Source organism: Diplotaxodon limnothrissa, linkage group LG14, assembly GCF_057381915.1.
Source record: "Diplotaxodon limnothrissa isolate DT_005_m linkage group LG14, D_limnothrissa_male_GT1.1, whole genome shotgun sequence".
NCBI lineage: Eukaryota > Metazoa > Chordata > Actinopteri > Cichliformes > Cichlidae > Diplotaxodon > Diplotaxodon limnothrissa.
This window is the reverse complement of record NC_140609.1, coordinates 29266680-29337783: the sequence shown is the minus strand read 5'-3', so window position 1 is coordinate 29337783 and position 71104 is coordinate 29266680. Positions and strand designations below refer to the sequence as shown.

Genomic DNA, 71104 nt, shown 5'->3' with positions numbered 1-71104 from the left:
CAAACAGGCAGGCTCTTAACCTAAAAAGGTATCTGTAACTACAGACAATATCTCTCTTCATGGTTCTCTTTCATGAAAAAAAGAAAGATTTTTCTTTCACTGTTGCGGAAATCAGCAGAGCATCACGAGAAATGGAGCAAGACAAACTCTTCTGTTCATTCTTGGCAGAAGATGCTGAAATTAGAAACAGTGGATAAAAGTTCAGTAATGCAGACAGAGGCATGCTCAAGTATTAGGAAAACCTTTTTGAAGTTAAATTGGTTTCTTTGAGGGAACTCGGTCTCAAAACACATCTCAACCAGGCTCAAGTTAATTATGCTTTAGAGTGTTTGTGCGTGTGTGTGTGTGTGTGTATATATATATATATATATATATATTTGATATAAATATTATTATACAGATGTCTATTTACACACCAGGAAACTTTGGGAAGTCGTGGCATTCTCACTGGAACTGCTTTGATACATAATATGCTGCGCTGATTGGAAAATAATGCCTTTTCTTTAAATTTTTTGTTTTGGTTACATCTTTTATGCAAATGGATAAGGCTGTTTATCTAAAGTGCTATCTATAAATACCTACGACAGCTCAAGGGAAAGATCTCTGCCACTTCCTGTGCAGAAACAGACAAAGATACAAACCCTAATGCTCTCCTTTCCCTCTCTGTCATCATAAATGTGAACGTCTTTCCTTGAGTTTTACCCTCTGCTACATACCGTAAGTGGCTTGTGATATAATGTTGCCAGTTTTGCTGTCCATCTGCACATTGGTCTAAACAAGGCGTCCCCCTTCGTTTCATATCATTTACCAAATACAGCGGATGGGAGGAGGCTGCGTGATAGTGGCAGACGAGAAGCTGGTTGCGAGCCACAGCTCCTCCATTGTCTACCATGCTGGAGAGAGAGTGGGAGCCCCTAAAGAGGCCTGGCAGAGTCTCTGCTTCCATCTGCCTGCATGCCTTGCCATGGAGCCCAGCTCGCACCACTTGAGATTATACTCACGTCCAAGCTGTTACTGTAATTTGCATTGGCTCAGGAGAGTGAGAAGGAGGAGGAGGAGCTGCACATGAGGCAGGGATGTTATAAGTGGACCTGGCAGCACAATAAGCTTGCTTGGGTGTAGTATTATGGACAACTGGCATGGATGGAGCTATATTAAAGTTCAATAATGGGATTGAGCAGGTTGCCTCTGCTGTCCAAGATTATAGTTTGTGTTAGTGCATGAAGTAAATTATAGAAATGCAGTGTTGGGAACTACCTCAGTCGCATTCACTAATGGTGTCGTATTTTTTACAGCTACACATTTTTAATCTTTGTGCCTGGCTCCAGCAGCATATGAGAATTATCAGTCACAATATAGCAAACAAATTAAAGGTATGTCGTTCTGACTATACCTCTTTGTTATGTATTCCGCTAGTTAGCAGGTGATTCCCCCCCGTAATTCATTCAGATGAAAGATCACACCAGGAGTAAAGAATTAGCAAAGTCTACACAAGCAAGTCTACCAGCACAAAGGACTAAATCAAAAATACAAACTCTTGCAGTGCCCCGTCTTTTTAAGATCATGCATCAAACCTGGGATGTGATCATAAATTCGTCTATGAGAATATAAATCTAAGGCAGCTGCTTTGTTTACATAATTTCCTTTTGCTTTTTCTTCTTCTTTGTTACATTTGTTTTGCTGTGGTTTTCAGAATAAATTGGTGTTTATTCAGCATCCATTTGGGAGAGTGGCTTATTCATGTGTAAAAATTTCTTACGATGGGATTGTAAATGCACATTTTTTCTGATAAAATGGAACAAAAAAAATCCATGCATCCCAATGTCCTGCTTTCTCAGCCTTAATTTGTTCCTAATGTGATAGCTTTTGGACTGCAATTTGGTTCAGCACCTAATTTATCAATTTTACTAATTAACTAGAGGCAGGAAAAAAAGGGCAATTTCCTCTTTCATCAAATAGGTTGTGAGCTAATTACTTATGGTACAGCCACAACCGCAATGACCAGTAATGAACTGACTGTAGCTGGTGGCAAAGTTACTACATGTACAGTATGTAATGCTTCCTGTACCTTACAATTATTTCCATCAGTCTATTTTGTAATATTAATAGGAAATATCAACAATCATCCCCAAATCATTAGGAACGACTGTTCAGCTGCATGTATCTAATCAGCCAGTATCATGGCAGCACTCCAATGCATTTAGGCATGTGGACATGATGACCCATAGAATTTCAAACCTAGCATCACAATTAAGAAGAAAAGTGATATAAGTGACTTTGAATGTGGTATGGTTCTTGGTATTTCAGTATTTCAGTATTTCAGAAACTCGTGATCTACTGAGATTTTCCCACACAACCATCTCCAGGGATGGTCAAAAAATTAAAATATCCAGTAGGGGGAAAGTCTCTGAGTGAAAACGCTCTGTTAATGCCCAAGGTCAAAGGAGATTGGCCAGACTGGTTTGAGCTGATACAAAGGCAACAGTTACTCAAATAACCACTCCTTACAACCAAGGTTTGCAAAAGAGCAACAGATGGGATACAGTAGCACAAACACCACTCTAAACAGGTAAGAACAGGAAAGCGGAGCACACCAAAATCTAGAAGACTAGAAAAACATTGCCTGGTCTGATGAGTCTCCATTTCTACTGCAACATTTAGACAAAGGTGTCAGAATAGGCCATAAGTAACATGAAAGAATGGATCCATCCTGGCTTGTATCAGCAATTCGGGTAGTTGCTGCTGGTGGTGTAATAGTGTGGGGGATATTTTCTTGGCTCACTTGGGGCCCTTTAGTGGCAGTTGAACATCGTTTAAATGCTACAACCTACCTGAGTGTTATTGCTGACCATGCCCAGCCCTTTATGACCACAGTGTACCCATCTTCTGATGGCTGCTTCCAGCAGGATAACTGCCACATTGAAAACCTCAAATCATCTCATATTGGTTTCTTGAACATGACGATGTACTCAGATGGTCTTCACAGTCACCACAGTCTCAGTCCAATAGAGCGTCTTTGGGATGTGTTGGAACGTGATATTCACACCGGTGCTGTGCAGCTGACAAATCTGCAGCAACTGTTTGATGCCACCTTGTTGAATCTATGCCACAAAAAATTTGAGTCAGTTCTCAAGGCAAAAGAAGGTTTAACCCGGTACTAGCACAGTGCACCTAATGCCGTGAGTGTATTTTGAAGGTTAAAAAAATTAAACAAGTTAAATTGAACGTATAGCTTAGTGGCTAATTGTGAATTGTATTGTAAAAAGATTTAAAAATTAAAGTTCAAATTTAAGAACAGTTTTTATCAGTTTAATTGCCTTTGGGAAGTCTATAAAAATTGGCAATTTTACACAGCAGGTAATCAGTTTTATGTAACAGTGGCTTTTCATTATAGAGAATGTCAATGACAGTTATATGGGGATTCAGTCACATTAACTTTGTGAACTTCCATGAAAAACGAATATAGATAAAAAATAATTACGTAAGTGATAGGAAAGAACTAAATATGCCTTTCAGTCTCGAATAACAGGCCCGAAAGGTTTTTGATTAGGGACTCAGAAAGTGAAGCATGACTTTGTCTGCAATCATACTAAACATTTCACTCATATTATTACTAATTATTCTAATGTGTCACGAATGAAACACAGTGACCTGATTTAACTCAAACAAATGTAATTGGAGGAAAAAGTCAAACAAGGACTTGCTCAGAGAATACACATAAGACTTTATTTTTAAATTGCCCCTACTTAAATCACTGGCTACACTTACTGGATTGGCATGGATCATAATTATTTTCATTCTTTTACTAATGCATTAAAATGCAAATAATTTATTGTCATTGTGTCACTGTCATGTGAACTCATTTGTTCGGGGATTGCTGTATACCTTAAACCGCCAATGGGTAAAATTTACTCACTGTATTAACATTGATTTTCAAGCTCCATCAATCATTCAATTATTATTCTGTAACTTCAGGTTGTATCATTAATGGTTTGCTATAGTTACTTCACAAAATAATGAATAAATAACAGAGCTTTATTTATATAGAAATTTACTTATAACAAGGTAATCACAGAGTAAGAAATGCACATTTCTATGTCTGCATTTTATCACTTTATAAAACATCACTGAGTCTTGAAAACACTTCGTGCATTAAGCGAGTATGCTTGATTTACATTCAGAACTCTGCTTCTTGTGTCCATATTGAAGGTTGGCTATGATTTATGGCACAGCTCTGTTGTGCATACCAGTAAAGGAAAGCTGTTGCCCTTCTGTAGCTAAAAATGTGTATCTAAATGTGCAGAATCAATAATAGAAAAATTGCCTTGTTCCTTGTTCTGTTAAATATTACCTGCTGGAGCTCATACTGTAGGTTTAAATCAGCCTTTATGTTGAGGTCAGAAATAATGCTTTTCCAACTTTTTATTTGTTTGAAAGAAGTTTCGTGTTCTGTGACAAACCCATAAGTCAAAGCATTCTCTGTGAATTTGTTGGTTGCATTAAACAATGTGGTGAACTGGCAGGAAACTGCAACAGGAAAAAAATTTATAAGACCCAACCTGTTTCTTACCTGTTTGGCCTATTCATGTACGTTCTGTGGCTTACATTCATGGACTGTATATAAATGATGAATTCACGCATATTTTATATTTTATGTACTCCATCCTTGTATATAGCATGGGAGTTGCAAGTTTTTAAGTTTTCTGCTTCATCTTTGCACATTTTTTATGTAGGAAGGAAGTAAACTAAGTGTTAGAGTGCACACAGTTTAAAGAAAAACCTCCCAGAGGTCTCTTTTACTTGATTGTATAATTAAAGGAAGGATGTATTAGCAACCAGGCATAACATGTTAAACTCCCCCAGGGGGTGAGCACAAAAAACTCTGAGGTTGTCTATGTGGCAATTACATAACTGTTTACATTTGAAAATCTAAACTTTACTTGAAAGTCTTTACACAGAGTGTAGCACTGTGTTAATCTCTAGCTGTAGCTAACGGAGAGGACAAATGACTGTTCAGTTTGAGGAATACATAAGAGAAAAGCATTAACATTTCGCTACTTTGTCACACTGCAACCAACCCCAAACAAAGTCAGAAAAGATATGGAGGATGAAAAGCATGCAAATACACAAATGTGCATATGGCCGTGTGATACTAGTGCAAAAAGGAGCCGATATGTGGAATTCAGCTGTTGGTTGCTTTTGTTTTGTTTCGTTTCTCTGAGTCTCAGCAAACCTATAATGCGACATATTGACTGGTCAGTAGTAAGCAGTGTTGGTCAAGTTACTTGAAAAAAGTAATCAGTAATTAATTACTGATTACTCCCCCCAAAAAGTAATCCCGTTACTTTACTGATTACTTATTTTCAAAAGTAATTAATTACTTAGTTGCTTAGTTACTTAGTTACTTTTTAAAAACACGATTTACAACCTGAAGAGGTGATAAAGTGATAGATCTTTCAGCCCAATTCTACTTTTTCTACATAATCCATCATACAAAATGTAATCAAATGGAAAAGTCTCTTTTTTTTAACTTGTTTTATCAGTTTTAATCTTTTAACTTTATGCATCAAGCAAAACATTTAATTATATGCAACATTCTCTGACTTGAATAAATTAGTTTAACATTTAAACCTATTTTCTACACATTCCAGCACATAAAATAAAATATTTTTTGTGTTTTCACTCACTCTTTCAAACAGATGCAAGTAAAACACAGCAGAAAATAAATAAAGTCAAAGACTCAGCGGTCCTTTTGCTCTATTTTCACCTGTAAAGCAGGAGCAGGGTAGGCGGAGGGTTACCCTGGTGTAGGTGTGCTGCGGTCAGTTGAAGAATCCGCGCGAGTGTCTCTGTGAGTTTCCCATCACGTCGTAGCTACTCGGTGCTTGCTCGGAAGTTTAGGGGTTTTTTTCGCTGTAAAAAGAAGTTTTCTTCCCACGCACGATGGACGCTAATGTTTTTGTCACTTTTTATGGAATCAAACTCAAAGTAAGGTCAGTACTTCCACGCTTTAAACGCTGCACGCTCATACTCTCTCCCGCACTCGATATATTATCCATTGTTGATCTGCACACAGCTGCTGTCACCAACGTCGCACTTGCTTACGTCACTGTCATGAGACATTCTCGCAAAAAAAATCACGGTTTTAGTAACGCAGTAACGCAGCGTTCCTACGGGAAAGTAACGGTAATCTAATTACCGATTTTGCAATAGTAATCCCTTACTTTACTCGTTACTTGAAAAAAGTAATCAGATTACAGTAACGCGTTACAAGTAACGCGTTACTGCCCATCTCTGGTAGTAAGTGCAGCAATTGTTCACTTAAACTTATTTTCTTGGCACAAAGCCAACAGCAGATAAATCCACATCTTGTGTGAACTGCCACTCTCTGTGTATTGACACTGCAAGGTGTTTTATTTGACACCGACAGGATTAGTGATACCTTCAATATATTTGACAAAAGTTCTGCCTAAACCTGCTTTGCTCTGGCTTTTCTAGGAAGTGTGTCAAACTGAAGATGCGCAGTCCATTATTTGTGGGGACATGCAGTCGTAGCTGCCTCAGCCGAGGTCTAGCACACACTCATTACAGCCCTGAGTGATTTTGGGACATTGTCCTCTATATCAATTAGAGCTGCATGAATTTCCGATTATTGCGTCCAGTTATTACAGTAGATTTATTCAGGTGGATCCTGTTGGTAATAAATCTCGATTGTTTTTGTTAATTGAATTATACTGTAGTCAGAAAGGGGAATGTACACGGTGGAAATTTACTTAATATTCAACTTGCAAAAGTGATGAATGGGGTCATCTACATCACGTATCTACTGGAGTCTAATTGAGAAGCAACAAAAATCTCTCTTAGACTTAAAGTGTGAACTGGGCTGCATTGCGCTAATGTTAGCATGCTCACAATTTGCTAATTAACACAAAGAACAAAGCAATGCAGAGGCTAATGGAAATTTGAAATGAGTTCACTAGGGTCGAATTAAAGCATCTCCAGAGTCATTACAGTCCCTCCAGAAGGTATACTAATGTCTGTAGTGAATTTCATGGTTATTCATCTAATCGTTTTTCAAACATGTCGCTCAAAACCACAAATGTCAAACTTATGGTGTCTCTGTGGGAGGAGTCAAAATCATTAACATCCCCTGTCCATGAATGTCAGTACAAAACTTCTTGGTAATCCACCCAGTAGTTGTTGGAATGTTTAAAATTGGGAGAAAATTCCATCCCCCAAAGACCCAAGCTGTGTTGTAAAATGAAGTAGTTTTATCCTTAGTGGCACTCTGCTGTGACAGTGTATGTGAGTTACTTTTGTATTTTAACAATGTTCAGATCTCTCCACATTTGATTTAAGGGAATTTTCTGTGATTATAGCATGTGTTTAAATGATGGTTTCCATTATTTCATTCGGAAATGGTTCTTTTAGTATAGAACATCCAGCTTCAATATGTGAAATAGCTTATGTAATGATAGATCTGTGCACGGCTACCTTTTTTGCAAAATGAATAGAGTTTATTTCTACCGCGAAAGGTTTAATGTTCAGCCATTTGGTACATTTTCTCTGTGGAGTGTAAATCGGCTTTTTGCAAGAGTCTGCTGTGGCAGTAAAGCATATAACAGGCATACATAATACCTTGCAAGGGTACATACAGAGCAGGATCAATGCAATATAGCAGCCTTGGGAGGAGGATTTCAAATCAAGTGTGGATTCCTCTGCATCACCCGAGCACAAAGTGGCATCACAAGGGGCCAATTCAGAGGGTCTGCTCAGCTCTTCTTCACAGCAGGAAGAAGGTATGGAGCTTCTATGATATAGAACAACAAGATAGGAATAAAATCAAGTGCGGGGAACAAACACGCACGGATGAGGAAGCAAACGTGTCACCACATGCAGAAAATGCATATCAGAGAGACAGCCTTGCTGGTAGAGCTTTAGTAAATCACCAATGCTTGTCACTGACCCACGTTGGATTTCAAAATAACTAAGCCTAGATATAGAAATCCCATAAGATGGATGTCGTTCAGATTCTCAGTCGGTCCTCTTATTGCTTGCTAGCAGCTTCTGCTTTTATAATGGCATATTTCTCTGTGCTCTTTTTTTTCTCCACCTTTTTCTTGACAAATACTTTAGAAATCTCTTGGAAGGTGTCAGTGAAACTGCAACATGGAGAAAAGAGTAACAGCCACTCTGTTTATTGTCAAGCTGTTTGTGGATGTCAGGACATGCTATCTCCTAAAATAACAGAAACAAATGTAGGCTGAGCCCCTATAGTAACAAGGTGCGTGTATGTTCATATATCTTTTATGTCACTCTGAGTACACCAAACAAAACTAAATTAAAGCACCAAATGTACTATATATGATAACTTACTGATGACGTAGTTTGCGTTCATGTACTTGTACTTGGGATTTTAGCTTTCATGTAATACAGTATTTTTTTTTTGTATCTTAGTATTGCTGCTTCAAACAGTTCATCGTTTTCCTAATCTAAAGCGTGAACAGAAAGCGTGGCTTCTTATCTGGGTGTGAAGATCTGTGAGATGTCTCTCATTACATCTAAAGTAGGCAAGTGGCCATTCTATATCAGAGGGCAATCAGTTGTCGCTGTTTATTCTATTAGTCATGACAGCTAACAGATGCAATCACAGGATTTTTTGCTTTTTATTTTGGGGGGGGCTGGGCGGTCAATTTGTACAAAAAAGCATTTCATACAAAAAGTGAATTGACTAGAACAGCACCATATTTAATCATTTCATTGTGCATCATGTAGTCAAATAATTGGCGAGTATGTATTTAAGCATTCTGTGAAGAAATCTATTATAGTAAATAGATTGTTTAGTATTTATGTAATGCTTTTCTCTCATTAATGATGATGCACTTTTACAAGCCAGGTTCACCAATTCACCCATGCCATTATTCTGTGCACTTTAAGGTTTTATCTGTCTCGCACACACACAAACAATGCTGGAGGCATGATGGATGAATTGTAGTTTTACAGGGTATTGCCCAAGATGCATGTCAAACAGTCATGCAAACTGAAGGAGCTGGGGATCGAACCTCCAGCTTCGATAAATGGATCACCTGCTTCAACTATTGGGTCTGTGAAAGAATATAACCCCGAGCATGTTAATGATTGGTTGCATTCCACTGAGGAAGGTCCTGCTTTTTTCACCTGCTGGTTCATGATTACAGCCTGTACTTTCTCTACTTTGACTGGTCAAATGTCGAAATATCCAATGTCTGCTGCGGTAAAGGTCTACTTAAGGTGGATCGTCTGGCTGAGTGGTGCGACACAAACAACCTGCTGCTTAACACCAAGAAGACCAAGGAGCTCATCGTGGACTACAGGAGGAATGCTGACCCACATCCACCCATCCACATTAAGGGGACGGCTGTGGAGCGTGTGAGCAGCTTCAAGTTCCTGGGAGTCCACATCTCCAAGGATCTCACCTGGACGACCAACTGCTCCAAGCTGGTCAAGAAGGCTCACCAGCGCCTCTTCTTCTTGAGGACTCTGAGGAAGAACCACCTGTCCTCAGACATCCTGGTGAACTTCTATCGTTGCACCATCGAGAGCATCCTGACCAACTGTATAACAGTCTGGTACGGGAACTGCTCTGCCTCGGACCGGAAGGCGTTGCAGAGGGTCGTGAAAACTGGCCAGCGCATCGCCGGAGCACCACTTCCTGCCATAAAAGACATCTACAGGAAGCGGTGTCTGAAAAGGGCTGGGAAAATCATCAGAGACCCCAGCCACCCATCACATGGACTCTTCACCCTCCTGCCCTCTAGGAGGCGCTACAGGAGCCTCCGGACTAAGACCACCAGGTACCGGAACAGCTTCTTCCCCAAAGCTGTCAGACTCCTGAACTCTGCCTCCTGACATCTGACCCACGTTAACACATGGACTGAACATACACACACACACAATGGACAACTGTACCCTCAAACACACAATAATAACATGGACTGAACCACCACTCACAACCACTAGCACTTTATATAGCCTCTGTAGAAATTATCCACATATCTCACTTATCTTAACTGCACTACTGTATAGCTCTGTGTAAATAATCATTCTGTACATACGATAATTTTTAACCCTACAACTGTTTACAACTTGCATAGTTCCCATTTCTGTATAGCTGTATATCTCAGATTTCTGTAAAGTTATTTATTTCATATTCTGTATAGTTTTTCATATTTATATTCATATCCTGTACATAGCTTGTACTCACTACAGCCTGTACATACTTATAGTTATAGAATATTCACAACATACTTCATACCGTGTACATTATAACATACCATAATAGACCCATTTCTGTAATATACTTACATATCTATATTATTGCTAATATATATTGTAGTATATCTATATCACTAAAGCACTTCTGAATGGATGCAAACTGCATTTCGTTGCCCTGTACCTGTGCATGTGCAATGACAATAAAGTTGAATTCTATTCTAATTCTAATTAACTGACATGATCACAGGAACGTGTCACTGGAGATCACTTACCCTTTGGTTGTTTGAGGGATTCTCTAATATAAAAAAATGCTTAACGAGGACTTGGAGATTATTTGTGGATAATCCCAATTTGCAATTAATCAACTATTTGAATTAATCAGTTATTTCAAAACGGTCAAATTAAAAACTGATTTCCATTTCTGAAATGTAAATATGAACATTTTTCCCTTTTGTACTCTACTCTTTTTTTAACAGACTAATGTTAAAAAATACAATTTTGCCAACCTGACAATGATTTTCAGTGTTTACTGCTACACTGAGATTGTCCACAAATTACTTAAGTAGATATTATGTGAAAACATTAATTAAAACCCTAATTAACAATAATTAAAAGGCGTCCCCTCCAATACATTAGATTACTCTTTTTACGTATAAATATAGGCTATTATCATTTTGCAGTCAAAAATAATGCCCCACCAACTTTCATAATTAGTTGTTTTTTGTTTTGCTTTTTAACTTCGAAAGTTTAATATTTTAAAGCATATTTATTATCAATAAAGTATGTTGTAATTACAGGAGCAGCTATTGAGAGTTGATTACATCTCTGAGGGGAGGTATTCAAATTGAAAAGAACAGGTAGCAGGTAAAGGGTAACAATCAATCACCCAAGCGTTCCATCAGTAAGTGGCATCTATGACTATACTTGTTCACTCCTGGTGTAATAATCATGTTTGCTGCCTTGTTTAGGGAGGCGGTTACAATTAGTTCATGAAGCTGCAGTAGCTTGTGCTTCTCAGTTCTTCTTCATTGAAAGTTTTAAATGGGATGTAATTGAGAAAACTGCTTCTGCGTGCAGACGTAATTATAATATGCAAATGCTCCTCCTGTTTGCGACAACACCCACAAACCCCCCACCCCCATTGATGAGATGTGACCAGAAATCCCCGGGGCTACGCAGCCTCGGTTTCAGCGTCCACTGGTGGAGACAGAGCTGGCACCAATGAACTCCGGCTGTCAATAATTATGCCTGCATCCTGACAAGAGTCACACAAGGTCAGCCAGTAGTTCACTGTCTGTATCGTCTAATTGGAATTTACAGTTTCCTGACAAAGTCATGTCCAGGAAATGTCCTTACAATGCACTGTCTCTGGGCAGATGTTTTTCTGAGGTAAGGACACACTAATGCATTGTTTGTATACCGTTGCTTCAATGTCACATTGACATAAATGCTACAACTAACTACTATTGTTATTGAAATGCACTGCTGCCACAAATACAACCTTAACAGCCAATTTGCCCTTTAGGAAATGTTTCAAAATGCTCCATAATTGCCCAGAAACATCGTAAAAAGATTTAAATTGTTTAGTAACAAATTTGATGATGGTTAATACAATTTTTCTTATCTTTTTGGCTGTAAAACATCAGAACATTCTATATAACCAATAGGCAATAGCGTGTTTCTGCAAGATTTAATGTTAGTAGTTAAAACCTACATTATAGTGACAGAGGACAAGTATTATTGGAGCTATACTTGATCAGTATATTAAATTTTCGTGAAACTAGAAGGTGCGTTCACCTCATATGACTGTTCTGTGATTTATTAACAGCTCCGAGTTCTTAAAGCCTGTACCTCTTCCTGGCAATTTATGTAACGTAACGAGAATTCATGGAAGTCCTTAATTAAAATTTCCAGCTGTGTTATCGTGGACATACAACATGTGGGTGTGTACAAGCAGGTGAAGAAGCAAACTGTTCCTCCCGTGGCTGCTAAAATTAAGATTCACAGCACAGTTTTCAAGTTTTATGACTTTCTTCAAAGTTGCCAAGATGCACTATGATCCTTGCAGCTGTTTTACTGAATATGTAAACCTGGGTGTAAGCATTAAGTAGGCAGCAGCGGGGACGAGCTACGCAGTCATCAATAGGAGATGCTGTTTAAGATTCTACCTCATTTCTGCTTCATTTTCACAGCAATCTCTGCACTCTTATTTTTAGTCATTTTTTAAGCAAGCATCTGAATGTTTAAGAAAATGTCAGCATTTGGGCTTTAACAGATCTGTGCTGTGAATGTGTGAAGAATTTAGAGCATTTTTAAGAAGCAACAGATTTTATCTGTTGTTCATACAGAGCGACATTTACTCCAGTACTAGTCTGAGCCAGAAAACCAAGCTGAAAATGGCACATTTGTTGATAATCTTTTCTCCTCTTTCTTTATTCCTCATGAGCACTTACTGCTTTTCGTTGTTGTTGTTGTTGTTGTTGTTGTTCAGTATGCTTATCTTTGTGTTAATGTGTAAATGCATGGATGTGAAGACATGTAGTTGTGTTTTTGAATGCAGTGCCCTGTAACTGTGCGTGGGTGGCTGTGTGTTGTAGTGTACTCACGTGTGCGTGCCTGGTGCAGAATTATGCTTGCTTGTAAATGATATATAACAATGGGTGTATTTGTTTAGTGGCAGTAACAGATGTATGTTATTGTATGCAAGGCTAACTTGCATGTCTGATGTTTACAGCGATACAGTGATTGTTTGCGTGAACACAGAAGATGAAACTAATTATTGTGCATATCTGGCTGAGTTTGTTACTTAGTGTCATGCTATTTTCTTCAGTTAAACGCCAAAATAATTAAGGTAATTATTTTTGATCTTATAGCGAGTAGGGCACGCCAACAAATAGCTGTTGAGGTTCTAAGTAATTATAAATATTTAGGAACATTGATCAAAAACTGTCAGGCGAGTCAAACAAACGTGTCATTTACAGGCGTAGAGTACAAAAATTATACTCACTTTTATAACAACTAAACAGAAGATGTGACAATTTGATGTGGATAGATAGACCACTGGTTCTTTTTATCATTCATATGTGGAATGTATTCTGACCTTCTGCTTTATTGTCTGGTGTCTTTATTAGTCTGTTAGCTAATAAGAACAAGCTCAATAAGACTGTAAATGTGTCCGATAAGATTTACAGGTCAGCAACAAGACAGTATGACAGCTTCGTGATTCCCAAGTGGTGGGAAAAGCCTTATAGCTCACTTTTGCTACAGTAAGGTATGAGTTATTAAGATCAGAACAGAGGTACAGGTACAGCATCTTTCCAAACGTCCCATGTTTTTAATGGGTGGCTGGATAGGTGGTTAAACCCTTAACCACTGCTTCTACTGTGTTTGCAGTAGACCAGTTGTCTTAAACCATAAGCCATAAGTGAATGTGAGCACGAATGGTTGTCTCTGTCTGTGAGTTAGCCCTGCAACAGACTGGCGATCTTTCCAGGATAAACCCTGCCTCTCGCCCTAAGACAGCTGGGTTAGGCCCCAGCACCCCCTGCGACCCTGAAAAGGATAAGTGGAAGTGAATGGATGGTTGGCTGCTTCTAATATAAATCGAACAACTAAAAATTTGCAGAATTCTTCGTGCAGATCTGAATGTCTGTCTGTGGTTGCTTTAATTCTAATATATTTAATTCTTTAATTTAAAATTCTTTGTGCCACTGGGTTTTCATGCTGGTTATTCAGTGTTCTCAGTGTGTTTCTGTTTATCTATGCATACATGACCCTGTACCACAAAGCAAGTTCAGCATACCCAGGATATCTTTCCATAATTTGCCTACTCTCGGCCGAACATTGGCAGAGAAGCCAAGTCATCACACAGAGGTTGTTATCAATTCAGTGAGTTAACTCAGGGTTTCACGATCTAGGTATGAGCATGTTCACATGAAAGGGGTGGCAGTGACAGGATATAACCAGCCAGAAGCATGAACAAGTCGACTGACAGTAGAGTGACTGCTTTTACAAAGAAAGGTTGAACTATGATATTATAAAAATATGAAGAGGTTAAACATATAATACAGGCTGAAAGAGAGTTTCGCAGACAAATCAACGGTGTGAGTGTCGGTAATAGAAAAAGCTTCCTGCAGTTGTATAGCATTAGAAGTGCTGCATTAATGTGTATGTGCCATATAAATGTGTGTGCGCTTGAAGCGCTTTGGTCGATAAAACTGTAAAAGACCCACTATAGTTATAAAGTCTTGCCTATTTGAAGCCAGGAAGGAAAACCGGCTATACCCATTCACAGAATTATAAATATTATAACTCAATCATCAGGACACGGGGGGATCTGACAGATTACGATTAATTTTCAGTAACATTAATATTTAGACGTACTGATGACCAGATTTTAGTCTTTTAGCTGCAGCCCTGGTGGTGTTTAGCAGGCTGAGAGTGGAGAATAAATGCAAAAACATAATTCATATGCACGCTTAGTCTGCATATGAATTTGATAAAAGGTCCAAAATGACACATTAAGGTTTGTAGGGACAATAAAATTGTTGTGAAATGGTTTGCAGCCAACAGGAAGAAAAAACATCAAGGGAAAAAGTTACATATGCACATGAAACGGTATCAAGTTTGTTAAATATACTGCATTTTGCTTATTTTTGAAAGATGGAAACAGTTTTCATAATTATCATTTGATAACTGAATTTAGAAAAAGAATTTAGTGATCAAAAAACTTGATGACTAATCAATTAACTGACAATTCCCTTCGACCCCAGCTGCCATCTGCTTTAATGTAGTGCCAGCGGCAAGAGAAAAATCAGCCCACATGCACTCTGTAGAACCTCAATATGCTTTATTCAAGACAGACAATTAATTTATGTTGTTGCTTCTTCATCCTGATTTGCAGGATGAAGAAGCAACAACCACCATCACAAAGAACATTTCTCACTGCTACACAGGTTACCCACCCCCAGACCCAGAATATATGCTTATACAAGAAGATAAAAGAAACCTAAAAACACTCATCAATAATTCCTAACTGAAGGTCAGTCATTAGCATCTCCACCGACATGAAAGGTGAAAACTGGTGGTTTGATAATGCTTCTGAATAAACTCATAGTTTAATGAGATCTTTATATACATTGAAATCTGAAGCAGAACATACCAGAATTAACTGTCAAAACATTACATAAGCATTTTAGGATATAAAATTAAAACCCTTTATCTTCACCTAGAGGAGTCATCAGATTTCCTGATGCTGAAATGCTTTCCCTGGGTAACTGCTGTCACTGCTGGCAACAACACAAGTTGCAAACAGGTCCCTCCTGCTTGAGCGTCATCAACAAAGCAGAATGTAATCTCACACATCCTCGAGCATTAAAATAAAGTTGGGTTTTTTTATGCCTGTTTTTACCACCCACTCAAATACACCTCTAATACAGATGATTCATCAGTCATTAGTCTCCGTGTGGAGGGCTACTAGGCTGTACTGAATTTTCTTCAAAACTGGTGTGCACTGTATTTTAAGATGTAAAATTTAACACAGTCACGATTAAAACAAAACTTGTACATTTTATGTAAATTAGAACAAAAAATTTTATTGCCTCTGCCAAGGAGGTAGTGTTTTTAGTCAGAGCGTTCTCACTCCCGAGGCGTAACATGTGGACGTTTTGTCACGTCCCGCGGCGTTCCTGAGGAACGCGAAAGGAGACCTTCGGCGTTCTTATGGTACGCGGCGGGTTATGGCTGGAATCCAGTGCAATGACGCTCCCGCGGTAGTAGACGTTCCAGCCCTGTATTCCAGCCCTAAACCTAACCTTATCCCTAGCCCTGACCACAACCTTATTCCTGACCTTAACCAGGACTTTAATGATGTTAAATAGCGTGTTTCTAAGCGATTTGAAGAAAAAGAGCGAACATGTGTAGGTTCAGTCCAGACGGTTCTCATATTTCCTCTTTTTCCGAGGTCGTCATTTAGGAACGTGGTGGGTAGCCGAAAACGTAATATGGTGACGATTTGTCACCTAGCGTAAAATGTTACGCTTTGGGAGTGAGAACGGGTTGTTTTAGTAGCGTGTGTCATTCTCACGTTTTGAGTGAATTCTGGTATGTAGGGGTGTAGAGTGGGGTCGTGTTAACAATCCAGTCAAATTTGGCTTACATCCACCGAGGTCTTCAGGGGTAACTTAATAATTTATTGGTGAAAAAGTGACAAAAAGCCTCAGAACTAGGCTGGTGTGGTGTGTATTGTGAACATATTGAAAGTGAAATATAAAGATCTCAAGGTCAAAGTGATAATAAAGCTATGTAGAGATTTCTCACTGACATTGTTTGTATTGGCAACATATAGGCCTATAGGGAATGATATATGGGGGTTCTAAACATCGCATTACCATCACTGGAAGTCAGAAAAGGTCACATGTTATTATTTTGGACATTCTAGTCTCTTTGTATTGGCAACATTTGTTTCATTATGACTTTAGTATGTATATTACAGTAAGATTATAATCATTTAATTACATAACATTTTGAATACATGTACAATGTTCCTGTACAAAAAACCCCCAAACTTGTCATTAGAAATTTTCAACTTGATATTTATTACTAAACTTTTTAAGGTATGTTTTTAAAAAAGAACAAAGAAAAACAATTAATGTATACAATGTATACAGCATTTAGTAAATACTGCTCAGAGAGTGATCTGCCTTAGCGGAGGTCCAAGCTCTCTGAGTGGTTCCTGTATTCGCTATACATTTAAATTGTTATTTCTGAGCACAGGCTAAAATTTTATCTGTATTTCATGTAGTTCCCTGTTAGGATCTCTGTTTGTTTTACCACAATCCTGCCATTTAGACATGTAGTAGCTTAGATTTGTGGCCAAGGCAATGAATGTAAAGGCATTTTTTATGGATTTTAGACGATTTCTGGATTTTAGGCAATGGGAGTGGTCTAATTTTTCTTTTTCTTTTTTTTAGAGCTATACACTTTTTTGTAAACTGCTTATTCAATTACATAACATTCTCTCTTTTTATTGTGTTTGTTTTGGTGTCCAGCAGCCTTATTTTCCTTTACCAATTCAAAGTATAGCCTCTTCAATTTCTTTTTCTTAGTAACACAGCTAGCTAATTCCCTGTGAAAGGTTGTATTGCATCATGGCTGGACATAGCAAATCTAAACTCCGGTTCACCTTGTGCTCTCTGCTGCTGTCTGCATATCGATTTGGTGACCGGCACTTTTATTAAGCAATAAACCAAAGATAGAAATGCGAAGCAGAGCTGCCCTTTTCTTTCAATTTACGTTGCCATTCATACATCTGTTCACGTCCCGTCCAACCTTCTTAGCGGCAACCATTAAGATCGAAGCCTCGCTTATCGGGCAGCTTAACATCATCTTAATGCAATTCAAAGACCTACATTCTACACCAGAGTTGCCGTGGCAACAAAGTTTTCCCCCTCCCTGAGATGCTGAAAGATCAATAGAGTATCCTCGACGGTGTGGCAGGAAGTGCTCAGACACAGATGGTCCTCTGAGAAACTGTGAGCTTTGTGGCCTAGTTAGCATCTGAATACTAACACAATCAAGCAAGGTCACCACTATATTGAAATTTAACAAACGAGTGTGACAAGCTCCCACATAAGAATTTACACGGCCCTGTTGTAATCTACTGCATAGTTTCAGCTTTCCCCACTGTGCTTAAAAAGAGAAAATTTGGAGAATTAATTTAGACGAGGGAGTCGCACAAAAGAACATTACTATATAAATTCTCTCTTGAAGACTTGTCCACACAGAGTATGTGTTTTTTCTCCAGGAATGCGGTCTAACCTCAGTATAAATGTGACAGATAGCAGAAAATAACTGTGTGTGTGCTGTAATTTAGCGACTCTGTTTTAGAATTAGAGGTAACAGCTACGCCTGCAGAGTCGAAGCAACGAGAAAAGGAGGTGTAAACACAAATGGACCAAAGGTCTTGGTTTAGTATCTCACTTAAATACAGTCTACTGGTCTACTGAAATGTAGTCTAAAGTAGCAGCACAGCTGTCACTGCTGGGTTAATTTGATCAGCAGTTTATCTTTGATAAACTATCCCACTGGTTTGAACTTGTGCTTCAAACTGTTCTACTTCCCTCAGATAATGACATCACACAAATCCAGATTTTATGAGTGCTCTGATTGTGCAGCGCTTTCTCATAGTTAACGAGGTGTCGTGTTCGCTGTCAGACGGTTGCCAGCCACCCGGCCAGCAGTGCGCGTCTGTGCACGTGTGTCTGTGTGCGTGTGTCTGTGCACGTGTGTCTGTGTGCGTGTGCAACAGACCGAATAGGAAAAGCAACTGAGAATGTCCGCTGGTGTCTGGCCAGTGTGCCACAGGTTGATGTAAAAAGACATTGCACGCACAATTTCTTACTCCTATGAGTATTTACATAGAACTATCAGAACATAACGCTCATCAGATCAGGTTTGATCGCTTTTAAGCAAAAGGGAGTGTTTGTGTAAAGCGTAAGGGAAAGCTTGAAAGGTAGAGAAAGAACACTCTGCTTTCTTTTTTTTAATGAAATTTGACATGTGGCATTACAATATTCTGTGAATTTCACCGCAGGCATTTTGAATCAAATTTAATTTAGGGTTGTTTGTTCTGTTAGCACTAGATGCTTTTGCTTTGGGCACAATAGGGGAACAAAAATCTGTGGTGTTAAGGCCGTCAGCACCACCTCAACATAGTGGAATGTAGAAAAAGGGACTCTAAAATTAGATGTGACAAATTGGATAAAGCATCACAAATTGTAAAAAAAGAGACATCATTTGTGTTTAAAATCCACAGCCAGCTTTTTCAGGATGAATTAAGATAATTATGCTGGACCCAATAAAAAGAAACATTGCTGTTGATTGACACACTGGATCTGGCTGGGAAGAAGCGTTTCCCTGTGGGTTTGGAGAGTGCTGGGTTGCAGTAACCCATGTGTCAATCTCTAAACCTTGCTGGGAAAAGTGAGTTGCCATCCCTCTACTTTAGCAGCATTAAAAGGCTCTCATCAACAGTGAAACACAAGGTATTAGTAGTCAAGATGAATGCCAAAAAGGGTAAAACCACTGGCAATATAACATCAGCACGTAGCTAGTGTGCTCCAGTGGGCTTTTTATGGTTATTACTGCCAAGGACTTCTTTTTACTCCTGTCACCACAGGCGTGTTCTCTCAAAGACTGAAATCAATATTTCTAAATGGGAATCAGAGAATCTGAACATCCTCAAAACCTGGGAATCACTCAATAATGTTTCCATCGGATGAACAATGAAAACAGGCCGCATTTCTACTTTTTCCAGTTTTATTTTTCCTTGCCAAAATTTACATGACAGGTTTCTGTCTAATTTTGTTGTACATCTCAGAGGCATAGCGAGGGCAGAGAGTATGAAAAGGTTACAGAAATCACTGAGTACTCTTGACAAGCGCCCTTTCTACCTTTAATTCTCCTCCCTGATGTGGAATTCAGAGCAAGAAAAACACACAAGCCTTGTTCCATGATGGACATGTACATGGCATGGTTACCTAATACAGGAAAACTGCCCTGTGATCATTCAGGAAATTATATGGCCCAGTGGTGATGCAGCCTGGTGGCACAAAAAAACCCATTCTGTTATTTCCATTAAAAAGCTCCAGAGACATGGGCTTCTGACAGGGTTGGCGCAGCCTTTCATCATCCCAGGTGCCATTATTTCAGAAAAGCTCCATTTCATTTTGTGATTGATACCTTGCTGGCAGTCTCAGCAACCTTGGTCAGACTGTGGGTTTTTTGCAGCAGGCTCTCAAAAAGCCTGGTACTATTTATTCATTCAAAGATTTCTGGTTTTTTGACTCTGTTTCCCCTGTTTCCCTTTGTCTATCTCACACACAGGATCTGGAAACCGATCAACAATGGAGCGGCTGGTTCTTTGCATGTTGCTGTCTGCAGCCCTGGTGAAGGGATACAGCTGCCCCGGCCGCTGCATCTGCCAGCACCTCTCCCCTACTCTGACTCTGCTCTGTGCTAAAACCGGTCTGTTGTTCGTGCCCCCCACCATCGACCGCAAGACTGTCGAGCTGCGACTCACTGACAACTTTATCACCATCATCCGCAGGAAAGACTTTTACAACATGACTAGTTTAGTCCACCTCACTTTGTCCCGCAACACCATCAGTCAGATCACACCCCATGCCTTTCTCGGCCTGCGAGCCTTGCGGGCGCTCCACATGGATGGAAACCGTCTCAGTGCTATAAAAAGCGAACACTTTAAAGGCCTCGTCAACCTGCGGCACCTCATCCTCGGAAACAACCAGATCCACCAGGTGGCCCCCACCTCGTTCGATGAGTTTGTTTCCACAATAGAGGACTTGGATCTTTCCAATAACAACCTGCGCACCCTTCCCTGGGAAGCTATAGCCAAAATGACCAACATTAACACCCTCACACTGGACCACAACCTAATTGACCACATTGGAGCAGGGACCTTTACACTGCTCACTAAGCTAGTCCGCCTGGACATGACCTCTAACAGGCTGCAGAAGTTGCCGCCAGACAGCCTGTTCCAGCACGCCCAGGTCCTGTCTGATGCCAAGGATTCCAGCTCGTCTACTCTGACCGTGAGTTTTGGGGGAAACCCCCTACACTGTAACTGTGAGCTGCTGTGGCTGCGCAGGCTAACAAGAGAGGATGACTTGGAGACCTGTGCCTCCCCAGAGCACCTCATGGACAAATACTTCTGGTCTATTCAAGAGGAAGAGTTTATCTGTGAGCCACCGCTAATCACCAAACATCTTACCAGTAAGCCTTTTGTGATGGAAGGGCAAGGAGTGACTCTTAAATGCAAAGCTGTGGGTGATCCGGAACCAGATATTCACTGGCGGTCACCAGACGGCAAGCTGGTGCATAACAATTCCCGCACCGTCTTGTATGATAATGGCACCCTTGATATTCTCATCACCACTCTGAAGGACAGTGGGTCATTTAATTGTGTGGCATCCAATGCCGCAGGCATCGCTACAGCTGCTGTTGAGATCAACATGATCCCCTTACCCTTGTTTGTTAACAACACAGGCCACATGCGTGAGGACCCTGGACTCTCAGACATCACCACCTCCTCCAAATCTGGCAATGACACCAAGGGCTATGACAAGCAGGACAGAAGGGTGATGGTCACTGAACTGACCTCCTCCTCCGCTGTGATCCGCTGGCCATCTGAGCGCCATATCCCTGGCATCAGAATGTACCAGATTCAGTACAACAGCACAGCAGATGATACTTTGGTGTACAGGTAAGCTATGAAGCCAGGATGGATGAACGAGGGTAGATAGGGATATGAGGAAAGGTGAGACATCTGGATTGACCATCTGCTGAATGACACAGCTGTCCGTTATGGGAGATTGACATATCCCAAGGAAGCAAAATGATTAAGTGCGTCCAAAAACAAGCAACTCCTCTAGTGCAGTCAGGAGAGAGAGTTATACATAAATGAAAATTTTACTGTGCCAAAATTGTACAGTACGCTTAAGATATTTATATTTTCTGTAATTGCTTGTTACATTATGACAGAGCACTCAAGCAGCTGAACTGCTTATGAGTCCAGCACCCTAAAGGACTAAATAGTCTTTTCAGCATCATTAAAACATAATATGACAACAACAATAACACTGAGGCTAACTATTTCACTGCATGTAACTGTTTGTTTCATTAGCAAGTGTCTGCATTAATTGGTTGCAACACAGAGTGTGATTACATGTGGTTGTCTAATGATAGGCTTGGTTATAGCAGTGGAAGAAGGAGTCAGATCATTTACTTACTGTAAGTTAAAAGTAACAGTACAAGCACTACAAAAATATTTGTTTACAGATGAAAGTCCTCAGGGCTGCCCACAGTAACAGCATACATCTGAGGTGTCATGAGAGGATTAACATGCTTTTGCTCAAAACATTGTAAGCAGTTTGGGATTTTATGCTGTTTTTATGAGCCAAAAATGAGAGAAGTCAGCGGTTTATATATTATTCATATCATTATTGACCTCATAGCTGATGTGATAACATGGAATGGCATATTTAGATGTTATAGAAAGTTGAAATAGAGCTAGTCATACCCCCCTGCCTAAACTTTTAGATCCATAAGTCTGTAACAGTGTATCATATTTTAGATACTCATATTGTTTTGTATCTAAAGTGAAAAATAATTAGCTGGTAACTGTAAACAGAATGAAGTGGATTGTATGAAATATGAAAGTGATTTCAAACTTTATTGCATTTGCTTTTGTTGTGTCTTGGTTACACAAAGAACATTGTCAGCGCAGGCAAATTGTTAACAGTGAGTTACATTATAAAGTATAAGATAAATTGCAGCTGCTGCTACAATTTTGTCAGTGCCACAGCGCCTGCAACCCATCCATCACCCCAGAATCTACCTGTGGGTTTCAGGGGGATACTTATTTAACACTTCTCAGTTGTATATGTAAAAATTTTGTAGAGTTTGGAGTATTTCATTTCATTCATTTATTTGTTCATTTCCAGGCACAACAAATACCTATATTGAACATAAAATGCACAAAACAAAAAACAAAAATTGCCTGAAAAAGGAGTGGGACGAAGAAAACTTATTAAATCCCACCCCTATACTCACTCATCAACAAAAAAACAAAAAAACAAAACAAAACAATATACTTCCCGCAGCTACGCCCATTATTGCATACAGTCCCATCAACAGCCCCGGGCGCATACAAGCATCTAAACTGCAGCTCGCAAGCAACAATTAGAGCCTTCATAACTGAATACAGAATATATAAATTATAAATTACATTACCACAGGTAACAGGCAGTAATAACTACAAGTAACAAACACACACATACACACATACATATACATACATATATATCTACACACACATGTACATATATGTACATACATACGCACAGTCTTTTTTTTTCTTTTTTTTTGAATCCATACCAGCAATGGTAAGAGAACAGACATTACAGAGCACACTAAAAAACCATCATTGAGTATACTGTGACCAGACCAACTGTTTGTAGAGAAATTTAAATCTATGAATATTTTTGGATTGTTTCAATTGTAAACTCAGACTGTTCCAGATTTTCACACCACATACAGACACACAAAAACCTTTACGGGTTGTTCGAGTTCTGGGTAATTTGAATTCTCCAAATCCTCTAACATTATAAACCTTTTCTCGAATTTCAAATCTAGTTTGTAAATTTGCCGGTAAAAGTTTAGTAAAAGCTTTATACAAAATTATGGATGTATTGTAATTAACCAGATCCTGGAATTTAAGTAACTTTGCCTGAAGAAAGAATTTGTGAGTATGATCTAGATAACCAGCCTTGTGAATTATACGCAGTGCTCGTTTCTGTACTGTGACTAATGGATTAGTTGTATTTTTATATGTGTTTCCCCACACTTCCACACAATATGTAAGATATGGAAGAACCAGGGTACAGTACAGAGTACGAAGTGCATCTTTATCAAGGAATTGTTTCACTTTGTTCAAAACTGCGAGGCTTCTGGAAATTTTGGTTTTTATGTGTCTGACGTGGGGTTTCCATGAAATTTTGTTATCAATTACGACTCCCAAAAATTTGTTTTCACTCACATTATCAATTGGTACACCTTCAATTATAATTGGTAATTCTATATTATATTTAAAATTACCAAAAAACATTGCTTTAGTTTTATTTATATTTAATGATAATTTATGTCCATCCATTTTTTTATTAATTGTAGCTCCCTGTTTACAGTCATTACAAGATCAGTATAATCATCGCTACTGAAAAATATGTTGGTGTCATCTGCGAACAGTATGAGTTTAAGTACTTGAGAAACATCAAAAATATCATTTATGTATACATTGAAAAGTTTTGGTCCCAACACTGACCCTTGGGGAACACCACATGTAATACCAAGTTTCTCTGAATGGTAATGCCCTATGCTAACATATTGTTCCCGACCCGTTAGATAACTTTTTAACCAGTTACCAGCTTTCCCTCGAATACCATATCTTTCCAATTTATCCAATAAAATTGAGTGATTAATTGTGTCGAAGGCCTTTTTGAGATCAACAAAAATACCAACTGCATATTTATTTTTGTCCAGTGCATCAGTAATTTCTTCTACTGCCTCAATTATCGCCATTGAAGTGGTTCTTTGTGTTCTGAAACCATACTGACCAACATTTATTATTTGATGTTTTTCAAGGAATTTTTGTAATCTTGAATTAAAAAGTTTTTCTAGAATTTTTGAGAATTGAGGCAGTAGAGAAATAGGCCTATAATTGGTAAAACTATGTTTGTCATTACTTTTATATAGTGGTATTACTTTCGCAATTTTCATTTTTTTTGGAAAACAACCGGACTGAAATGATAAATTACAGATATATGTTAAGGGACTAGCAATATTCAGAATAACCTGTTTAACTACAGACATATTTATGTCATGATAATCCATTGAAGACTTACTTTTACATTCTAATGTGATATTTATTACTTCTTGCTCATTTGTAGCTGAGAGGAACAGTGAAAAGGGATTTGATTTTATATTGCTGATATTTTCATTTTTATGACACGGGATGTCCGCTGCTAGTTCAGGGCCAACATTTATGAAGAATTTATTGAACCTATCGACAATATTACTCATGTTGTGATTTTCACCATTTGCATCAGTAAAATATTCAGGATATGATGTTCCAGAAGATCCTTGTTTAATTAAGTTGTTTAACACATCCCAAGTTCCTTTTATATTGTTTTTATTTTCATATAATCTTCTTCTATAATAAAGTTGTTTGCTCGTTCTTATAATATCAGTCAATTTATTTCTATATGCTTTATTATCTTTGTTCCACTTCTTTTGTTTTTACTTTGATAAACTGTTTATACAGATTGTTTTTCTTTTTGCAAGCATTAATAATTCCTTTTGTGAGCCAAGGACTTTTTATCTTTTTTTTCTTTGTCATGTGTTCGTTTACAGGACAATGTTTATTGTACCACATAGTAAAAATATCTAGGAAATTGTCATAAGCCTTGTCCACATCTGACTCTTCATACACCGAACTCCAATCTTGTTGTGCTAAATCGAAATTGAAGGCATGAATTGCTTCTTCATTTATTGTTCGATGAGAAGTGTTAGATATATGATACTGAAATGAAATGTAACTGCTAAAATCTTTTGCAGCTTGTTTGTAGCTGCTGGAACTAGAAGCTTAAGACTTACCTAGCTGAGCAACTTGGAATCGAAATCTTGTGTGTACATGTAGGTTATGCAGGATTACCCTTTGTAACTAACCATGTGGTGATGCCGTCAAAGCAGTTTTTTTTTGAAAATGTGAAAAATTCAGCTTTCTGCCAAGTTTCTATTTTGTAGCACAGCCAGTTTGTGAGATATTGTGGCCAATTATCATAAATAATGTCAGCAAGATGGCTTTGTGTACAGGGGAGTGATTGCAATGAATGAGTTTGTTTTGGTCTACTAGTTTGAGGTAATTTGAACCCATCCACAAAAAGAAAAATTATGCATAAACTCACAAATCCTCTCTGCCCCCTGTTTTATGAAGAGCTCATGTGAAAGACCAGGAAGAGTATGGAAAGTATGTCTAGCAACAATAGGCGTTTGCAAACAAGATTTTACTAATTACAGAAAAAGCATTCATGATATCTGAAATTGAACATATGGATAATGTTCATGGTCAACAGTTTGGAGTTGTCTGTGAAGGTTCTCAGTCGTCCAGGTCATTGTAGTCTAAGGAGCTCGGAAAGATCCCTTCCCAAGACGCCTTATCGCCCACTCACACCCTGGGCCACATAACCTCAGTAGATCAAACCTTGGCTGATTGTGACCCACACCCATTTTCACACCTTGGCTTGTGTGATTAGGTAGAGGATCATAGATGTAGAGGATAGAGGGTCCATGACCCTCTTGGAGACACTCCCGTAGGGCTTAAAACCTGGGAACCTCCACCAATTGCTCTTACAACTGAAGAAGCTTCTCGGATGAGAGGTGAAACATCTTCAAGTAACCCTAGAGAAGTCCAGACACTTTTCTTTCCAAGCTCCTTACACTCAGTTTGGAGTTCTACCTATCTTTTTTGTAAGGAATCCCAGGACAGAACAGCACTTGAAGAAATCTACCTTATTATCTTCCAACAAAGTGTTTGAAATTTGAAGTAAACTATAAAAATAGTTGTTTGAGAATCACTGTTGCTTACAGATGGTCTTGATTGTATTTCAAGCATAAAGCACCAGTACATGGAGAAGTTTTCCACATTTCAGCATTGTAGCGTTAAGATTTCTTGGGCGATTCATCATTTTTTTAGAATTCTGATAAAATTCCCAAATACCACTAGTTTAAAAAATTAATATAAAAAAGTTACAGCAATTAAAACGTTTTGCATGGTTACACTGGATGAGCTTACTCTTTAGAATAATGGATAAAAATTACCATTTGCAAACACTGTTAAAGTGTGAGAATCTGAAGTTTCACGTGTTTATTATGCAAAACGTGACACAAATTAACTGAATATATTTTACTGAAAAGCATCCCAGGATTTATGTATTCACAGAGTAAGTTAATAATAGTGGTTGACTTTCTTTCTTTCTTTCTTTTTTTCTAGGTTTTATCAGATATAATGAGTTGCTCTCCTGTATAATTTTCTCATCCCGTTTTAGCATGGAGCTGAGTGTTGTTTTGTCTTTAGGTGGTACATTATTACCTACAAATGATAACCATCAAAGTCTTCCCTTAGGGAAAAGGAACAAGCTTCTAATTATATTAACGCCAATGTTGACCTGAAGACAATGCCTTTCTCCTTCGTACTTAGAGTCGTGTAATCTTACAGTTGCCAACAAACTGTGACCTTAGGTATTCACACATCCAAACTGTCTTCACTTCATGCGTCACTTGTCCTCCAGCCTGCAGCTGTTGTGGCATATACTCGAGACAGTGAGCCTCTCCTGCCTTTTTTATCACCTTCGCTGTCACTTTGTTAGACACAAACCAAATCGAGCAACTTCTCACAGCCTTTTTACAATATAATACAACATATGCACTTAGAAGTCACCTGTATTGAAGTGTGATGTTTTTTATGTCTGTCTACCAGAGTGATATTTAAAGTTTGTGGTAATGGCACTGTTACCTTATTCTGATGCAGAACTGACACCTCTGTGTGCTTTAATACAACCTTGTGCAAATCAGTGCATGTGGGTGTTGTAATTCTTAAGATTACTCCTCCACATCTTCATCACTGCGCTGTTTCTTTTCTCCGCAGAATGATCCCATCCACCAGCAAGAACTTCTTAATCAATGATCTGGCTGCAGGACGGGAATACGACCTTTGTGTGCTGGCGGTTTACGATGACGGCATCACTTCGTTAACAGCTACCCGTGTGGTCGGCTGCGTACAGTTCCACACAGCCAGTGAGGTCAGCCAGTGCCGTTTCATGCACAGCCAGTTCCTGGGAGGCACTATGATCATCATTATTGGTGGTATAATTGTTGCTTCGGTGTTAGTGTTCATCATCATCCTGATGATTCGTTACAAGGCCTACAGCAGCCCGGAGGACAGCAAGACCAAGGTCAGCTGTAGCATGCACTCCCAGACCAATGGAAGCCAGCACCGGCTCCAGCGTTCTGCCTCCAAGCAACCTTCTGATGAAGGCCAGCATGAAGCCCTAGCACCCAAAGAGTGCATGGCACTGGTGCTGAGGGTGGATGGTGAGAAAAAGGAGGATTCAGCAGCCACAACTGCCATACTGGAGGTGGAGCTGCCTCCCATGACTGTAGACAAGATGAAGAGAAGAACCAGCCTGGATGGAGAGCGCTCTGGTCCCCCATCTGACGACACGCAGATGGACAATAGCCTGACAGGCTCCACCATGTCCCTGTGTCTCATAGGCCCCAATGCTGGCACCAAGGAGGCTCCCAGGCTCAAGGACAAGAAGAGTACCCTGGCCAACATGGGGTTGCTCCCTAATGAGCTAGCACGAACTAGGCACAGATTCTCGTTTGACGGCGGGGATTACTCCATTTTTCAGAGTCATAGTTACCCACGCAGAGCGAGGACGAGGTGGCACAAATCCACCAACCAGCTCAACATGGAGTCCTCGCCGCTCGCCAACAGGAGAGTTACATTCAGCAGCACTGAGTGGATGCTAGAGAGCACAGTCTGAGTAAAGTAGTGTACCCAAAAGAAATGGCTCAGCCACATACAAACACACACATGTAAAAACACGAATATGTCTACATGCCATATGACACACTTTCCCAGCACACAGCAAGAGATAAACACAAGCACACATACTGAGACGAGCTTTCTGCGAGTTGCTGGAGAAGAACACGGTCTCGTTCATCCTGCCTCCCCGTCATGCTCCCACAGAAGTCTGTTGGCCATGTCCTTTCTTTATGCAGCAGTGCCTTATTCTAAAAAAAAAATGTACGAATGGAGGATGCTGCTCACTGTAGTCATAAACCGTCCTCTCTACCACTGCTTTCCAATACTGAGAACGGGAAGCATTGTGTTGGATTTTTAATTTTCTCCTTTTTCTGTGATATGCCAAGGGGTGTGGCGTTAGGATGTAACTGTTTAATTGTAAAAAAAAAAAAAAAAAAAAAAAAGAAGAAAGAAAAAAGAAAAAAGAAAAAAAACTTCATCATAACTGTAAAGTGAACAGCCAGGTATCCTGTTATGTCAATCATGTTTTGGGTTCATAAAGTTAAAAAAAACAACAACAACAAAAAAAACTTTTGCACAGAAGACACGAGATACAAGGACAAGTATCACCACCAGTCTATACAATAATGATTATTAAAAGAGAGCGGAATTTTACAAAGGCTGATTTCTTATGTGTTTGCATAGAGAAGATGGACCTGGAAACCTGCCATGGATTCCTCTCTGACGGTCGGACTGTATGATATTAAAATCGGTATTGTTGCAGATGTGACTGTATATTAATGGGTACTGTATCTGGCTGGTCTGGATAAAAGACAAACAAAAAAGACATATATAAGTATATTAAAACATTGGTGTATGTGTACTAACTATGTAAGTAAGTAAGTCATATGTCACATGACTTTTTACAAAGCATTTGGGTGTTGGCTGCAAGTTTTTACATTAAAAACCTGTGTCATCACACCTCTCCCTATTTAGTATGTCAAGGTTTGGACCATCTACTCCCTCACGAAGGGTATTAAATTTTTTTGTGTGGGTTAACTGTATCAGTGGCGTTTCCTTCTTGTGCTGCAGCAGTAGGAGGGTGCGCGTGTGTGTGTGCGTGAGTATGCGTGCGTGAGTATGCGTGCGTGTGCGTGTCTGTCCACTGCAGGAAGGGACACACAAATTCAGAAGATAAATATTTGATTTCTCTGTGCTATTTATAAGGCTTCTGTGAAAGCTCCTCTATGACCACTGAGCAGAGTGGTAGTGGGACGAGGAGGGGACACGATAACTGGACGTGGTGCTGAATTCAAATGCAGCCAGCTGTTATTATCAAGGGTGTACGATCTGAGGTGTGCCACTAGGGGGAAACAAAGCTCTGCAAGGTTCCTAATTAATTGCATACTGCAGTGTGGATATATTAATAACCATTTGAACACGGCCTGTGTAGCATCCTGTTTTTAACTTATATATTAAACAGCAGGAGAGGAATTTACTTTCAAACATGTAAAACCAGTACTGTACGCATCACTTAATAAATCATTATAATGCAGTTGTGAGTTATCAGGACGCTTATAAGTGCTTGTTAATGTAATTATCAGCATCTATAGCTGGTGTGGAAACATAAAATCAGTAACACAAAATAAGACAGCAGTAGACTATAGTCATATTTAATGAAATGTGTTTAACAAATCCTCAAATTGAGTTATTAAAAATTCATTAAGTGTTTATACATATAAAAAAAATCACTCGGGCAGGTTTAAACTGCCGGTAAACATGTTCATTCATCAGCGGATTTTTCTATTACCCAAGTGCCATTGTGAAATATGTAATAATAATTAACTGTTACATTAAAAATTTAGATATGCCAAGAATTTATACAAACACCTGAAATGTCAAAACATCTGCTTACAACGGCAATATATTGTATTTTAAACCAGCTGTTTATGTAGCGCATACAAATGCATGATACAGCATGCGAACTCAAGTGTTGCTAAAAGAAAAAAGATCGGACAACAGGAAAAGATATGATCAGAGCAGATGAGGGGTATTTGCTTGTTGAAATGGTAAACACCCTCTCCCTCTGATTACAGCTACTCAGAACAGGCTGAGATGAAACCGAGCTGCGTGGACAGCAGAGAGATAAAACATGGAGCAGAAAGATAAGTCGCACTGGGGGTTTTTCCAATCCTCCCGAGTCTCCTATTTGCATCCTCGGTGACGGAGAGGATTGAATCCGAGAACGAGGTCATCCCTTCATCCTTCCTCATCACACTTAACCAATTTACAGCGCAAACATTCACATTTTACATAGCTTCAAGAAGGGGGATTTAACTTTTGGGGTGTAAATGCTCAGCTGTCAGTTTGTCGTGCACAAACCTTTTGAGCTGAATCCATCTCCTTATTACAGTAACTACTGATGCTTAACTGTCTGGAGCTGCGAGGCCGGCCGGCTCTCTAAACAGGAGAAGTGTTTGTGTGTGTGCTCACATCTGTAACCACTATTCGACACAAAAATCTGCTTAGGTGGGAGGATGAGGCTGAGACATCACCCTGCCTTTAAAAAATTGGCCTGGACAGTCAAACTAGTGAACACCAGGGGGTGGGTTGTTTCTCATCAGCAGTTCTGAATAACTGCAAAAAAGACCAACACTTGATCCAGGTTTATTTTTATTTAATAGTTTCCCCATTCCGTTTTCAAACCATATAATATGTGTTTTAGAAAAGTCCAATCTTAGCATAGTTTAGTACATATTTATATATTTTTTAATTTACACTATTTCTGTTCAAGACCGCAGTCATGCTTTTGTGTTCTTATGTGAAACTCCACTTGTGGTTTTAACTAAATACTTATTTTCGCCCCTGTCCTTTTTCCGGTGCTATGCCTCCACTGTTTGTACATGTTCAGGGGATCGGGGCAATACAGATATCTCTGGACCGGAGTGGACTAACAGAATAGCTTTGTCCTATCTAGAATTACGCCACTCGCATGAATTAAAAGGTTTTCACAAGGGTTTTGATCATTTTCAAAACACTAAACCATCCAGAGGTCTGTAGTAACATGCAGCAGCACAAATTTGGCTTAAAAAATGTAGGGTTGACATTAATTTCTATAATTATTACAATGATAACAGCAAAAACAAGCTTTTTTCCCCCTTTCTAAAAACAGATTGTCTTAACTATCATGCAAAGGTTCGGTTGTAATAGACAGTCATTTTTGGATTCTGCCCTTTTGCCAAAATGCTTATAAACCGTGGCAACGTGTTTAAAAACCGCCGTCAAAACTGATTTGACTTGCTGAATTTCACTTTCTTTCTTCCATTTCCAAGATTCAGGCAGTTGCAGCCAAGCCGAACACAGCTCACTCTCTGCTGCTTAGAGAGAACACTTAGCCTATTGACAGACTCAGCGAAGTGCTTCAGGCTTTTCCAGTACACACACTTTCAAAACGGTTTACCAACACTTCCCTTGGCATCAGATTATCTATAAATACACAGATGGCACAAGCTTACTCTTTCTTATCAGTCTGGACACAGACTGGTGTTGATATGGGTAGAACGGTGGTTTTCAGGAGTGATGTATGAAAGTGGTATCAGCTGTGTACGGCATTAGTGAGTCGTCCTTTTTTAATCTTTGCATTTTTCTTTTACATTCAGATGCCGTGTTAACGTTACAGAAACAATAAGACCACACAGGACAATCTGTGTTCAACAGTATCACAGACAAGACTTCTATAGCAGTCAAAAAGTAGCTCTACAAACACTAGACTTGCTCACTTTGATCATGAGCAGCAGTATCTGAAAGTCTGTCTTTGGTATCATGAAAAACAACAGGACTGTGGCAAGGTCTTTGATCCATGTTACTCCATGGAGACCCTCCTGACAAACAACTCAACAAATCAAGAGAATCACAATCATCGGAAATGCTATATATATATATATATATATATATATATATGCCAGCTACTATTTCAAAGTATTGAAGTAAGAGTTATTAACAGAAGCCAGCTACTTTTACACTGCCATCTCATTATTTTTCTGTTTTGGGATTCAAACATGTTGCACACAGAGCAATGGTTGTACTTACCTTTATACTGCAGCCTGCTTAGATTCAACGTACGTGCATGCACGTGCCTTCAAGTTAAAGAATAATTTCCTAATTTATGGCTGTTGTTACAGATCCCATGGCAACAACCTCTATTGCTTTACCTGTAGCTCTTGTATAACGAAAATTTATTTTCATTTTTTAAAAACGGTAAATCGTTTTCTGAGAACAATTCATCGGTGGAGTTTTTGCTAATGTTACTGAAACCAGAGGAAGCAGTATATATGTTGGGGACTATTTTCAGCAGCGAATTGTTTATCTAATGAGTATTTATTACAGCAAAATGGTGCATGTGGGAATGATTCAGAATAAACGACGATGCCAGCGTTCAGTGCAATGAAAGGAGGTGTCTGCCAGTGACGGTGTGGCTCACTGATGTGTTTTTAATAGTATAAAAGTGGAGCTCTGTGACAGAGGAAAATAAAGTGCTATATGGAAATTGCTGGGGTGGGGAGGGAGGCCAACTTGATGCGTTTTTAAGTGTAAGGTTCATGTCCTTATTCTGGTCTTTACTTTCAGAAGAAAAAAAAAAAGAACAGGAACCACCCATGGCATTATAAATAATGTATCTGTTACAACTCATTTAAACCCTCGTGGATGCAAGACAATCAGTATGTATGTTATTAAAACCCTGAGTTAGAACTGCTCTCCGGATGGCATATTTATGACCCCCTCACAATGTCATTCACACAGATACAGTTTTTGCTGTAACTAATAAGAAAAGAATGTGAACATTTCCAGAAAAGTTAGACAGGAAGACAAATACCCTCACGCTTTTCTGCCCAGATCTATAAACCTTTAGGCTTGTACTGTCAGAACCATGTCAGCTTTTAAGTGGATAGGCAGTACTTGTTAGTTTAAATGGATTAAAGGTTTTAGAGAAATCCGGGATGATCATTTCTTGTTCTTTTAAAAACAGATAATACACCATTTTAAACACTAAATATAATTTTAAAAAAAATGCAAAATAGATGTTTATTTTATGACAACACGCTTTATACAAAGAGTGAAAATTGCAAAACATGAAAAAAATAAAATACATATTCCATCGGAAATAATTATTCAAATCGCATTTCCTTATAAATAAAATGAAAACACTGGTCGTCTGAGGACAGAAGGTCACTATGTGAGGCAGACAGTCAGAGGTGAGTCGATCAATCAATGTGCCTGCAGCTCACAGGATACCTATTGAGACAGATGGTTGCTACCCTATCATCCTTCTTCATGCTCCCTGCTGTCTGTACTGCTGTACGGTGTGCTTTGAATCTCTGCAGAGGTGATGAGCTTCTGCCACGCAGGACGCCCACGGAGAGACCCGTAACCACAGGTTTGTTGATGTTAAACAAAGTGCAATTTAGAAGATGCCTGTAGTGAAAAGCCCTCAGCAGAGTTAGGAACAACAAAGGAATCTGTAGCAGTTTCAGTGGCCGTTACCTGAACTGTGCATCAGTTTTTAGCAGCACGCCTCAGTCGGCAGAGCTGTCCGAGCTCTCCTCACCCATTGCTTTCCAGTTTTTCCTCTTCTTCTTTTTTGAGTTTGGCCCTGAGTCGGAGTCTTTGTGCGAATCGTGCTTTCGCTTTTTGCGACTGTGTGACAGCCTCTCCCTTTTTATCTCATCATTACTGTCCTCTGTGCTGATGTCCACATCTTTTCCTCTGGCTTTTGAAGCTTTCTTGTTTTTATGTCGACTTTTAGTCCTTTTTCTCTTCTGCTTGTCTTTTGTAGCACCGCTGTCATCGCTGCTGTAGTCACTGCTCGAACTGTCCACTTTCTTACGCTTTCCGTCCTCACCTTTCTTCTTTTTTTTCTTCTTCTTCCGTGAGGATTTTTTGGACCGTTTTGATAAGCATGCCTCTGTGTCAGACTTGGACTTTTTCATTTTGTGATGGCTCATCTTCTTTTTGGCACTGTTTTCTTCACTAAAATAAAACAAAGTCAGAAGAATAAATATAAAGACACCACTAGTATGAATAGAAGTATGATCTAATGGCTTAAAGGGGAAATACACTGGTTTTTGATGTGGAGATCAGTCAAGCAAAGAGAACCATCTCTTCTGTGGCTTACTATAAAGAAGCTCTCTGTAAAGTCTTAGAAACATAATGTTTACGATGTAATCCTAGAGTTTATTTCAGCTTTGACTTGAAGACCTCTTCGTTTTTAAAAGAAAGTATGAGCGGTAGAGATTCATTAACAAGGAAGCTCGTTAATAACCAGAATGTTAACATCATGGAGGTGTGAATGTTTGAGGCTGTGTGAAGATTAAAATACTGTGTGTTCATCATCCATTAAATCTGGATAATAACCCATTATTACTAGAGTGACTATTTGCACCCAGGTGAGAACAGTTACACAGCAGCTATTTACACTGGGCCCCCTCACTCAGCTATATCAACATGGGTGTAAATTATAGGGATTTGTATAATTTTCAAATTCTCAACTTTTTAAAAATACTTTATCTGACTATTTCTTGCACATTTCCCCTCATTTTCTTTTACCAGTAATACTCCTACAAATATCAGCAAAACCATGAGCTCTTTGCAAACCACTATTAAACAACAAAATTAGAAGACCAAGTGTTTAAAAAGTGCTTGATGCCAGTGTACAAATATTAGCAACATACTTCACCAAACTAAAGTGGTCAGACAGTTCAGGGTAAAATCTTTACAAACACAAATGAAATGAAGCTTGCATATCATAAATCTAGCACAGCTATGGTCACAGTATTTCTGCCTGAAATATCCAGCTTTGTTAAATGACTAGATGGAATATTTTATCCCAAAAACAATAATGCTGGAATGCTTGTGACCAGGTGCATAAAGTATTTTACAGTAATACAGGAAATCTTTGTTTGTGAGCTCCTCTTACACAATCAGGAGCAATCAAAATTTGCACAGTTACAGCTCAGGTCCTCGAAGGCTATTATCTGTTTCAGAGGTATGCCATCATAATGGCCTAGCAACTGCTTAAAAACAGACAAAATGACTCATTTGTAGTGTTTATGCACCTGTAACACCACATAAAAACGTTTTAATTTCATGACAACAACATGTAATTTATATGCACAAATTTTCTTTAAGAATGACACATTATCATCATCTAAAAATCACACACCAAACAATACTGTAGCATAGGAAAGTGCTGGAATCAAAGTCAGAACCTGATTTTAACACTATTTACAACTCATAATTACAATTATTTTGACAAATGTTGAGGTAATTAATAAAATCTAAATAGTTAATGAACTACCTAATGCAGGGGTGGGCAATTCCAGGCCTCGAGGGCCGGTGTCCTGCAGGTTTTAGATCTCACCCTGGGTCAACACACCTGAATCACATGATTAGTTCGTTACCAGGCCTCTGGAGAACTTCAGGACATGTTGAGGAGCTAATTTAGCCATTTAAATCAGCTGTTCAAGGACACATGAAACCATTCTACTCTGACAAAACGTCCTACCCGTATTATAATTTGACGGTGAGTTGCGACTAAACCTAAGCCTACCCCTAACCATAAGAAGTATTCCGGATGGGTGAGAGAAAAAGAAGTTAATTCGGCGTTGGTTTTGTGCGCATGCGCAGAAACATTGGGTAGGATGTTTTTCCAGGTAGGATGGATTCCCAGAACACCGGCCCTCGAGGCCTGGAGTTGCCCACCCCTGATCTAATGGGTGTACCCTTTTTTCAGTGCAGGGGGCAAGTCTCATAATGGAGTCTCTTCTTACTTCTGCTACTTTGTTAACCATGAAATTATGTAACAGACTTCAGCCTGGTATCAGTTGGTCTTGCATTACTACAAGGTTCAGGGTTGAGAGGTTAACTCCATGGAAATGTGGTAAATTGCATGAGTGCCCTTTTAAAGTCTGAATATCTATTTGAATATATAATAACCCATTTGGTATGTATGAAATTTCTGCTTACCCATCACTTTCAAACTCCTCGGGATAAAGCTCCTTGAACCCACTATGTCCCCATCTGTGATGGAAATATATGAAATCACATATATTAGTTCATCTGATGTAGCACTCCAGCATTTCCATTACACACTGGAAACACATGACCACAGCCACTTCATTATGTTTTGTTTTTTGTACAGTACCTGTCAGGATCATTGGACTCAAATTCATACAGTTTTCGAGTCCAGTATCGAGCCTCTCTGTCATCATGTTCTGAGGCACGCTCTCTGCTTCGGTTAAAGTCTCTACGTTGATCTGACACTCGGTCGCAGTGCATATGTCCTCTGAAATACAACCATTATCCTTAAATCATCAAGTCAATGTATAATCAAAAAGACAGCTGCATTACAAAGATTCAAAAGTGCTGTGATTTCATTTGTGTTTAGGTAGATCAAATTAAATTGAGGTATTTACCTCACAAACTCTGCATCTGAAAAATCTTTTCGTTGGGATGTTTGGATCTCCCAGTCTCGCATTTTCCACATTTCAATTTCCTCTTGGATCTGCACAACAACATGCACACAAAGACAACACAGAGATGCATTAGTGTACACATGATACAAATATTTACAAATGTTATCCTTCCTGTGCGTCGGTAGAAAAGAAATCCTGCCAATCAGTGGGCTAAACTACCTACTTCAACATAGTTGGTTTGTTTTGGTATTTTATACCTGCTGTATAAGAGTTTAATCTGAGCAAGCAGAGACTGGGCTTGACGTATCGCTCTCGTACAAGCTTTGTAATTTTGTTCCTAGACAGGTTAAAGATAGACTATAGCTGCAGTGTACAGTCAGTTATTTTGTCTGACCTCATACAGACTGTGACAGCGTCTATACACAACTGACTACAATTGGATAAAATACATAAAATTATAACATTTCCTGCTAAATTGTTGTGGAAAGGAAGCCTAAAGGACCAAACAGAAGCAATGCATTCATTTAAACAAATCATCAACTCAGCTCAACTTTAAGCTTTAAGTAATTAATCAATAGATTAGTGCACATAAAAAAAAAAAAACCCTCCACCTTCATCTTACAAACACTTGTTGAGTCTAAACGCACCTTGTTGTGGGCATCCGTGTGTCGGATTACATTCCTCAGCAGCGTTTTTCCCAACGGCTGCTTTGACATGATGATACCTGACATAAGAAACATGTAAGTGATGGGCAGTAGAAACCGAAAGCAAGAGAAGGGCTACCAATAATATGAATAACTCTTATCCCTCGAACACTCAATATTCCCTATTAGCTTAGCTCGTTGCTAATAGCATAAGAATAATGTTTAAACAGCAAAACATGTTCTAAAGTCCACTCCCCTCGGCTTCGCTTAACTGTATACAAGTGTCGGCATTACTACACGTTTACTGTGATTTATTTTTTTAAATTATGTCCAAACTGTACCTTCCAAAACAGAGCACCATTCAAGAAGAAGAAAAAACAGCGTCTACTAGCGCTTCCGCTCTACCAAGTTACGTAATGGCGTCGCGCAATCTACGTCATTGCACTTTGAGGAACTCAACCGTGATTGGTCCAAGTGTTTGTCAGTCATCTCAGCAGCTGCTGCTAAACGGTGAGAACTGCAACTTATTAACGGCAAAATTAATTAAAGTAAGAATTATTTTCTTTATAAAACGTCATTTTTTGTACTGAGTACTTTCAATGCCTAAAATATTTTCATGTCATATCTGTGATTTTTTGCGTTGCACTGTGTCTTTGTGGCTCTAGAAAAAGCATATGACTGGGTGCCAAGAAAGGAACAGTGGTACAGTAGTAGGGAAGTACGTGAGCATGTTGCAGGTCATTTGTGAGGACAGCAAGACAGTAGAAGTGACAGATGGGTTCAGGTTAGTGTGGGATTACATCAGGGACTGCCTCTGAGCTCCTTCTTGCTTGTCATTTTGATAGACAGGCAGACAGATGAGGTCAGGCAGGAGTCTCTGTGGACTGTGATGCTCACAGATGACATTGTAATCTGTGGTGAGCGTATGGAGCAGGTGGAAAACAGCCTGAAAAGGTGGAGGTATGCACCGAAGAGAATAAGAGTGGATTTCAGTAGAAGCGAGACAGAATAGTTGCAGGTGTAACGGTGAACTTGGAAGGAGCAAAGGTGGATGAATTTAAATACCTGGGGTCAGGCATCCAAAGCAACAGACAGTGCATCCCCATCTTCAAGAGAAGTAAAAAAGAGAGTGCAATGAGGATGGACTGGGTGGAGACGGGTGTCAGGGTGATTTGTGACAGAAGGATAGCAGCCAGAGTGAAGATTTACAAGATCGTAGAGAGACCTGCTGTGTTGTATGGTTTGGAGACAATAGAACTGACAAAAAGACAGGAAGAAGTGGGAGAGCTGAAGATATTAAGATTTTTGTTGGTAGTGACAATGATGCACAGGATTAGAAATAAGTAAATCAGAGGGACAGCTCATATTGAGCACTTTGGAGTTTTAGAAGCAAGGCTGAGACAGTTTGGACATGTGCAGAGGAGTGATAGTGGCTATATTGGACAAAGGAAGTTGAAGATGGGGCTGCCAGGCACGTGGAGGAGAGGATTCATGGATGTAGTGATAGAGGACATGCAGAGGGTTGGTGTGACAGAAGAGGATGCTAGGGATAAAGATGAGATAGAGGTAGCCCTCGTGACCCCTGAAGGGAGCAGCTGAAAGATGTAGTGATTCCATCATTGTTACCATCCACTGTTCCTGCAGAACTTACCACTTATTCTTTGTTGTGCAGACAACAAAACAAAGCAACAAGAATATGTGACAAAGCAGAATGTATAGGTTATATCTGCTGGTTTAACTTTCAAAAGCCAGTTCACCTATTTACGTCATTGTAATCGCAATTACAATTGCAATGATTAATTTTATGTTAAGGATGGCTATATCTTATTTTTTAGAAAATGTAAACATATATAGCCAGGCTACTAATGTTTTGTACTGACCTATATATGACCAAAAAAATAAACAAATAAATAAATGAATAAAAATAGCTACACTCTGCATAACCCAGTTTTCACTGAAGACTTCATAGCCCCAAGTTGTACATTTGGCTCTTGGGATCTTCCTAAAGTCTCTGTACCAATATAAGGCCTGCACAACTTTCAAACAAGATGGACCGCTTTCCGCAAATAAATTAGCCTTATGTCTAATTTAAATGCTGCCACAGTTGTGCAAGCCAGTACTTCAAAGGCACATTCAGTTAGTAGATGTTATCTGCTTGGTTGGATGTAGTAAGCTGCTCTCATTGCATAGTGGGTATAGTAAATTTTGGGAATCAAAGTGTATTTCTTGCATATTCATTAGACCTAATTATGGTGTTTGTAAGATATAGCGCAGAAAAATCAAACTACTATAAAGGCCATAAAGGTGATAGAAAGTAAATTCTATCATCATTATGACACATTGTTCATAAAAGGTAGAATTGTGTTATGTGAATTTGTGCACTATATCTGACAAACTCTGAAATGCACATGAATCAGGGTACATTTTTACATGAATGAGCACCTTGCACTTTAATACCACTTTGACAAAAAAAGGTCTCCTGTTCAAACCTAAAAGCAGGGCTTTTAGACTTTGTTCAAGTCAAACCAGATTTGAAACAATTGTGTCAGAATAATTTAATATCCAACCTCTGATGCTCTGAAAGGTGAAAAGAGGTGCTGAAAACTAGTCTACATTTACCGGTGAGTCACAAACTCTTACAAATGTACAAGTATCAGTTTCGAATACTTGTGTAAAATGAATATGCAAAATGTTTCTTTAGATTGATACAGTACTGAACTGGTACTTTTTATTCCACTACACTGATCAAAAACTACATATTAGTGTTTCTCATCTACAAATTAAACATCTGTGGTTTCTGGACAGCTTTTAATAAATTTTATAGAAATGTTTGATTTATAGATCTGTGTTCATCTGATGTCTCAAAACCAAGTGTTTGGTGTTTATTTTAGATTTAGAAGTTGCACTTGACTGAATGCAACACAAATTAAAAACTACTTGAAGGTTATAAACCCTTCCAAACTTTTCCTTTTTACAAGGATAACAACTTTTACGGGTTCAGCCTTGGCTGAGTACAGATTTTGAATGCTTGGTGTATATTCTTTAAATAATTATTTATTTAAAGAGCAAATAATTTTTCACATTGGTTTCAGTTATGTAGTCAATATGTACACAAGTGGTTTAATCTAAAAGATGTTGGCTTTGTTTTCGCTCTCCAATGTTATCTCCCAAACAAAAATACTTCCTTCTAAATTGACTAAAAAAATGCATCAACTTCCTAGGGGGAAACTCTTATCAGCTTCATGGTTATCTGTTTGAAGGTCACTGAAATGAAGGGGGGAAAACATAGATAACTTTTGTTTAAGGTATGTTAGTAATTTGATACAAAAACCCATAGTGACCATGCAAGCACGCTCTATTTTAGCAACTCATTTGATTTACAAATAGGCTGACTGCATGCTGTCTCTGTGGCAAACTGGCTTTTTTTCTCATTGCCTGGATCCCCAGTGGTGGAATGACTTTGGCACCACACTTTGAACAGCAAAGTCATTGTTTATATATCATCCGTACATGAATCCAACAGTGCCTGATAAAAACACTTCCCTCAATCACGTCTTGCTCTGCCAAATCATCATTGTCTGCCTTTAGGGCACCTGAGTTTGTCCTTGTTTTTTCAATATTGGGGAAAAAATATTCAAAGTAATGCCGAGAAAAAAAGGAATCAGCTCATGATGGAACACAAACAACCTTATAAGGCTGTTTCAAGAAAAAGGTTTCCATGAAGTTATTGAAGTCGCCAAACTAATCAGTGCACTTTCTGCATAATATTGGAGCCTCTTAGTGTTATTATTGTTATTTGTAAACAATTCCATTTTTTCATCCTTGTTGACAAAGCTACTTTTGAATTTAGTTATTTAAGCCTGTGGATAGATGGGTGTGGGTGGATTTTCAGTCTGTTTTTTATTTACCTGATAGGAAGTCTTCCTGCTTGCAAAATCAAGGTAGAGGACGGTCAAATAATGCATCTTAAATAACTGAAAGACCCAAACAGTGCTCACCAGAATTTTATTCATCTGTTTGTCTGTCTTACAACAAATACTGTTGTTAGACAGACAAACAGATGTCAGCCTACAACTGATTTGAATGAAATCCCACATGATCCAGCCGTTAGGTGTTTTTGCTGACTCTTGATTTTAAATGCACTGCGATGTCTCATTTAGTCCACATATTGCTGCTGTGAAGGAAACCGTGCGCAGATTCAAAATTACAGCCACTGATTAGCCCATAAGTGGACGCTGACCTTCCTTCTGACCTGTAGCACGAAGCTCATTTGATGCTTGATTGTGTAGCTTTGGCCGATTAGGTGAGGTTCAGATGACTTATTATGAGCGTCATTACGATAGAATTTGATTTGCAGGGCTTGGTGGTCATGTTTGAGCTGTGAGGATGTGTAAACAGTGTTCATGGTTCGTGGAGGGGTAAAATCTTGAAAGAGTCAAGGACTGTTCAATAATGTATATTGGAGTTATTTTTGAAGACATAGGGTTGAGTTGAAAAATACATTTTCTTTTGAAAGGGCTTATAAGAAAATATTAACCTCCCCACCCCATCAGTATTTAATAAGAACAAATATATAATTTGACCTTTTGTGACCTCCATAAAGTGGTTTCTCATAAGCTTCTGACACCTTATCTGCTCATTCCTTGCATGCAGATGCTTTTAGGAACGGAGAGTGTAACAAACCTTAGTTTGTGTGAGCATCACATTCTTCTAAAAGGTGACCTATTGTGCATTTCCTTACTTTCTGTTATATACCGTGGATTGATTACGTTTCCAAAATGCCAAATAATGAGCCTTAAGGTAAGAGGGCTGCCCTAAAGCTCAGTATCAGATAAATAGGGATTATTCTGAACTCTAAATTGTGCAAAGCTACTCTAGTAGAACAAAAATATGGAGCTGGAAAATGAGCAAAAGCTACTAAAGTATTAAAAGGTTTTTTTCAAATATACACTAGAAAAAGATAACCGCACATGGCAGTCGTAATAAAGGGATACACGGAATGTGGGACTAATAACACTTTATATTTTTGAAATTACAAAAATATATTTTGTGTGTGATTCAAACATTTTTCACTTATTGTAGGTATCCCAACAAATTTAAATATTTTTGTCATTTTGATTTAGCACAAATAGCTGTCGGCATGACAGCTTGCTTTTGCCTCTGCTGTTTCTCTGCATAAATCTAATGCGGCATTTGTATGGTGGGTTACATACATATTCATGGCTCTACAGTAAAGTAGCTCATTGAAGCATGCATCGATGGTGCTCATAGGGAATTTAAGACGCTGTCATTTTGTTATGGGCAGAACTGCAAGCTGCCACGTTGAGACCTACTTCACGTTTTTTGGTTGCTTTTTTTTCCTTCCTGCTGATGACACTGCCAACACTTCTAACAACTTAATGACAGCGTAATCTGCCAAAAACGCCTTTCAAAGGAATACTTAACACTGGCTGTACATGTCAAAGAAATTCTTTTGTTTCTGCTGCCTGGTGTTCAAATTACGAAGCTGACACTTTTTAAAATTTTGAGTTTAATCTGATGCCTCTGATGTTGTAGCGCATTAGCATCGAAATGCTTTTCAGTACATACAAGACACAGAAGTGAGAAGAGCTGGTTTTCCAGGCTGATGCGTCCACTCTATAAATACCATTTTCTCCTTAAGTACCTCCCTATTTCCTCTGACTCTGTAAATATATAATTACCCTCTGGTAATGGCTTGGCCTGTATGGTATGTTGTTATACAAGCCTGTGGTTTTATCAACAAACAAAAGTCTGCTAATTTTCCTGTTTTTAAAAATCAGAATGTCATTTCTCATTTTAGCTGCAGGTATATGCAGTACATGGAGAGAAAAGGAGAAGGAGAACAACTCCCACCTCTTCCTCCTTGTGAAAGGAGAGAGCTGTAGGGAAAGCAGGGAGGAGGAATAAGGGAGAGGGGGAGGGTGAACACACCCAGACAGAGCCATGTCTGACATCCTCTCTCTCACCGAACGAAGGAAGGAGTGATACAAAGCCAGTTCGGCCAAGCAGAAGAGAAAAGAGGGGAAGGAGAGGGAGGGAGGGGACAGGAGAATGAATGCAAAAAGGGTGAAAAAGATGCACAAGAGCTGCATCAGTTCTTGTCCGTAAGGAACAAAAAACATTGTGTTCGTGAATGGGAGCTGGTGAGCTCCACCACAAGGCGAGTGCAATAAGAAACCAGGCAGATTTCAGTCACTGGTGCTGCTGAGCTCCAATCCTCTCTCTGTCTGTCTCTCCCTATCTCTCCCTGCCAGCAACGACTGAGCCTTGGTATGATTTAGGGGAAGGGTTTGGGGGCTTTTGATTAGGATTTTGAGCTTTATGTTTTAGGAATATGCTGTTGGAGAGGATTTAAACGTGCTGTTATTTCTGATTGAACACAGTGTGCGACGTGGAGACTCCTCTGCTTGCGGCTTTCAGGGCTGTTCCCCTCCCTGCTGCCTCTGGCTGTGTTTGGGCTATGGTCCTGACTGAGACGCAGGGCATCACCCAGATGTGGGGCGCGGACTGTATGGGAGGTTAAGCCTGTAAACACCAGCATGGGAGCCAAACAGATGAAATGGTAAGTGCTATTTTAATATGAACAGTACGGCAATTCAGGCTATTGCTATTGTTGACAATGCAGGGATGCATCAGTGGCAGATATATATATATATATGTATATGTAAGTCTACAATCACAACACTATAAAACAGATTTATCACTTCAACCGCATGTGAATCTCAGTCTTAGTCATGGAATTGCGTTTCATCCGAACAGCTTGATCTTGAAAGCCAAGCTGTGCAGGTTATTGTTCGGTGTTTACAGTGCAGTAGGTGTGGGTGTGTCCCTGTGTGTGTCTGTGTGAGCCGAGCTGCTATTGCCTAGCAACCTCTCTCTAACAGCTATTTCTGTGTATGCCGTGCCACGATTCAGATATAAGTTTAAATTGATTAGACTGATTTACATTATTCTTTACTTTAATCTGATAACTTTATCTTCTTTTTCACTTTGCACCATGTTTACAATGACCTGCTTTATTTAACTGGTCCTTTAAGGTCAGTGCTGAACACATCAGTCAAAAAGATTGATGATGACACAAACTGTCACTGATATGTTATAAAAGATGAATAAGCTGCACTTTACTGTTGTAGAAAAATGAGGTGAAAGTAGTTTGGATTATTTAATACACTGTCATCTATAATTTAGTAGTTCCCAAAACGGGTGTTTGGACTTGACCGCTGAACCACAGCATTTGAGGGTTTTTTAAAAGTGGTGAACGTGAAAAAAAGAAAGAAGATACAACAGCTTTTTTTCATCTGATAATTTTTGTGAAAGGTTTGGTTTTACAAGTTTTCTTTCTTTTAAAAAACTCAAAGAAACATATAGAGAAAATCTTTCTTTGATGGCTCGACTAAGTACTTGCACTGCCTAAAATCTATTAAAATGCTATCAACTAAATCTACTAATCCACGAAAGCTAATATGACAAGCAACAGTCGGATAAATATTGAGAAATAATAAGTTTTAGCAGTTTGTAGCAGCTATGAATACAAAGTAGCCAAAAAAAGTATAAATACTAAAGCAAAGTATCTAAAAATTGGAGTAAATGGAGGCCCACTCAGGCCACCACCACTGATCAAATTATGTTAATCTATTGCACAGAAGCTCATCTTTTGCAAATCCCAATGCTTAATCTTTGCTAAACCCATATGTTCCAAATCTATTGGATTGTACGTGTTCTCTTGTAGCGAGAGATCAGCAAAGAGCATTTACAATGTGTTATTGAACTACTCTTAGAGACAATGATAGAGTGTTATTATCTGCAGTGACTAGATTAGTAGGAGGTGCTTCTTTGATCCCTTTTTGAAAAACACTTAAGGATAATTACAGCAGCTTCTGATAAGAGGCTTAGTTCATGTTTTTATGTGACCTACAGTAGTGCAGAGACTCTTTCCGGGAAGTTGGAAAGACGAAACTAATCATAACTTTCTCAGTATGGTTTGATATATAAAAAGAATAATACATTAAACCATGTTTAACCATTTTAGCATCCCAGTGGTGCTCTATTGAATTGAGATCCAACATTCCTCTAACCAATATATTTCCACCAGTCTGAACCATTTATACAAAGCGGGTTGGATCCATGCTTCCATGTTATTTATACCAAAGAGACCCTACCCATCTGAATGTCGGATGGGTAAGGAGAAATCTAGCAGAAGCAGAAATCGAGACTCATCAGACCATAAAACATTTTTTCAATCTTCTGTTGTCTAATTTTGGTAACCCTATGCAAAAAGCAGCCTCAGATTCCTGTTCTAACCTGAAAGAAGTGGCATTTAGTGTGGTGTTCTGCTTCAAGGTTTCACAAGTTGAGCATTCAAAGATGCTCTTCTGCATACTTTGGTTGTAACAGGAGTTACTGTTGCTTTCCTATCAGCTAAATTTCTGTGCTCGTTCTGTGTAAGTGCTTCTTATCTAACATTCTCACACATTTATACTCAGATGGATGCACTGTAGACCAATTTGGGGTTAGGACCTTGCCCAAGGATATTTGGCCTGCAGACTGGAGCATTAGTAGGCGACCTGCTCTACCTCCTGAGCTACAGACACCCCTATCAGCTTGAAACAGTCTGTCCATTCTCCTCTGACCTCTGGCAGAGGAGATGTCCAACAGGGCATTTTTGCCCAGAGAACTGCTGCTCACCTGATATTTGCACTTTTTTGGACCATTCTCTATAAACCCTAGAAATGTGTGGGAAAATCCCAGTTGATTGTCAGTTTCTGAGACAGTCAGACCAGCACATTTGGCACTAACAAACCACTTAAATCATCTTTTTTCTCACCTTCCTAATGCTCCTTATACAAGGCAGGACCTTGTATACATGCCTAATTTACTGAGCTGCTGCCATGTGGTTGGTTGATTATACATTTATATTATCAAGCAGCTGAACATGTATACCTAATAAAGCAGCTGTGGAATGTATGCCCTTATACATTTGGATTGTAACAACTCTGCTATTCACTGATTTCCAATCGAGCACAATCATCAAGACAAAATTTACATGTCTGGTGCATTTGGTTCATGACTCTTTACCTGCAAGACATTTCTCTCAGCCCATCATATGCAAATATTAGCATGCTAACTTGCATGCTATAATGGTGAAATGCTTCACTAAGTCTGCTTAACATTAGATTCTTTGAGGTGTGTTTCTGATTCGATCAGTGGCTGATAAGCAGACGTTAACTATGATTAATCAAAGGAATATGTCCTTTAATCCTCAGAGAGTACTTTGCTGTGCTATTAGCTAGTGCTAACTATTACATAAGAAGAAAATCTTACCACCATACATATGAAGCAAATTCAGCAGGACATTCTTTGCTTTCTTTCCTTCATTCTCAGCTAGTTAGCCTGGGGAGCAGGGTGATGAGTAGTGATGCTTTTCTATGGCATGCTTGCACAGCGTTTAGATCTGTTCATGCAGTCGCAGGCTTGTCTTCACATGCAGACTCGGAGGGAAAAACACAGGGAAACTACCCTGTTAGGGACTGTGCATAATGCTATAGGTCACAGGTCATAGTAGCTGTATCCAATGTCCACAAACACAGGAGAGTGAAGATGACAGCTGGTCTGAACCTCAGGCTGCTGGAGATGCTCTCAAAAACACTATATTCATGAAACTGCAAGGAAACAAGCTGTTCAGAAACCATGCCAGCACTATGTTATGAAATTATGGCCGAAGGGGGAGCAAAATATGTAAAGAATTTCCTGTTAGAAAATGACAGGCTTGCAGGCATTCCTGCTCCTGCTGTGTATTTTTGAATGAGTTGAAAATCTGTTCATTCAGTCTTTTCTTCTTTTTTTCCCCCTTTTGTAATAGTTCTGTTATCTACAAAATAATCTGTGAACCCGTGATGCAGACAATGCTGTTTGAAATATCATGCATCATATTGGCATTATGAGTTCAAAAATGGATTTAGTTAAAATATCTATCCCAAACGGGATTAATTTACATTATTGTGCTCCTCTGGGAATTTTTAAAATTTCAAATCGCCATTTTATGTAGTTAGGTTTCTTTATTGCTGCTCATTTGGCAGCATACAAGCACATTCATTCCTGCCTGTGCCCACCATCTGTTTCAGTCTCAGCTCAGCCAGCCCAGCTCACTCCCCCAAAGAGGAGTATGTTATCACCCAGCTCACTGACACCCCTAAAGAAGAAACAGTCCATGATCACCCTGAGAACCAGGGGGAACCTCAGGATGACAAATCTGAGCTGACAGAGAAGAAATCTGTCACAGGTTGGTTGGCTGCACATCAACTCTTGTAGAGCCAGATATGATGCAGTGAAAAAAAAGGTGCCTTGCCTCATTTCCCCTGTCCCTCTGCCACTTTTAGAGGAGGTGGCTCTCTGTGGATTGTGTCCTTCCCTGGGGCACGATGGGCAGGAGGAAGAGAAGTCCTGGGAGGAGCAGCTGGATGCACACCAGGAGCAGCTGGAAAAGGAGATGCAAGAAGCGAGAAGGATGGTGTTCCGGTTACAGGTAATGCACTTCAAAACAAACTGCTGCTCTGGGCCAAGGGATATAAGCGACAGGGTCGCTGCCCTATTTGCAACAAATCCACAGAGTAAGGAGCAAGTAGTAAAAAAATAGATTCTGAGAAAGAAGGATGAAAGTTTGGTCAGGGCATGTAAACGTTTTCAGCTCAGTTTTTATCAGCAGGTAAACCCACCATACCTCTGTTTGCTGACTTTATTGTTTCTCTGTTTTGAGTCACTGAAACATTTTAAAAAGGAGGCTATTTATTATCTGTCCTTACAATAAAATCAGGGCACTGGGTTGTTAAATTAGAGCCATAGTGAAAAACAAAAATCACCATGTAGTTGGTCCTAATGCAACTAAACAGTCTGAAGAAACCTTAAAAATTGTTAGCATCCAGTGCTAGCTTAAAGTTTTTAAAAATGTTTGCATGTCTACAGCCGCTTTCTATGTAATCTTGTCTTATCAGATGCTCACAAGTAGTTAGATAATTAACTGACAAGCAGCTCCATGGTTAAGTGATGCCTGTTCTGTTGTTATTTTATGACAAACTGAGCAGAAAAAAGACTGGGAGTTGATTTAGAGCTTTTCACTGGAACTCTCAATGTGGGGTCCAAAAGATTAGCTAATAAAAGTGAAGGAGTCCATCATTAGGTTGTAAAACATGCAAAAACCAAATAAAACTATCAAAGAGATGACTAAATTCTAGCAGTGGCCAAACCAACAATCTGGTACATTCTTAAAATAAAAAGAAGGGATGCACATGGACTGCAGCACCAAACACTGAAGCAGCGGCTGAAGGTGGCTGCAGAAAGGGCCTGCAGGGCACCTCAAGGGATGAAACAAAGCACTTGGTGGTGTGCATGGGTTCTAAATTTCAGGGAGCCACTGACCGCAAACATTTTCTGTAATTTTTAAAATCAATGTGTATATTTAATACTATGTTAGTTTGTATAAAAATGGCTAACAAAAAAGGAATACTTTTGTTAAACCCCATGCATTAAAGCTGAAAGTCTGCACTTTAATCACACCTTGGTTGTTTTCGAATCCAAAGCTAACTGTAGCTCAGTATGGGGTAGCTGGTTTGCTTTCACAAGGCACAGCAGATTGTGCATTTGAAATCGGGCTTCTGAAGGAGTTCAAAAGATCCAAACTCTTGTATTATTATGTGCACTGAAGAACTGAAGCAAGAATCTAATCTGAAAAGAAAACACTGTTATTTTCTGCAGCACATCAACATTATTTACTCACTAGATCCCCACAGATTCCTACTAAAGTATCGATGACAAAGGACTGCTAAAGAAAGGTCGTCATATCAACGTTTTATAATCTGCTTACACTCTGTTCATGAGGGAGTTCACATTGTAAACCAAGCGCAAGTAATGAAGACTGTATAACTGAAATCTCATCAGAGGATTGGAAATAAATACATGCCTCAATTTAGTTAATTATAGACATGTATTCTGGCATATTTAGTTAATTTGCAATTATACAGCACTTTCCAAGTTAAATTGCTAAATAAAATTGTACCAGAGTGTCACTAGCAGTCAGTAAGATTACAAGATTTTGGGAAGACTTAGAAATGACAAAAGAAATGACAAGATCCAAATGCTACATGCTAAAAATGGAAATATATTTTTAAATGAAGTAATTAAAAAGAAACCCAAACAGATAGACCAGATGTAACACACTAAGCATGATAAAGCCATCCACTAGAAAGAATAATATGTGTTTTGACAGATAAACAGACAAAGATGAAATTTTTTTTTACCTGATTTATACTTTGAGTCCATTCTGTTACTTCCGTTTATCCAATCGGGGTCGTAGAAGGGTTGGAGCCTATCCCAGTAGTCACAGGGTGAATAGCAGAGTGCACTGTGGATAAGTCACTGATCTATTATAATTTATATGAAATGATTAAAATTATGTTGCATGAAAAAATGTGAAAGGGGGCGCTTTTATAAGAAAATCATAAAATGAGACTTGTTAGGCTTATAATACATATAAAATATAAACTCACTTGCCACTTTATTAGGCATTAATACCTGGTAGTACTGGTTTTTAGATTCAGAACTGTCTTAATTCTTCATGGCACACATTCAACAAGGTGCTGGAAACATTCCTCAGAGATTTTGGTCCATATTGATGTGATACCATAACACAGTTGCTGCAGATTTGTCAATTGCACATACACAATTTAAATCTGGTCCACCGCATCACAAAGGTGCTTTATTGGAGTGAGATTTGGTGACTGTGGAGGTAATCTGAGTACAGTGAATACACTGTTATGTTCAAGAAACCAGTTTGGGATGATTTGAGCTCTGTGACGAGGCGCGTTATACAGCTGGGTGCAGCCATCAAAAATATCCCTCACACCAATACACCACCATCAGACATTGAGATCTTCTATTGTCTAATATTGGTGCTTCTGTGAATGATGAATTGATCTGCTTCAAGGTTCAACACACTGAGCATTTATAAATGCTCTTCTGCATACTTTTGTTGTAATACTAGCCTGACAGGCAACAACAACCATGCCACTTTCAAAGTCAATAAAAGGACCTTTCTCTTCCAATTCTGATGCTTGATTTGAATTTCAGAAGGTTGTGAAAAGCATTGAGTCTTTGCCATGTTACAACATACCTTCCATGTGCAAGATCCTTACAGTATAATGGGTCTTATTCAGACATCAATGCATTCAATTCAATTCAATTTCATTTATATAGCGCCAAATCACAACAGCAGTCGCCTCAAGGAGCGTTACATTGTAAGATAAAGACCCTACAATAATACAAAGAAAACAGAGAAAACCCAGCATGAGATAACCCCCTATAAGCAAGCCCTTTGGCAACAGTGGAAAGCAAAAACTCCTTTTCAACTGGAAGAAACCTCTGTCAAAATCAGGCTCAGGGCGGGGCAGACTGCTGCAAGCGTTTGGGGGTGAGGTAAGGGAAACAGAACAAAGACACGGTGTGGAAGAGAGCCACAGATTATTAGAATAATTAAGAATAAAAATATGAAAGACAAAGCTAATCCTACAAAATTTGCTAATCTTTGCCAGCTTCATTAATTTGTGCAAATAAATAAGTTTGGCACATGGTATTTAATTGGTATGTTTGGGGTCATTTATAGTATTCAGCTACAAATATCGGTGCAGCGACAGCACGTCCACATACTGTTCATAAATTAAAAATAGATGTTTTGGTGACTTTTACAGTAATAGCCTTTATGTTTTCAGTTTTAGAGTCTCTATATTACATTACAGTCTGTATATTTACACAGACTTGTCAGTGTAATTTCAATTTGATTTGGTTCAGTTCACTGACTTTATTAGCTGCAGTGCAAAAACAGAGGCATTTACAACCACAGAAACCTGGTTTCTCTATCATGCGTCGCAACTATCATTGCTTGCAAGTTTTCTTCAGATTTGTATGTGTTTTGGTTTTTAGGCTCTGCTGCTCCATGGCTCCCTCCCTGAGGAAGACCAGGATGGATCCGTGAGCTTTGGAGATAACCGGGCTAACACCGAGCAGCAGCTGGTACAGTGCCCTCTCTCTGCTAACTTGAGAAAACAAACAACAGTTGCTCGCCACCGAGCTTGAAGTGTCCGTGTCAGCCCTTCTGTTCTGATGATGTTTGTAGCCATTACTCGTCTCACGAGTGGCCACTATAGAGCACAAATGAATCTCTCTGATCTGCCAGCGCACTGTCATGGAGGCCCAATGCCTCCTCATACGTTCTGACATTTTTCCATTCTCTAATTACCCCGCTCGTACCCTCTCCCTTTGAAGGTTCTCATCCGCAGTCGTCTGGACCAAAGCATGGAGGAAGCCCTTGATCTCAAGGTACAGTAAGTAAATGTAATTAGGTTTAACATAGATGAGCTGTCTTAGGGGCAGAGTCCTTTTCTCTAATGTTTTTGTTGTTCCTTTGTGTGGCTCTTAGAGGGAACTTCTGAGGCACAAACAGGAGACACGTCACATTCAGGCCATCAAGGTAAACCTCTTACTCTAGTTTTGGGATTTATATGTGAAGTAAAATGGATTAAAGGATTATATTTAACCTTTTTGACTATTGCGCCCTCCCAAACTGATGATTCTGTAAGTTTTATCACATACATTATACATTTATCATTTCTTTACAAAGATCAAAAGAAGTTTAGAGCTGGGTGGATCCTGTCGATGAGGCAGGTGGATGCAGTTCATCAGTATTCAGGTCTTTTCTGGACAATTCTTTGATCTCCCTCTTGCTTCTCATTAGGATGCTCTGCAGCAGCGCTTGGCAGTGCAGGAGGATGCTGTGCTGCAGCTAAAGCAGGAACTACTGAGGTGCAACATGGCCAAAGATCAGCTGGAGGGGGAAAATGTGAGACAAGTGATGATTTCCCTTTGACACGATGAAATATTCGACCTCTTTGACTCGTGGCTGCAGGTTTAAGTGAGAGAACTATAGCACTCATATATCACCTTGATATAACTGTTTGCAGGCAGAGCTCAAACGCAAGCTGAGTGAAAGGAACAAATTACTTAGCGAATATGAGGTATTGTCTTTTATTATATACACGTCAGTGCGTTCTTTTAGCCATAGAGATGCAAATAAAGCCTCGTGCCATCCATCTCTCTTGTCACAATAGCAGCAGCTCGGGAGGAAGGACAGAATACTGCAGCAGCAGCAGCAAAAGCTTGATGAAGCTCAGCACAAGGCACATGAAGTCAGCCTGGGACGGGTATGCAGCATGACAGGTTTCACATATACGTGCTAAATAACATATGTTTGAATGCAGGACTCATATATAACACCAACGTTTGTTTGTTTTTTTTAATCGCGCATCGGTCTGTGATTACATTGTACTTGCCGCAAGATAGCCCATATATTTCTTCTTACGAGAAACATTACTCAATAAGACCAAAAACTATAAATATATTAAGGCACCATGATGCTTGAAGAAAACATTACATTTCCCACTACACCTCAGCGGTGTGGTCTTTATAAATTGTTACTCAGATCAGAGTAAATGGTGCATTTGTTGGAGACTATTTTCAGTGGCAGATTAATACATATTTCTTGCACCGGTGAGTATCCCTTGCAGCAGGATGCTGTATGTGAAATCGACTCAAAATAGATTCCTGTGCACGGTGTTCATCATGATAGGAAAAAAACATGTCACCCACTACGTTGTGATGTTTTTTTTTTATAGTTTTTGGACAAAAGTGAAGCTCTTATTTAGATGAATAAGCTTTCTGGCTGTTTTTTTAGCTACACAGGCCGTGTTTGCTCTTTGTATTGCAGTTTGAGCACATTTTGTAAATATTATCACACTTTTCATTCAGAACACTTTTCACCTTGGTCTATACTGTCTCTGTCTCTGATAGGCGTTCAGGAGCGAGGGCAGCGGGTACAGTAACTCAGTCGCTTCGACATCTCCTCCAGTGTTCCAGCACAGCGCACCAGTATGCACTCTTTAATTTTCTCATTAACCAATAATGTCTGTAAATGTCCACAGTTCAAAATGATTTCGAATTTTTTTCCAATTCTTTTTAAGTATCAGAGGACTGTTTTTCACAGGGTGAAGAGCTGCAGGTCGTCAGGGAAGCACTTCGCAGTTTGAGGGACAGTTTTTCCGGCCATGACCCCCAACATCACACCCTGGACACTCTGGAGCAGGGCGTGGCCACTCTCATGGACAGACTGCACTCTCTGGACACCCAGCGAAGACAGGACAGAGGGGTACACACTCTCGCTCTCACAACTCAAAGAGGAAATTTTAAAATGTAGTAGCTCGTCTGTCACTTGCCAAATGATGACTCAGCAACTGATAACATCCGACTGTTTGCTATGAGTAATTGGTTCTTCTTCTAGGAGGAATTCAAATCACCAGGACGCAGAGCCAACTCGACAGACCGTGACTCCTGGCCGCCGAGCTCGAGTGAGACAAACAAAATGCTCGTTTTTGTTTAGGATTTGTCATCCCCCGCAACATCTCTACTGGCTGTTAAATCAAATTGTGCCATTCAATTACACTGTGCTGCAAAGAGAGGGCATGACTGAGTGTGAGGCTAGAACCCTTTCAGACTTTGGTTGTGGAAAAACAATGTTTGCTGGGTTTTTTTCCAGAAATGGCGCACTCACACAGCAGCCCAGGACTGGATACTGCCGTCTCCACTAAAGTGCTCTACTTCACAGATCGCTCGCTCACTCCATTTCTGATTAACATCCCAAAAAGGTGAGTATATAAACACTTTATGGTGGCTTGATACAGTGCTGTGTGTTGCTTCACTGGAGCGTTCTTTATTTTTTAAGCAAATTGTTAGTTTGGTTTTGGTTGACCATAGCCGCATATGGATGCCTGGGCTGGTTTATCCAAAGCATAACGTTTGTGTGGATATATGTGTGCTTCCAGGCTGGGAGAGGTGACACTGCGAGACTTCAAGGCAGCTGTAGACAGACAAGGCAGTTTCAGATACCACTTCAAGGCCCTTGACCCAGAGTTTGGCACAGTGAAAGAGGAGGTAGGTGTGGGAGTAAAATTACAGCCCCTATTTCTCTTCACATTGGGCTTCAGCTGGCAAATATAAAACGGCAGTTATAGAGTAAGATATGCTAATAATAGCTGTGCCTACTGTGCACTTCAAAACACCATGGGGAGACTTATTTCCATCCCAAAGAATTGGATAACCTCAAGTATTCATTTTTACTTTCAATCCAAACCTTTTATAGTATAGATATGGGTCTCTCAGATATGTAAACACTGGATGCTGGCTTTTCAGGTGTTTCAGGATGGAGCCGTTGTCCCTGGCTGGGAGGGGAAGATTGTTGCGTGGGTTGAGGAGGATCACGGGGAGCGGAGATAGCGCCAAAAAACTAGAGATCGTCACTACAAACCTCAGCTGTTCCCACTGGACCAGGAAGCTACTGAAAATACTTCTGATGCCATAAGAAAGAATAGTGTTACGACACAAAACTGGGACCAATGGAGCTAACACCATTAAGGTACAAAACAAAACCATGTTTTAAAAGCGAATGTTTCATATGAAGAATCTAAACATTTGGATACAATGTTTTTTTCGTTTACGGACCGCATGTCGCACATTGTTTGCAGCTCATAAATAAGTTTGTGGGACTACCACGTAATGGTCAGTAAAGTCATACTTGAATAATAAAATAATGTTAGCTTTATATGAAAAAACAAGCTACGCTGTGCTTTAAAACGCTGTAATCAGTGCATAGTATGCAAACCTCAAAAAAAGAAAGAAGTGTTTACTGACATTTTCCACGTGTTCCAGATTGCCAAACACTGATGTTGTTGTTCTGCATCAATTTTGATGTTTTAATAAACATAAATTATTGCATGGTTCGTTTTGTTGTCAATTATTCCCCCCTGCATACGGTAATGACACCAGCTCGTAGCCATTAAACACCTCCACTCACGCGCCCACACATTAATAAACAAAATCCACAGATTGTCATTAAAGTCAATTAATTTTTTGGGGGGGGGTGGGGGGGGGGGTTAGAATTAAATTTGCTGCTGAGCCTCAGCCCACACAGCACAAAGGGACACTGTTACATATTTGTTTCACAAACATGTTGCTCTTGGAAATGGATCAATTTACACGCAAGCTGTTTATTGTTAGTTAACTTGAATTCTGAGGCAGAATACGAGTCCCTCCACAGCACAATGCGCTCTCAGTGCTTTTTTCCCTTTTTTTTAATTTGTACATTGCACAACAGGAGTTTTGTTGTTTTTGTTTGAGGCATTTTCAATGCCAGTGTTTAGCTAGCTTAACAAACACTGCACATTTGTTTCTTAATTAAGGAAAATGATCACAAGACATTCACTTTCAATGTAAGTCTTCGTTTCTTCTTATTAAAGATGGCAGACGCGGTGTCTTCGTTTACAGTTTTTGGGAAGTCCACAAGCAAATAGTAAAGATCCTCCACCTCCAGTAAGACGTCATCCTGCAGAGAAAAATACATCCAGTGTGCTACTAAGGCTCGCTTACAGGTCGATTATGTATTTCTTATGACATCCAGCTACACACTGACACACACTGGATTCTAAAGTGCTTCGTTATAACTGTTCAATGGAGTGTGTAACCACTAACCTTGGACATGCTCAGCTGGCATTCTGACATGGAACAAACCATTGGCAGCTCCACCGTCAGTTCCACGCTGTCAGGAACTCCTGCTGCATCGGTCTTCACCTCGAGTCGATACTCTGGCTTCTGAGGCTCTACAGAAGCGGCTGAGATGACATGGATCAAATCCTTCTTTATTTTCTCTGCAGGCCTAAAGATAATTTGAGGAGCAGAGTCCTCTTGGTTTTCTGATCGTAGGGAGGAGATGTGCTGCAGGAGGGCAGCTGGTGTCTGACCGGCTGTAAAAAAAAAAAAAAAAGGACTATGGATTATCAGGAAAATTGTTTTAGGAGGTGAAAGGAGAGTGGGTAAAGAGCATGGGTTCAACATAAAGTGCTTATCAAAGCTTGTCAGGGTTGACAGTCTTATTGCATTACCTGTGTTGGGTTGTTTGGGGGCACTGGACAACTTCTGAAATCCAAGCCGGCAGTGCAACTCATCTGGGCTACTATTTGGGCTACTGTTGACAACTCTGTACTGCTGTGATAACGTCATCCCAAGCTGCTTCTGGGCAAAGCTCAGGGCCAGCATATAGACCTGGTTAATCTCTGCTTTGTTCTCCCTACTTTCCTGCAGCAACACAGGATTTAATGCCACATCCAGCACAGTATACCAGCCTGTAAAGGAAAAAGTATGACTTTCTTGCTTGTGTCATGTAATACAAATGGCAGGTCTGCAGCTTGACACACACCTTGATCTTCATTTGTGCCTGTTTCCAGTTTTCCAGTGTACACTGGTAAAGGCCTGCTGGGATCCTGAGGCGCAGGCACACGTTTCCAGCCGCATATGTTGATGTACAGCAGGCCTTTCTTTGGTTTCTGTCACAGAAACACAGTGCTGTCAAAAGGATCTGTCAAAACAAATTCAATTTCAAAGTTCTAAGTGGATAAAAGTCTAGCATCTTTGCAGAGTGAAGAAAAAGCCTGTGTTTCTCGTGCAGCCTGTGTATTTTAGGATATATAAAGCAAGCACAGCTTACAGCTCCTCAGCAGAAATATTTTTAGGTTATTACTTTACTCTTGGTTGGATAAAAACAAGAAATTTGATGACAAAGCTTTCACAGCTTGTAATGGACTACACTAATTAATAGGACTAGAAGTTATAATCCCTATCAGTATAACACAGACCTGAGTGGGTTGGAGAAGTCCTCTAGATGGGGTGTTTGCTGCTGACCATGTGGGTATGTATCTGTCAGTGCGACACATCATCAGCTTTGTACCCCAGCTTCATAGTGCATTTCCGTAATTTCTCACAAGATTCCCTCAGCCAAAGCAGACCCACCACAGGGTGATCAGACCTGGGTGTATTTCACATGGCACCCACCAGTAATTTGGCAGGCCACACGGTCTCCTTCTGCTTCAGCCAGCCCCTGTGACTACTTTCTTTTGACAAGAGTGGCAAGCTTTTTGATTAACTTGTACTAGGCTTCCCTTCCTAATGCCTACTTCCTTCGTCAGTCTTACTGTGGAGCTGGCTGCAAAACCCCTACAGGCCACTTACACTGAATGGACTTCCACTTTCCAGCCTTGGTCCTCTTCCTCAGCTTGCTCATGCTTTTTTCTTGTCATATGCCTTATTGATTGCATCCTCCCAAGGGACGATCAGTTCTACAGTGAAGACAGACTGGCAGGAACTGGACCAGAGAACCAGAGCTGGGTCCAGGTTGATTTCAAGTGTAAAGGTATTTCAGAAAGACGGGGTTGACATGCTATTTCTCACCTTCCCAGATGAAGGTTGTTTGTTGCAGAAAGGTGGCTTTAACTTCTAATGAGCTGCAGTTAGTCTATACTCTCCTGACTAATAGCTACCGACAAGTTAGTTGGTTATGTCACCAAGTATATCCTCCATGTGTTAGACTGCTTTTGCAGCCCACCAGGATGTGTTTGAGGGTTGCAAACAAGTAACAGACTGCTGGAGTGAGCAGTACATCATATGTGGGCTGTTTTGTTTTCATATTCCATAGCTCACTACATTTGATTGTTCTTCCTTTTTATTCCTTCCCGCATCATTCAGCGGCCTTGCTGAAGTTAGGGGACTGCTGTTGCACATCTAGTTGATTCCTGGCAGTCCCCCTCCTCCATCAGATGCCTGCATTACTTGGGTGAGCCTTTTGCAGAGTAGGTGCTGTTCCCAATCCAAATTCTCCTGTAATGTAATTTCTTGTACCAATGACAGGACCTGGGACACTGAATCTTTTTTTTTTTTTTGATGATGGGTACTGAGCTGTATCCTACCTACCTACATTTTCTGATATGACAGTTAACTTTCCCTAATTTATGTTTGAATTTAGAGTATTAATTTATGATTGGAGGAATAAAGGTGGGCTTCCTTTCTAGCTGAACCAAAGAATGTGATGAGCAACACCTGTATGGACCACAGTATGGACTGGGGCCTACACAGGAAGGAGCCTTCACGAATGAAACTCACCAGTATTTCAGTGCAGAGGCAGGAGTCCAGCTCGGGCGGCGCTCTGAATTCAGCTCCTTCCTTTATCTGTTTCTCTATAAGCGTACGGTAGGCTGCAGGGTCATTTTCAGAGAGATCATCCAGCATGGACCACAGTTTGCTCATCTGCTGCAAAACATCCTCTGTACTGCCAGTGGAGCACATGTTAAGGTAACTGTCGTACTTTTATTACCTAGCTAACTCTAGCTAGTTGGCAGAAAAAGTTTGTGCGTCAGAAAACCAGCCGGTCAGCAGTGTTATAGAGGAGCATGTGTTATAGAAACACCTTAAATAGCCGACAAATATGGAGCAGTATCACACAAATATTAATTTAAAAAAAAAATCCTCAACTAATTACGTTCTGTAGCTCATTAGTTGTAATCGCTAACACTAGTTAGGCCAATGTTGTCAGTTGCCATAGAAACATAACACTGTTGCCACCAGGCGGTGAGATGCGGAACTGCGGCTCAGAAACCACACATGACAATAAGAAGCATAATTTATTTTCAATACATGAAAAACATAACGTAAAAATGCATGTTGATGTTTTCAGTCTGTCTTTATGTGTACATTATATAACTGACATGTAAAATAAAAAGTATCATGTATAACTGTAGTTTTCTAACGTTTCCACCAGTTTCATCAGAAGCTTCCTTCTTTTTGTTGTATTTCATGAGCCCTCCTCAGTAATTCTGCAAAAAAAAGGAAAGAATTAATATTAGAAATCGCTGTTCTGTTTTACAGTTTCCATCTCAATCCGGCTGAAAATACAAAAAGAAAGAAATTCAAATAGCGGCATGGATGAATCTAATTAGCGCTTTCTGCAGTGTAGTGATATAAGAATTTATTGTAACATTTTAGATAAGTAAAAGTATTATCCCTGTAAAAAAAGAAAAAATTCCATGATATGTAAATATCCTCAGTTCAAAGAGCTGTTACTAGCAGGGTACTTCTACAAAAACAAATGACCTATTTCACAGGCTTGCTTTGATGCATTTCTTTCTACATAATGTTTTAAAACTGGCAAAAGTGGAGCTAACTTTTTAATATATAATATATTAGGGGTGCAACAATACACAAAATTCACGGTTCGGTTTGATACTTTGGTGTCACGGTTTGATATTTTTTCGATACAAAAAAATGTTCATGCCTTTTTAATTTGTCATTTATTAAATTTTCACGGCACATTCCGCCCCACATCTCTGTGCGTTCATCATTTGTTTGAAGCCAGCTCACCTCCTGCAACTACTTTTCCGAGAATACGTGCTTCTTTTGCGGTTCGAACTCCTTCTGACATTTCTTTGGAGGTGGAGGAACATCACAGTAATTGCTTAAAGGAGCTTGCTTCTTCGACATCTTTAAGAGTTCTAAACAAATGTCTGTCCTCCTCCTGAAAATCTTATGTATGCAAACGCGTTGCAACTTCTTATCTTGTGCCCGTTTTTTATTTTGACAGCGAATACGCACCTGCGGACCACTTATGTGCAGCCCTGGTTATTTAGCTCGTCATATTGCAGCCACAGAAATTCTTTTGTCCATGAAACCATAAAGCTGCACTTTCTTTTTGCCTTATAGTCTGATTTATCATAACTTTTCCGTTTTGTGGTAAGCTTTTCTTTGGCTGTCACTTCTTCACCCTGACCTGTCTTATTTGGCTCAGCAGAACTAAAATATTGTGGCGAGCTCAGACAAGGAGGAGACGGAGGTATCGTTTGGTCTTGCTTCCCGTGAGCTAGCCAGGGAGCACAGCCGTTTATTGACATCTGCAGAAGAACACTGCCGCTAGCTAACTGCTCAGCGCGGCAACAGCACAGCAACAACAACAACACACAGGGCGCCCTCTGACCCCGGAAGGACACACCGTCGCAGCGAGAGGGCGTCACCCGTCACTATGGCAACATAAACAAAACATAACTGTACAAACAGAACCCCGAACAGCCCTGACCAGCTACTTAGCCCCCACCTAAGGGGTCAGTCGTCCCCGACGACCCCATTACCCCACACAAAGTCCTGCAAATGTCCAGGTGCCTTCTTATGGCGCACCGGCCGGTCACGACCGGCGGGGGAAAAGTCACTCGGGTCAGAACATGGGGTGCCACCATCATCCCACTTCTGACACCAATGTGGCGAGCTCAGACAAGGAGGAGACGGAGGTATCGTTTGGTCTTGCTTCCCGTGAGCTAGCCAGGGAGCACAGCCGTTTATTGACATCTGCAGAAGAACACTGCCGCTAGCTAACTGCTCAGCGCGGCAACAGCACAGCAACAACAACAACACACAGGGCGCCCTCTGACCCCGGAAGGACACACCGTCGCAGCGAGAGGGCGTCACCCGTCACTATGGCAACATAAACAAAACATAACTGTACAAACAGAACCCCGAACAGCCCTGACCAGCTACTTAGCCCCCACCTAAGGGGTCAGTCGTCCCCGACGACCCCATTACACCACACAAAGTCCTGCAAATGTCCAGGTGCCTTCTTATGGCGCACCGGTCGGTCACGACCGGCGGGGGAAAAGTCACTCGGGTCAGAACATGGGGTGCCACCATCATCCCACTTCTGACACCAATGTGGCGAGCTCAGACAAGGAGGAGACGGAGGTATCGTTTGGTCTTGCTTCCCGTGAGCTAGCCAGGGAGCACAGCCGTTTATTGACATCTGCAGAAGAACACTGCCGCTAGCTAACTGCTCAGCGCGGCAACAGCACAGCAGCAACAACAACAACAACACACAGGGCGCCCTCTGACCCCGGAAGGACACACCGTCGCAGCGAGAGGGCGTCACCCGTCACTATGGCAACATAAACAAAACATAACTGTACAAACAGAACCCCGAACAGCCATGACCCACTACAATATATATCCTGCTGCTTTTACACACGCACTCACATAACGCTCAGCGATTCTCTGCGCGATCAACCTCTCACATGTTTAAGCTTGCTGCTGGAGATTTCACTTGTCATGTTTGCATAGTAAGCTAACGATTGATAAGACAATGTCAGAGGAATTGGTGCACAAATTATCATCACTCACCAATCAGTGCTGTCGCTCTCTATACACAGTTTGCGCAATTGCAAAGTGAAAGCAAAAAACAAGCGCAAATTCAAATGCGATTTCAATATGTCACATATTGGCAGTGGCTCACCGATGCCAATGACATAATTACCCAGCTACATTTCCGAAAGAATACAAAAGCATTGACATATTTTTCCTTCCTATGATAGCCCGACGGGCAGGGCAGATAGATTTTGGTAGCACGACTGGAAAAATCGCTAGCCCCAGGACATTAGGCAGGCGATTTTGCGAGCCCTGTATCTTATTGAGGAATCACTCATCTTTGGAAAAGAGTTTATTACAGAGAAATGGCTCTTTCCAAAATAAAAGCTATACTATACGCTTCTTCTGGGCTATATTCTCAGCAGCATATTAAACATATCAGGTCCCCATAAGGAGAATCATGTGCTAACGGCTGTCTAAATGACTCGGGTAAAGTTTGTAGCATGCGTGCTTGTTGTTTTTGTCTGCTTCCACTTGTCTTTGCACTAGGATGTCGGTGTAAATGTGCAGTCATATTTGTTGTGTTCCCACTAGTGCTGTCAGCGTAAATCTCGTTGAAATGACATTAACGCCACAACACGGCAAATCTCCGTTAACGAGCTACTGGCCCACATGGGGCTGGACGGCCAACAACAGCGCTAACACACTAGCTCCCACCCATGTAATTGAACATTGCGTGGTACATCCAACATACTGTTTTACTTTAGTCCATGACGCGCTTACCTTCAGGGTCATACGTCACATCTGGCCAGATCTGAATGAGGGTGGGGGAGGTTCAAATTGCCATGTTGCAAGGAGAGCTTAACTTCTGTCTCGCTAGCTTGCCCTGCGCTCAGTGAATCTGCGTTCGACTACTCCGCCTAGGCTGCACTGTCGAGCGCAGATCCACTGAGCGCTCAACACAGACAGCATCGTCAGAAGGAAAGTTGATAAAATAAATCAAAGCACTGTATCGAACACACACACACACACACACACACACACACACACACACACACACACACACACACACACACACATATATATATATATATATATATATATATATATATATATATATATATATATATATATATTCTTTTGAGATCAATAAAGAAGTATCGAATGATACTAAACCTCTGTGCTGTCCTGTAAATAGTTAGTTATTCTCCACTGTAGAATTTAAAAATGCTGTTTACCTCTATCATCTCGTAGATCCAGCCCAAGAATTTGGCCACTTTGGTGTAAACTCCAGGATGATTGGGCTCAGCACAGCCTGTTCCCCAGCTGACGACTCCCACCAGCCTCCATACACTGTCATCCTGGCAAACCAGAGGGCCCCCACTGTCCCCCTGGAGAGGTAGACCCAAACACTGTTCACTGCATCTACTCATAAAAGAGAAGCTAAATCTAGTGGTCAAAACAAGCCTCTGACCTGACATGCGTCCACTTTTCCTTCTGTGTAGCCGGCACATAGCATCCGTGCTGTGATCTCTCCATTGTACATGCAGGAGCTGTTGCATTTCTTTGTGCTTATTATTGGGACTGGAGCCTCTTTCAGGGTGTCGGGTGAATGAACTACGGGTGAAAGTTTCAATTTAGGACTGCTCCACTAATACACTTGGCTCACTCTGTCACCATCTGAGTATGGATTAGATTTGTAGCAGAGATGCATTTGTTTAAGAGCAGAGCAGTGTAGTAACATCTTACCCCCGTCGGGTTGTGTGTATCCCCATCCAGAAATCCAGCATTGTGTTCCTCCTGGAAGGTCATAGTCGTACTGAGGCAGGCAGATGGGCCTGATTGTGTCTAGTCAAAAGGAGGAATTTTGCCTCTTAATACATTTAAATAGTTACAAGAGACATTAAGTTGTACTGCGAATATGGTTGGATTCATAAGTCATGTTAAGGAGTGTTATAAAACCACCCTTCACTGAGACGTGTTTTACCACGTTTAGACTTCAGTGTTTATCACAAGAAAGCTGTTTTCTCTTTAGTCTCTACGCTCATATCAAATCACAGCTGAAAAACAAGGAAGCTTTTATGATAGAGAAGCCAACTGTGGTCCTGTATACAACATAAAGAAAGTTGTCTCCCACTGAGATCAGAGCAAACAAAAAGGTAGCAGCCATACAAACTCACAGAATAACTTAAATATAACCGAATCTACATAAAATGCATCGTGTACAAAAATAGCCCTGCGTCTCTCTCATTGGATTCTATATGATGGCCTGATTTTTTTGTTTTTGTTTGTTTTTTTACACTGTACAGTATTTGCATATTTATGTATTCTGTCCTTTGGAAGCTACATCTGTAATTCGGTTCATTTTTATTTATGTCAATTCAAAACAAGTCATTTCAAGGCTCCTTATGTTGTAAGGTAAAGAAGAAACAAAATGACAAAGACAGACCTAAAGATCCCTCAGGATGTCTCAAAACATCTGGAGGCAGTGCTTTAATTGTTGCTGAGACCATAAGCTTATGTCTGAACAGCTGATTCTGTGAGATGTTAAAGATATTGGGATGCTTTTCATTTGAAGTGTATATCACTAGCAATACCACTTATATTGTTTATGATAAATTGTTATTAGCATATAAAAAGGTAAACTGAAGCCAAAGTACTTTTTTTTTTTTGTGTGTGTGTGTGTGTGGTTTTTTTTGTTTGTTTTTTTTTAAAGAGTGCTGCGATGAGACTGACCTGAGAAATTGAACGGGGTCCGCAGCTTCATCAGTGCTATGTCGCTGTCGTGGGTCCTGTGGTTGTAGTTCTTGTTGTAGATGATCTTCTCCACCGCGTATCCTGCATGCTGAGCTGTTTTAGCAGAGCTGCGAGTCACAATGCCAGCATAGACCACCCAGCTGGATATCTGAGGTAGCCTGTAGCTGACATTTGGGAAAAGAAAAGAGAGAGTAGATCCTGATACTGCTACACCGGTACAGCTGTTAATGACTGATTTTTATCCTTCATCGTGGCTCCAACCTCTGACCTTTAGTACTTGTCAGGTCAGCAGTCTTACTTGTGTACACAGTGGGCAGCTGTGACTACCCATTGACTGGTGATGATGGAGCCTCCGCAGGTGTGACGGTTGCTGTAGTAAAGGCTGACCTGCCAGGGCCACCTGCCCAGCGTGGCCTCCACGCCCCCGATTATCCTGGGTAGCTTTGCTCGTGTGCCACACTCTAGAGATCCATTCATCAAAATGAAACGGAATTGGGTTGGTCAGAAAGAGCAGCAGCAGACGCCATCATTCATCCTGCTCCCATATAAAGCTTTTGTACAAAAACACTACTGGCCTTTGTGCGAGGCGCAAACTCAAATTAAAAGTTAAGTTTAATTTGCTCACCAAAACACTGCAAAGCGATAACCTTCCCTGTGATACAACTCCTCCTAAATGAAAATAAATTGGGTAACTAATGATGCATAATTAATGTATTAGCGGACGCAATTTTCCCTGCACCATTATGAGTGTGATGTCCTCTGACAGATTGCCTTACCTGAACTGCCACATATTTTCCAGGCTGCTCTTTTGTTCTGAGGTAATTTGTATGAAGCCGTCAGTGTAGTTTGGCCCGATATCAGTAAGGTTCACTCCTTTATGCTTGGTCAGTCTGGTAAGGGAACATTTGAAAAATGGGTGGGAGTGAGTATTGCGATAATTTAGTCTCATGAGGTGTGAAGCAAGATTGTAAATGAGGTATTAATAGATCATAAATAAGGCGAGCCTTCAACCTAAAATTAAACCAAGTTAGAGAATGGGCTCTCAGCTTTTTTAAATGGTGCTATAAAGAAGCAGCATGTGATCCTCGCAGACTGCGGAAAAGCATCACCTCAGATAACCCAGCTGTCTGCAGACCAGTGTTCCCAGCGAAGAGTTCCACCTCTCATAGCACACTGGAAGCCAGGTGGGCAGCTTCCCCAGCTGGATCTCCAGGAGGGAGTTCTCGGGACTGATTCTGTAAAACACTGAACCTGATTGATTGAAAATCCCTCCAGAGACAAGCTCTCAGTCAACGTTTATGATCAAGCCCCTTCTATGAGTGGGAAATGATTAGGGAAAACGCAAGTATCTATGCTAATGTAGTCAGTAGAAACAGATTATTATGTGTGATGTTTTCATGTCGGTCAATGGGCATCTCTCAGGAGTGAAGAGAAGACAACAAGTAGCAGCTGCTGAATTTTAATTTTTGTTTCTATTCAATTAAGAAACACTTCAGAGGTGACCCATGACCTGATTTAATGAAGCACATACAATAAGCTAAGCAGCCACACATTAACGTGCTGCATTATAATTCATAAAACAGTGAAAGAAACGCTACCACGAGGGAGTACACACAGACCTTTCCGCGAGTCAGATACGGAAATATCCTCCGTCACATTGCAGAAGGATGTCTCCTTTGTGTCCCCGAGCCCCACTGGACTTTGGGAGGACGATGGCCTCAGCAAAAGTTTGACTAAAAGTGGATTAAAAGAGATAATCTTTTAATCAGGCTGCAAAATGGGCAGCAAAACATTGTTGATTTTTCCTAATATTACCAGATTATCTGAATGAGAACCCAAAACAGACCAGCGTCTGGGACAGCATTAAAATGTCATTAAATATTGTTCATTTCTATCTGCAAATCCAGCTAATTAGAAAACAGCTAATTTAAAAAAAAAGATTCATTTTTTCAAAATGCATTTTCTCTATCTTAACTTGAATGTTGTCGCATGTTTCCATCAAATTTGAGAGACTTCAATGCAGTGAATAAAAAATCTAAATTGGGGCAGCTGAGCCCAACATTGCCCTGATTTTTAGCTGGTGATTATAGTAAGGCTCCAAAAACACAAACCATTTAATGAATTATCAATTTTTCATGTTGTCCATTAAAATTGTTTGACATTTTAAAAAAAGTATCAGTTTACTTACACCAGAAGTCTGAATCAGGGAAATATCATTTCAATGCAATGATTTGCCAAACAATAAAAATGTGTGTTTAACTACTAGCTATACAAAGACATATGAAAAGTTTATTATTTCTTAAAACATATTCTCACTTGATTTTAAAAGTTCTGATGAGAGCAACAAAACCCTGGAAAGGTTGTGTAAGACTAGATGAGAAAAAAAAACTTGAGAGGAAGATCTCACAGCTGATTAGTTTAATGAGTAACATGATTGGGGATAAAAGAGCATTCCAGAGAGGCTGACTCTTTCAGAAGAAGAGAGACGGGTTCACAACTCTGTGGGCAAATAGTTCAACAACTTCAGTGTAATGATTCTCAGTCTAAAACTGCAAAGGACTTAAGGAATGAGGTATCTACTGCACATAATATCATTAAAAGATTCAGAGAAGCTAAATAAATGTATGGAAAAGGGTTAAACAAAAACAATCTTGAGTTGCTTGAACTGCATTAAAAGCGGGTTAAAATAAAAATCAGTGAATGGACTCAGTAACACTCGGGTATCTGCAAGTACAAGCTAAAAGATGAAGAAATGCCTCACGATTCTCTGGGCCCGAGCTCATTTGAGATGGACTGAGGCAAATTCTGTGGAAAACTCTTTTGTAGTCTGACTAATTAAAAATCTGAGATTGTTTCTAAAAACCATTTTCCTCTGAGCTAAGGAGGAGAGGGACCAATGCACATCAATGCACAGCTAAAATGCCAGCATCTGTAATGGTATGGGGATCCATTAGTGGACATGACGTGCGTGAAAGGCACCGTTATTGCTGCATGCAGAGAAGAGGTTTTAGAGTAGCATATGCTGTCATGCAGCATAACAATGCAACAATGTGGTTTTCAGGTCAGATTTATGGGTGTTTCAGCAAGACAATGCCAACCCACATTGTACACATATTATAACCTCATGGTTCTGTGATATGAGTGCAGACATGTCAGCCAATTAAATCACTTAGGAAAAGCATTTAGGTACCGGGACTAAAGCTATTGGTCTCCTTGGTGTTGTTAACACAAAAAAAAATGATGCAGCCTTCTGAAACATGCTGGCACGTACTAATTTAAACTGCAGCATTCCAACTAATGATGTCTCCGGGAAGTTTTCAAAACTTTGACAAGCAGCTCCTGCTGTATATGTATCAAGAAAATAATTGAACCTTTTAAATGCTAATATTCAATAAGCTCTGTCTAAATTTACATTGACCTTAAGATTCACAGGCGTTTAAGTATCTCAAACTGGGCCGTTTGCGCATTCATTTCCACTTCCTGTTTCTTACTGAGCTCATTTAGAGATTCTTTCACAGACACAATGACTCACCTAGAAACCAGACACCTACAACCAATCCTCCGAGAAGTCCGACTGCGCACACCGCTGCCAGCAGCCTCACCAGCCTGTGAGCTAAAGCAACAGTTAATACTGGAGTTAATGCTTGTTGAGCTCCGATGGGAGCCGAGAGAAACTGTTAAATGTCAGCCATTAGATATTGCACACAGATGCACAGCACAGAGACAGTTAGATTTATTAAACACTAAATCTACAGGCTAGGCTTTCACAAGAAAGCGCTGCTGTACATCTTGGCACTGCATTGCAGATGTTGTGCAACAGTACAAAGTCTCATTATTCCATTTAAAGCAACGTGTTAGTGTTGTTGTTGTTTTCTTTTTTGCACAAATGGAGCAAGATTGTTATTGAAGTCTGATGTCTGATGCCCATCGGGCGGTGCACTGCTGGAGCTTACCTTGAGTAGTAGACTGAAATCCTTTTAACCAGCCTTGCACTCCTTTGGCCCCTGCAACTCCCGCTGTTTTCTCAGAGTGAAAGGGATGACTGACAGCCACTGGGTTTTCAATCACTGATAATGTGTCTCCATCAAGACTCTGCAAGAACCCCAGTGGACATGTCAGACCTCAACTTCCATTCTATTCTTGTTTCATAAAGTTTTGCTAAGTTTGCTTACTCAGGACAAAAACTGTGTTCTGACCATTCGCTCATCAGCAAGAGTCTGCCTGTCACGCTCTGTCAGGTTTAATTAAGAGGACAGGTGTTTTTTTTTAACACCGACCGGTCCAGATGTATGGAGTCAGATTTGTACAGGTGTGTGTCACCTTTCTTCCTGGGTGATTAAAGTATAATGAGCTCGTTCAAGTTATTTTTCTATGCATTGGACTACACTTAATAATATGAGGCTGTGTTTTCTGTTTGTATTTTAGGAGATTTTCTTTTATTACTTTGATGTCTGAGCGTCTGTTTGTGATTGTGGAAGTAGCATCTGCTTCTAAAAGCAACATATTGAGAGCACTGCAGTAATTATAATAAAGCTCTCCATAAATGTGAGATGCAGACTTGGAATTATACAATTACAGCACGCAGTCAGTCTAAATAAATCCCATACCATCTGCTGTCATGTAACACTGTGGTGTTTGACGCAAGCTAACATGTGATTTTGGATATGTAGTTTTTGTAGTCCAGGACTGGGGGCGGTTTCAGAAATATAGATTTAGGTAAACCTGTGCTGTGCAAAGAAGCGTTGTCTATTTTAAGCATGACTGTGGCACAGTGAATTCTGGTTAAATTAAAACTTTTATCGAGCAACGATCAGCTCCGTTTACCCCCGGCAGAAAATGTTTGGATCAAACAGACGTTTTACCACTGATGCCCCTGATTGATACCGTTGGGCTTATGTTTACCTGGGGCTAAGGTGTCATTTCAGTTAGACTAATCTATGAGTAACCAAGACTGGTTTCAGAAAGTATCTTTGTGAGAAATTTCACACGGCATTAGGTCAACAGACACATTATTTCGAAAGAGAGGAAGCATTAGAAGGGGACAAACTGCTGTTTGAGTAGTTTGAAGAGAAGGGTCTAGGTGTAAAGAGGAGGTAACAGTTATGTTGTTGTCAGGCATGCATACATTAGACGTACGTTAGGAAAGGTGTAGTGAATGTCGAGTTCCCCTTTTCTTACCATGTTTTCCTTGCATACGGTCCTGAAGAAGAGTCAGCAGTGTCCGTGCTCATCTGTAGGCCTGCGCTCGTGGTGCAAAGGTCTGTCCCGCTCGCAGTCGATGCACCATTTGCCATTTAACAGAATGCAACTCTGGATTTTCCCTTCACAAAGAGACAATGAGGTCAGCAGCGGTGGCACAGAATGAAGCTGTTGTTTGTCCGGGGGAGGTGGGGGTCGTGGGGCCTGTGGAAGCAAGCTGAAACGGGCCTTTGTAGGAGGGGAGCATCTCCAGCGAGATGCGAGGTAACACTTTTCACCTGTGCCAAAAGATTGTCTATTTTCACCCGAGACACGTTATTACCTGGCAGTTTGTAGGTTCTGAGAAAAGGTCATTATTGGAGATTGTTGAAAAGTCTCACATCACGTCAATCCGCATGATTTGAAATCCAAAGCTATCATCTCAGCACTCAAGAACAAAATGAAGTCTGTTCTGTCTGCCTGCTGACAGATTAGACTTTCTCTTCTCTCTTCACTTTTTAACTGACACGCCGTCAATTTTTTTTCCTTGTTTTTCTGTATTTTGAACATCTTCTTTGTGTTATTAGGTGATTATAAGTGACCCCAATGACTCGTTTATTCCAAAAATAGATGAAATAATTAACAGCGGAGATGAAGAAAATGTGAACTGTTTGAAGAGGGTGATAAAATATCTCGAACTCTCTCGGAGAGGAGCTCAGAGTCCGCCATTAATTCATTTCCTGAAGAGACATTAAATTCCTATTCCGAGGATACGGTGAATTAGACTTGTGTAGCTAAAAGAGCATTTGATACAGGATTACTTATTTCTGTCATATTGATGGTATGGGATTAGAGTCCAGGTGAAGTGAACGACTGCCAGGAAGAAAATTCCTCCTCGTCTGACTGTCAGGGCCAAATCCAAAAGATGACCCACATCTACTCGGCTCATCTAACAGGTGTCATATGGAATTATTTGGAAATCAAACACAGAGAAATGAGCATAGCGGCAGCACCGTAAATTGCATGTAATGGAACCGCGGCTGAAATTCATATTGGTAGGGCTGTGAGGTTAATAATATTTGATGATATTAGCGTTGAGCTGAATTGTTCTATTGCAGACTCAAACAAGAGCGAGGAGAGCGTAGCTGCTGTTTGGTCATTTTCACAGGGATTTCATGTCTCCCTCTTCTGGTGAAATTTGTTTTCTCAGACAGCCGAGTAAACAGTGATTTATATAGCTGCCATTCACTTGTGAGAAACTGTTTGCGAAGATGAATGAAGCCATTTTCAGTCAGGGATATGCACCTGCATTTGTTTATGTGTTTTGTTTTCTTGCATGCATCCTCCTTTTTGTTTTTTTTTTGCTTCTTCTGGTGCTACAATATGCAGTCTATGAATTAGCTACAGTACGAAAATGGCTTCTGCTTTCATATTTTGCAGAAATTTTCCACGTGTTTTATGGTTTTCTTTATACTGTCTTCTAACCTAATATAACAATATAACATATCATTTAATAGAAGTTT

The 71104-nt window shown here is 40.0% G+C and overlaps 5 protein-coding genes across 6 annotated transcripts; 2 read left to right on the top strand and 3 right to left on the bottom strand.

Annotated features, from left to right (window-relative positions):
• The first annotated feature begins 20159 nt into the window (after window positions 1-20159).
• Window positions 20160-28433, top strand: lrfn1 (leucine rich repeat and fibronectin type III domain containing 1). Its single transcript, XM_085371756.1, has 2 exons — window positions 20160-21535; window positions 27533-28433. Exons 1-2 carry the CDS (start codon window positions 20160-20162, stop codon window positions 28431-28433), a joined length of 2277 nt encoding a protein of 758 aa, XP_085227882.1.
• A 5191-nt stretch (window positions 28434-33624) lies between these two features.
• nkapd1 (NKAP domain containing 1) lies at window positions 33625-37930 on the bottom strand. Its single transcript, XM_085371767.1, has 6 exons — window positions 37871-37930; window positions 37533-37609; window positions 36886-36974; window positions 36615-36755; window positions 36437-36490; window positions 33625-34441 (listed from the first exon to the last, which is right to left on the bottom strand). Exons 2-6 carry the CDS (start codon window positions 37599-37601, stop codon window positions 33988-33990), a joined length of 807 nt encoding a protein of 268 aa, XP_085227893.1. The 5' UTR covers window positions 37602-37609; window positions 37871-37930; the 3' UTR covers window positions 33625-33987.
• Window positions 37931-44089: 6159 nt separating this feature from the next.
• On the top strand, window positions 44090-54920 carry dixdc1a (DIX domain containing 1a). The gene is made up of 15 exons (XM_085371765.1): window positions 44090-44112; window positions 47672-47829; window positions 47927-48072; window positions 51519-51608; window positions 51861-51914; window positions 52015-52065; window positions 52330-52434; window positions 52556-52609; window positions 52703-52795; window positions 53442-53519; window positions 53635-53796; window positions 53929-53995; window positions 54184-54292; window positions 54470-54578; window positions 54837-54920. The coding sequence occupies exons 1-15, from the start codon at window positions 44090-44092 to the stop codon at window positions 54918-54920; spliced, it is 1383 nt and encodes a 460-aa protein (XP_085227891.1).
• Window positions 54921-55890: 970 nt separating this feature from the next.
• On the bottom strand, window positions 55891-58814 carry pih1d2 (PIH1 domain containing 2). The gene is made up of 5 exons (XM_085371766.1): window positions 58632-58814; window positions 56896-57022; window positions 56582-56821; window positions 56172-56443; window positions 55891-56025 (listed from the first exon to the last, which is right to left on the bottom strand). Exons 1-5 carry the CDS (start codon window positions 58812-58814, stop codon window positions 55891-55893), a joined length of 957 nt encoding a protein of 318 aa, XP_085227892.1.
• Window positions 58815-59190: 376 nt separating this feature from the next.
• tmprss5 (transmembrane serine protease 5) lies at window positions 59191-69677 on the bottom strand. Of its 2 annotated transcripts, XM_085371760.1 has the most exons (13): window positions 69582-69677; window positions 68357-68495; window positions 67936-68016; window positions 66023-66136; window positions 65513-65648; window positions 65180-65293; window positions 65029-65072; window positions 64702-64864; window positions 64383-64567; window positions 63396-63494; window positions 63121-63263; window positions 62885-63037; window positions 59191-59341 (listed from the first exon to the last, which is right to left on the bottom strand). In XM_085371760.1, the coding sequence occupies exons 1-13, from the start codon at window positions 69582-69584 to the stop codon at window positions 59333-59335; spliced, it is 1383 nt and encodes a 460-aa protein (XP_085227886.1). In that variant the 5' UTR covers window positions 69585-69677; the 3' UTR covers window positions 59191-59332. The 2 variants fall into 2 exon arrangements, with proteins under 2 accessions (XP_085227886.1, XP_085227885.1); XM_085371759.1 differs by lacking the exon at window positions 59191-59341 and having other exon boundaries at window positions 62829-63037.
• Between the last annotated feature and the right edge of the window lie 1427 nt (window positions 69678-71104).

What these genes read in the sequence shown, in the direction of transcription:
- lrfn1 (XM_085371756.1), top strand. Translation starts at nt 20,160, where the DNA reads ATGGAGCGGCTGGTTCTTTGCATGTTGCTGTCTGCAGCCCTGGTGAAG. An exon ending in GATGATACTTTGGTGTACAG is followed by an intron (nt 21,536 to 27,532) that starts GTAAGCTATGAA and finishes TTTTCTCCGCAG; the next exon opens with AATGATCCCATCCACCAGCA.
- nkapd1 (XM_085371767.1), bottom strand. Translation starts at nt 37,601, where the DNA reads ATGTCAAAGCAGCCGTTGGGAAAAACGCTGCTGAGGAATGTAATCCGA. An exon ending in TCAGATGCAGAGTTTGTGAG is followed by an intron (nt 36,756 to 36,885) that starts GTAAATACCTCA and finishes GTTGTATTTCAG; the next exon opens with AGGACATATGCACTGCGACC. An exon ending in GAGGAGTTTGAAAGTGATGG is followed by an intron (nt 34,442 to 36,436) that starts GTAAGCAGAAAT and finishes GTTTTATTTTAG; the next exon opens with TGAAGAAAACAGTGCCAAAA.
- dixdc1a (XM_085371765.1), top strand. Translation starts at nt 44,090, where the DNA reads ATGGGAGCCAAACAGATGAAATG. An exon ending in ATGAAGTCAGCCTGGGACGG is followed by an intron (nt 52,796 to 53,441) that starts GTATGCAGCATG and finishes TGTCTCTGATAG; the next exon opens with GCGTTCAGGAGCGAGGGCAG. An exon ending in TTGGCACAGTGAAAGAGGAG is followed by an intron (nt 54,579 to 54,836) that starts GTAGGTGTGGGA and finishes CTGGCTTTTCAG; the next exon opens with GTGTTTCAGGATGGAGCCGT.
- pih1d2 (XM_085371766.1), bottom strand. Translation starts at nt 58,814, where the DNA reads ATGTGCTCCACTGGCAGTACAGAGGATGTTTTGCAGCAGATGAGCAAA. An exon ending in AGGCACAAATGAAGATCAAG is followed by an intron (nt 56,822 to 56,895) that starts GTGTGTGTCAAG and finishes TTTCCTTTACAG; the next exon opens with GCTGGTATACTGTGCTGGAT. An exon ending in GCCAGCTGAGCATGTCCAAG is followed by an intron (nt 56,026 to 56,171) that starts GTTAGTGGTTAC and finishes TTTTCTCTGCAG; the next exon opens with GATGACGTCTTACTGGAGGT.
- tmprss5 (XM_085371759.1), bottom strand. An exon ending in ATTTCAGTCTACTACTCAAG is followed by an intron (nt 68,017 to 68,356) that starts GTAAGCTCCAGC and finishes CTGTTGCTTTAG; the next exon opens with CTCACAGGCTGGTGAGGCTG. An exon ending in GAAAAGTGGACGCATGTCAG is followed by an intron (nt 63,038 to 63,120) that starts GTCAGAGGCTTG and finishes CTACCTCTCCAG; the next exon opens with GGGGACAGTGGGGGCCCTCT.